Raw genomic sequence first — 72,089 nt, forward strand, 5'->3', positions numbered from 1 at the left:
GATTAAGCTCACAACCAAGCTAGTTTTTCCTTTAATTTCATTTCATAACTCCATTGTTTTTTACTTATCTAATATTTATCGGGTCAAATCGATTTACTTGTCTATAAACTACGTTACAAATTCAACTGTACCGCTTTACGGGTAAACAGTTTGGCGCATCATGGGGTATAGATAATTGTATAATCGTTTTGATCCATTCAATTATAACTAACGAGTTTTGATTCTTTCCTTAGAAAAAGAAAAATCAAATATGGCAGTTAATGATGTCAACAATGTATACCATGTTGGAGCACACAATGAACGGGAAGATGAGTTCCAGCGTGATGATTCAACTAGCGAAACCCGCAATGAAGGAAACGAGGAAACCCCGGTACATGAAGGCCAATATCCTTGACATGTGAGGGGCCCAACTCCTGATGATGCAGAGGATGAACAAATTGTGGAAACAGTCACAATCTTAAAATAACAGCAAAAAGCAATTATGGATTACCTCTCAAGGCAAGATCGTGTGATGACGGAGTTAAAGCAGGCGTTATCGGGTGCGTCGAATAATGCTAATGGAAGGGTTGTGGTTCCCCCAGCGCTCCCGCACATCAAACGGCTCAAAGAACCGATAACAACACTCCAAAGGACGAGGTCAGCTTTGACGAGGCCGGAGGTATTGGTAGCGGATCTAGGAACAACAATTTAAATGACCCTTTCAAAATCGAGTTGGTAAGATTCATGAGAGAAGTGAATGAATGAATGGAGAAGAATGCAAAGGAGTTTCATGCTCGAATGGATCAGATTCCGGGCGCACTACCGATGTTAAAGGGTCCAGATTCAAGAAGTATACGCAGTTTCCGTTTAAACCAAGTGCGGCACCGGAGTTGATCCCAAAGAGGTTTAAGATGTCAGATATACCAAAATATGATGGGACTTCGAATCCACAGGAGCACATCATGACATACGCTACGACATTAAAAGAAAATGACTTGGCCCAGCATGAGATCAAATCGGTTTTGTTGAAAAAGTTTGGCGAAACCCTTACGAAGGGTGCCTAAACTTGGTATTCCCTCTTACCTGAATATTCTATTGACTCTTTTAAAATTCTTGTATATTCGTTTATCAAAGCTCATGCTGGAGCAAAAAAAGTTCAAGCAAGGAAGGCAGATATATTCAGGATATCTTAAGGAGAGACTGAATTATTGCGTGAATTCGTGATCCGGTTCCAAAAAGAAAGTAGACAGTGGTTCCGGACGAGTGGGCGGTGGAGGCATTTACAAAGGGTCTCAACTCATTGAGCTCTAATGCCTTACAAAATTGAAGGAAATCCTACTCAAATTTCAGGCAACCACGTGGACAGATGTTCACAACCATTACGAGTTGATGATCATAACATAGGACGATCAATTTGGTTCCTCGATGTCTTCCAAAGGATGCAATCGCGATTGAAATCAAGATAAATCAAAAAATGACTTTGATACAGATCGGAAACTTTCTAGAAGTCATTTTCATTCTTACGAGAGAGCTGATGGGCGTGGTAATAAAGGAAGAAGAGGTGTCGGGGCCCCGAGATTCAGCGTATCCCTGGCTGTCGGACTACAACTTTAATATCATCCTGGTAGAATTGGTATCGACAATGAGGAATGAAGCGCGGTTCCCGAAACCAATCCGATCAGATCCTAGCCAAAGGGATCCTAATCTATGGTGTGAATTTCACGGGACTCACGACCATAGAACTGGGGACTGCCGACATCTTTGTAAAGCGGTGGGGACCTTGTTGAAGAATGGTCACCTCAAAGATTTTTAAGTGACCGCGCCAAGAAAAACTATGGTAGAAACCGGGACAATATGGAGCCATCAAAGCCCGCAGCACGGTCACCTGGGATGACAATCAACATGATCTTCGAATGGGACAAGATCAATGGGGTGACATTTTCGGCTGCAAAAAAGACGAAGATATTGGTGACTCATGGCAAGAGAATCTGATTTGTCTCAGAAGGCGATATCACCTTCAGTAAGGAGGATGTTGACGGACTTCTTCTACCGCACACTGATGATTTGGTAATCTCTCAATGTTTTATATTTCAAAACTAAGCGTGTTTTGGTTGATCCAGGAAGTTCGGCCAACATTATTCAATAAAGAGTTTTAGAGCAAGCGAAGTTAACTGGAAATATCATTCCGGCAACAAAACTTCTAGCAAGCTTTAATTTAACAAGTGTCATGACCCGAGGAGAAATCTTGCCGCCCACGGGTAACGAAGACTACATTGTTCGAAGTGGTAGATGGTGACATGAATTATAATGTAATCCTTGTAAGGCCGTGGATACACGAGATGAAGGTTGTGCGCTCGACCTATCATCGACTGTTGAAGTTTTCGACATTTGAGGGATCAAACAGAAAAGGGGAGACAAGTCAATCCTGGTGCGGTCGTTCAATTGTTGCATTCAGTGTTGCATGCGGACGGCTACTGCAAAGTTAATTCAACCAACTTAATCTGAGACCGGAGGAAAGATTTCAATGAATATCTTAGACACAAAAAATTTCCCAAAGACCCAGAAGCATCCCAGGCACTACGGACCAAGGCTGCACGTTACTATATTATTGATGGGTTACACGTTACTATATTATTGATTGGCTCGGTGTCTGGGGGCCTCGGCGGCTGACAATGTGATAAGGGAAATGCATTAAGAAGTATGCGGGATCATTCAGGTACAGACTCATTGGTTCTCAAGTTAGTCAGGGTTGGATATTATTGGCCCCTGATGGAACAAGACGCAAAGGCGTTTGTATAAAAATGCAACAAATGTCAATGTCACGCACATTTAGTGCATCAACTGACGGAACTTCTGCAATTGGTAGTGTCACCATGGGCATTCATAAAATGGGGAATGGACATAGTCGGTTCCCTACCACAAGGGCCCGAATTTGTTTTGGTTTTAACTAACTATTTTACTAAATGGGTTGAAGCAAGTGCTTACCAAAAAATCGGAGAATGAGACGTGGTTGATTTTATATGGGACCACATCGTCTGCTGATTTGGAATACCAAAGGAGATTGCTTGTCACAAAGGGCCACAGTTCATAGGTTCAAAAGTCACAAAGTTGTTGGAAGGATTAAAGATCAAAGGAATTACGTCTTCACCATACCACCCAAGTGCTAACGGATAGGTGGAGTCAACCAACAAGGTAATTATTCAAAACCTTAAAAAGAAGTTAGAAGATGCCAAGGGCAAGTGGATGGATGAGCTACCGGGTATGCTATGGGTGTATCGGATCACGGCGAAGTCGAGCACGGACAAAACCCATTTTCACTCGTATACAATTCGGAGGCTTTGATACTGGTGGAAGTGGGGGAACTGACCTTACGGTTTTCCCAGTCAAACGAAGAAAAAAATAATAAAGCATTGTTGGTCAAGTTAGATTTGCTTAAAGAGCACCGGGATCTGGCATACGTGAGGATAGTGGCCCAAAAAACAAATAATGGAGAGGTATTACAATCACAGGGCAAATCTCCATTATTTCAAAGTTGGAGATTTGGTTCTGAGGAAGGTTACTCAAAGAACTCGGGAAGCTGGGAGCAACATGGGAAGAACCTTACCAGGTTTCAGCTATAACTGGTAAAGGTTCATATGAATTGAAAAATCAAGATGGAGTAAAATTGCCAAGAAATTGGAACGTGACTCGCCTCATAAGGTATTATTGTTGAAGATCCTTGTTAGTACCGAAAGTATGTGTTGCACTCTTTTTTCCTTCGACCAATTTTTTTCCCAATCGGATTTTACTTGAAAGGTTTTTAATGAGGCAGCAATGTAAGACATACTACAAAGGGAGGATAATCGGCAAAGACAAAACCTCTAATGTCAAGGCACTAAAGTTCCTTCACTGATGGATCAACGACCATTAGGTCGTGTGGCAAACAGCTTGTGGATGGTTAAATAATCCGGCTTGACGGAAAATCTCATCTCCGAAAACTCAAACAAATTATTTAATTGTCCACAAATTGTCTCCATCGATGAAGCAACAACGTAAAGTATACCGCGAAGGAAAGGCTATCGGTGAGTGCAAAACTTCCACTGTTCGAATTCTCATACTTAGCATTCGAACATTTGGGGAAAATAATACATGATACGGCACCAAAAGTGCCATGGAGACCAAGGACTGTTAGAATCGTGATCTATGTCTTGTCAGAACTGGGAACTACATGATCAGTCCCGTAAAAGTAAGGTGTGCAAGTTAGCCACATGTATTGGCAACTTTATTTATTTAAGCAAATGAATGTTTATGTAAATGTACTTTTAAATATAGAGGGAATAAATCAACGTCCTTTTATTTTTATCTTATTTCTTGTCCAAATAGGAAGTTAATTTATTTTATCATTTGAAAGTTAACAAAAACTTCAAATGTTTGTGCCGGAATAAATAGGAGATGTCCTCTTCAAGAACACCATAAACATAAGGGACATATCTTATGAAATCCTCATAGTAAAGGGGATGTTCCGAATGTGTCTATGCCCGGAATCAAAAGCTATCGAATATGAAAAGATTCCTAAAGCTTTGTTAATTAAACAAAAAAGAATATTTTTTACACAACACTTAAGCAAAATATTTATTTTTAATTCAAATGCCAAACTTAACAGAGAGTTTTGGCATAATTACAAAATGTAAAGAACAAATATATCAGGTCTTGCTACCAGAACTCGAAGGGAGAGAAGAGTCATCATTTTCTCTAGTGGGAGAATGTTGTCCCGTTGCCGGGTCAAGGCTTTCATCTACTTTGGTTTTCCCTTCGGTTCCCGAATACTCAGAGTTATTATTTGAAGAATCAGATGCAGCGAGCTGAGCAGGAAGGTTTTTACGAGCAGTTATCTCTAGTTCCCGGGCCTTGGCAATGCAGTCATCAATATTGGCAATGCCTTCTTTGGCCTCCTCCAAAGTCTTCCTCTTTGTATGATATATGGAGAAGGTTTTCTCGAAGACGGGGGAATCTTCTTGTTCTTGGATCTTTTTATTTTTAGCTTTGACAATGCTGATTCGAGAATCGAGCTCAACATTTGTCGCGGCATGAATCTGGTTCTGCTCCATAACCTTTTTGAGCCTTTCCTCCATCCTTTCTCTTTGATCCTCGGCAGCATTGGCCTCCTCAGTTTTGGAGCATAAGTTAGCTTCCAAATTATTAACTTGCTCCATCAAGATCATCCAACCGAGCAATTTTTGCTTCCAGCACCGGGAGACGCTTGGCAAGTTGATTCCATTTAGCCAAGAGCTAACCTCATTCCAAAATAAGGTCTTGCTTATCCAAAATCAGCTTTTGCAGGCCCTCGGAAGCAAGAAGGTTGGCTTGCGAAAAGGTCAATAATAAGATTATAAATATGAAGTATAAATTAAAAGGATATAGAATAAAATTAGATCGCTACATGTGCCGAACAATGAATATTATTGTTTATAAGGCACTCCGCAGAAAGAGAGTCCATTTTTCTCCAATCCTTTGCTGAGGTCAGCAGCTTTAGGTAATTGGCAAGCTCCACCGATTTGGAAAGAATATGACACTCATTCGAAACCAAAAGAATGGAACTTTTCTTTCCATGAGGGTCTTGAGAGGGTGCCGAATAAGTATTTGCCAAGTTCCTGTGGTCGAAAAATCGTGGAGAAGAGGCACTTCCTACCGGTTCGGTTGGTACTGGTGGAGAAGAAGTAGCTGGTGTCGGTGGAGAAGGAGCAGCTGATGCGGATGGAGAAGAAACAACTGGTGTAGAAAGAGTGGCAGTTGTTGTTGTCTCAAAAGTTGGTGGAAGAGGAAGGTCGGGGGCCGAACTCCTCTAACCGGAGACATCGACAGGGGTCGGAAAGCGGGAATCGACATTTTCAACCAAACCTATTTTCCCCCAGAGTGCCTGAACTTCTTCTGGCGGCATATTTTGGAACTCTCCCGGCTGAGCATCCAGTTAAACCGATGAAGATCTTTTCCTTCTTTGAGGGGAGGCCTCTCCATCATTAGCCTTTTATTATCATCGAGGACCATTGTGGCCGGCTCGATTGGTGTTTCTTTCACTCTCTTCTTCGGAGTCCCAGTCGAGGAGGTACACTTCCTCTTTGGTTTCTTATTTTTAGACTGGGGACTCCGGGAGGAGGTACCTCACCGGGGGCACGAGTAGATACACGAGCCCTATTAAGGGCATTCTGCAATACCTGTTCGGCCTCTTTTGGTTCATTGAGAGCCTCGATGTCGGGTAACACGATGGAACCCTTTGGAAGTGTTGTATGGAGCAAAAAGGTAGTTAACAGAATATTCCTATGTTATTGAGATTGAAATAAAGAAGAATTTTTGCTTACCATAATTCTTGGTTTTCCACCCATATTTGGGAGCCATATTTTTCAACCATCAGGATTTCGGAGTTGTAATATTCTGAATTTTCTGAACCCAGTGGGCCAAACCTTGAACCCATGGTGGTTCCCAATGGGTAGCTGGAAATGAAGGAGATAAAAAATCAATAAAGAAGAAAGTTTTTCTTTTTAAGTGGAAAAGGAATGATACCTGAAGACTTACGGAAAAGATTCCATGATTCAGGAAAAGCTGGCGTTGTGGTCGGGCTGATGTCCATGGTAGCAATAACAACAAACCGCTCCATCTATCCATAGTCGTTGTCTTCATCAATGCTGGTAAGGAGTGCATGATGACCGCACTTGCTAAGATTTAGAACGCCCCCATGAAAAACCTTTGGGGAGTAGAGGTTCATTATGTGCGTGAGAGTTAGGGTTTCCCCGGTCTCAGCGCATAATTGGCGGAGACAGGCCACCCTATGGCATATGGATGGACCTAATTGTGCCAAGCAAACCTGGTATCAGTGGCAAAACTCTAAGATTATTGGGTCAATTCCTTCACCCGCTCCCAAGGTAAAAGGACCCAAAGTGAAGGGGTATGTATAAACATACATAAACCCCGTCCTGGAGTAGGTAGCTTGCTCTATCGCAACGGGAGTGAGGATTTCCATGTTTTCCCAATTACATTCCTCCTTCACAACTGGGATGCTAGGAGGCCGAATGGAAGAAGGGTATCTATGAACAAGCCAGAACCTGTCACTTTTAGAATTTGGAAGTGGTCTGTGTTCTTGAAGATCAGATGTCGTGCTAAAGTGAAGTGGTATGATGGTGTTTACGGCTGGAGGTTCAGACTCGACATCAACCTCTTTAGTTATGCTCTTCTTTGGGGCCCCACCAAAGAGAAAGCTAGAGTTTTCGGGGACGGCAGTGTTTGAAGATATATTTATGAAGAAAAAAAAAATTACTGAGAAAGATGAATATTGCATAAGATCTCTAAGGAGATTCAAAGAAGAAGAATAAGAAGTTGTAAAAGGTAAAGAATAAAATGAGGAGTAGTGGAGAAGATATAGGCGGTAAAATATCGTGGCCATGATTCCTCGAGAATTGGAAAAAATATTTGCCAAATCGTGGGGTAACACCTGTTCGGATCATTAAATGTGGAGAGACGTGCGTCCTTTCAAATATCAGAAACTGTTCAGAAACTTGGCCGCTAAGGAAAGTGATTTTCTCTACTTTCTGATGACACTAAAGTATTGTCACCAAAAAGTAGGGGGTTATCTGTATCGATAAAATTGGATAGCGACAATTGGACGAATGATGGTATGACACGTGGAACTGAGGACAAGTAGGACGTGAGTCAGCAAATAAGTGGCACCGAATGCAAGTATGTGACCGGTACTGGATGAATCTCGAAGACAGTTTATTATTGCTCGTACTTTTGCTACCGAAAAGATTAAGCTCACAACCATGCTAATTTTTCCTTTAATTTAATTTCATTTCATAACTCTTTGTTTTTTACTTATCTAATATTCATTGGGTCAAATTGATTCACTTGTCTATAAATCTTGTTACAAATTTAATTGTACCAGTGTATGGGTAAACAGGAAATAGAGTCCACCAATAAAGAGTCTTAAGGCTCATTAGGTGAATACAGTAATTTTAGTAATTATTGTTAAATCCTAATTGCTCTTATATAAGTACACATATTACTATATATACTTTTTCACGCTTTTTTTTTCTCTATCAAGTTAAATTAGGGTTTAGACTATAATTTAGTGGGTCATTCGGTTATACAGTCACAACCACACCAGTAATTAAGTGTTCTCATTTGACGATTATGCAACATTTCTTATCCTACCTTTTCCTTATCTAAGAGTGATCTATTTATGATTTGTATAAGGATAAAACCGGGGTCTCCCCTTGCTTGACTAATCGAGACTGGAATATTATAGATTAAGGTCCGACCTCGAGATATATCGAACCAATGTGTGAAGTTATATCGCCAAGCTCGAGACCTCAGGACCGAACAAAATCGAGATCAAGAGAGATCGAGGAAAACTTATTGAGTCGGATAACTGAAGAATGAAATATCCACGATCGAGCATAGATCACAGTGAAAATCTCGGCATGTATCAAGGATTGGCTAATTAATTAGCCAATCATAAGATTTCTTACTTCATTTAGAAATGTATCAAGAGTAGGACCACCCTACTATATAAAGAGGGTCTGACCATTTGTAAAGGATCATCATTTTACGCAACATAAAGCAATATACTGTCTTTTTCTGGCTTTCATTATCTTGTTACCATGTTCTTACATCAGTAGAAACTCCTCTTGGTTCAAGGGTGATCGAACTCGAGATCCAAGGCTATTCGATTCATTCGGTTTGAATTTATTTCTTTTATCATCAAATTCAATATTGATAAGTTCTCTAAATTTGTGTCAAGTTACATCACCTATCCTTAAAACCGCGTATAAATTCAATTATTATCCGTTTTTTAGGTGAACAGTTTGGTGCCTACCGTGGGGCTAAGGATAATAGTGGTTATTTGATACAGATTCCCATAACACACACTATTTTTCACTTGTTCTTTGAAGTGTATTTGATTCCAGGCTAAAATACAAAAATGTCAAACTCTCAATCATCACCTCTGCATGTTGACAACGAGTCCGGTCACCAAGGTGAAAATAACAACATAGTGCCCGGTAACGAGATACCGCCTGCTGATCCCGCTGGAATTCTGATCGCAGATCCGATCGACGCTAATTTGCATGTGGCTATCGATGCAAATTTTCCTACTAATCCCGAAAATAGCGTTCGTGCTGGAGCCCGATCTGCAACTCGGAACACACAACATGTTGAAGGAGACGGGATCAACCTACGAATGATCTTCGAAATGTTGCGGGCTCAACAGACGATGATAGCTTAGTTACAGAACCAAAGTTGTGCACCAAGCAGGGCTGAGCCCGATCCTCCCCGGGAAGTCACCCGCAGGGATGAATCGGTTGTAGAAAAGTCAAACGAACATGAGTTGGGGACTAGCTCCGAAGTTATAAAGATGCTGGAGGAGCTGACAAAATGGATAGAATCAGGGGAGAAGAAGATCGAGGCTAACGACAAAAAGGTGGAAACTTACAATTCCAGGGTAGACCAAATCCCAGGAGCACCTCCAATATTGAAGGGCCTGGATTCCAGGAAGTTCGTACAAAAACCCTTTCCTCCGAGTGTGGCTCCGAAGCCGATCCCCGAAAAATTTTGCATGCTTGAGATTCCTAAGTACAATGGGACGACCGACCCAAACAAGCATGTCACCTCTTACACATATGCAATTAAAGGGAATGATCTAGAGGACGATTAGATTGAATCCGTGTTACTAAAGAAATTTGGTGAGACCTTGTCAAAGGGAGCTATGATATAGTACCATAATTTACCACCTAACTCTATCGATTCTTTTGCTATGCTTGCAGATTCTTTTGTAAAGGCATACGCGGGAGCCATCAAAGTCGAGACTAGGAAGTCGGACCTTTTCAAGGTATGACAGAAAGATAATGAGATGCTTAGAGAGTTTGTGTCTCGGTTCCAAATGGAACGAATGGACCTTCCACCGGTTGCCGATGATTGGGCCGTTCAAGCTTTCATTCAAGGAATCAACGCACGAAGCTCAGTGGCTTCACAACAGTTAAAGCAGAACTTGATAGAATATACGGTCGTTACCTGGGACGATGTACATAATCGGTATCAATAGAAGATAAGAGTCGAAGACGACCAACCAGGGGCTCCTTCAATCTTTACAAACCGATCCAACACAAAGGGATTCCAACCAAATATGCAAATATCATGGCACACATGGCCACAGAATGGAGGATTGTCGACAATTAAGAGAAGAAATAGCCAGATTATTCAACAACGGGCATTTTCGAAAATTTCTGAGCGACCGAGCTAAGAATCATTTGAGAAACAGGGATTCCAATAAACAGAATGAACAAGACAAGCCCCAACACGTCATTCATATGATCATCGGAGGGGTCGATGTTCCTCAAGGTCCGATGATAAAATGCACCAAAGTATCAATCACAAGGGAAAAACGGACTCAAGATTACATACCAGAAGGAACTTTATCTTTCAACAACAAGGACGCAGAAGGGATCATGTAGCCCCATATGATACGCTGGTAATTTCTGTACTCATGAATAAAACTCGATTTAAATGTGTGTTGATTGATCTAGGTAGTTCGGCCAATATCATTCGATCGAGGGTCGTAGAACAACTCGGCCTACAGGATCAAATCGTGCCTGCGGCCCGAGTGCTAAACGGATTCAACATGGCTTGCGAAACTACTAAGGGAGAAATAACGTTACCAATAAACGTAGCCGGTACCACCCAGGAGACCAAGTTTTATGTGATCGAAGGGGACATGAGGTACAATTCCCTATTCGGGAGGCCATGGATCCACAACATGAGGGTTGTGCCCTCGACCCTTCACCAGGTATTAAAATTTCTAACACCAGAATGGATAAAGACGGTTTACGGGGAGCAACACGCCGCAAAGGAGAAGTTTGACGTCGATAAAGTAATTTCGATATCAACACTCTCATCGACAAAAGAATCAGGTTTGAAAGCGAAACAGGAGGCCAAATAGCAATCATCGATGCCAGCCCCGACCCAATCAGACAAGCAAGGGATTGACGAAGACGACGATTACGGGGTTTCTCTATCCTTTATAACTCTCGATGATTTTGATGCTACTAAATCGACGATCGAAGAGTTGGAGAAAGTCATACTGGTCAAACATCTGCCCGACCGAAAGGTATACCTGGACACGGGATTAACTCCCGAGCTCAGAAAAAGACTCATTCAATTTCTTATTGCTAATATGAATTATTTTGCTTGATCCCATCTCGATATGACAGGGATTCCACCGGAGATCACCACTCACAAACTAAGCATGGACCCGAAGTTCCATCCGTTGAAGCAGAAAAGGAGACCCTAATCTAAGATCAAGCATGCCTTCATCAAAGACGAGGTAATCAAGCTTCTTAAAATAGGGTATATCCGGAAGTAAAATACCCCGAATGGTTAGCAAACATAGTAGTAGTCCCTAAGAAAAGGAACAAACTTAGGATGTGTGTAGATTACACAGATTTAAATAAAGCATTCCCCAAGTATTCTTTTCCTTTGCCTAATATCGATTGCATGATCGATGCCACGGCTGACCACGAGACCCTTAGTTTTCTCGATGCATATTCCGGGTACAACCAAATATAAATGAACCCGGATGATCAGTAAAAGACCTCGTTCATCACTAAATATGGTACCTACTGTTATAACGTAATGCCATTTGGATTAAAAAATTCAGGTGCAACTTATCAACGCCTAGTAAATCGGATGTTTGAATAACAAATAGGGAAATGTATGAAAGTTTACATTGATGATATGTTAGTTAAGTCCCTGCGAGCAGAGGACCATTTGAAGCCTTTGCAGGAAACCTTCAGTATATTGAGGAAATACAACATGAAGTTGAACCCAAAAAAATGCACATTCGGGGTCGGGTCAGGCAAATTTCTCGGATTCATGGTATCCAACCGAGGAATCGAGAGCAACCCCGACAAGATCAAAACTATCAAGGACATCACGGTAGTAGACAATGTAAAGGCCGTACAAAGGTTAACCGGGCGCATAGCCGCCCTGGGGTGATTCATCTCGAGGTCCTCAGATAAGAGCCATCAATTTTTCTCATTGCTGAAGAAGAGAAATAACTTCACATGGACTCCGGAATGCCAGCGGGCCTTGGAAAAGCTTAAAAGATACTTATCAAGCCCACCACTGCTCCACACGACGAGGGCAGATGAACAGTTGTACTTATATTTGGCAGTATCGAAGATAGTGGTAAGTGGAGTCCTAGTCCGCGAAGAACAAGGTATGCAATTTCTGATTTATTATGTTAGTCGGACCTTGGGCGAGGCCGAAACTAAATATCCCCACCAAGAAAAATTGGTGCTCACTTTGATAAGCGCCTCTAGGAAACTAAAATCGTACTTTCAATGTCACCCCATATGTTTGTAACAACTTATCCATTGCAAAATATTATGCACAAACCCGAGCTTTCGGGACGGTTGGCCAAATGGGCCGTAGAAATCAGCGGGTATTATATTGAATATCGACCCAGAACAACCATTAAGTCTCAAATTTTGGCTGACTTCACACCGACCCTACCCGAGGTCGAAAGAGAGTTGTTAGTGAACTCGTCGTCCTCAAGAGTCTGGACCCTTTTTACGGACGGTGCATCGAACGCAAAGGGGTCCGGACTTGGCATCATACTAAAACCGCCCACATGCAATGTGGTTAGACAATCTATTAGAACTATGAAATTGACTAATAACGAGACTGAATATGAGGCCATGATTGCAGGTCTCGAACAAGACAAAATCTTGGGAGCGGAGGCGATCGAAGCCAAGTGCGACTCCCTCCTTGTGGTGAATCAGGTTAATGGAACCTTCGAAGTGAGGGAAGAACGAATGAAAAGATACCTAGATAAGTTACAAGTACCTTTGTATCGATTTAAAAATGGACTTTGCAACACGTGCCTCGAGATCAAAATAGTGAAGTCGATGCCCTCGCAAACTTAGGGTCATCGATTGAGGACAACGAGCTCAATTCGAGGGCCGTCATGTAACTCGTGAGGGCAGTAGTCGAAGAAGGACATGCTGAGATAAACTCCACAAGCTTGACATGGGATTGGAGAAATAAATACATAGAGTATTTGAAGACTGTGAAACTTCCCTCATATCCAAAAGAATCAAGGGCCCTGCGCATGAAGGCGGAACGATTCACCTTGTCCGAAGATAGAACCTTGTTCAGAAGAATGTTCGATGGTCCACTAGCAATATGTCTGGGACCGGGAGATACCGAGTATGTTCTGAGGGAAGTTCACGAGGGCATTTGCAGAAATTATTCCGGTGCCGAATCATTGGTTCAAAAGGTAATCAGAGCCGGCTATTACTGGATCGACATGGAAAAAGATGCGAAAGAGTTTGTTCGAAAATGCGACAAATGCCAAAGACATGCACCGATGATTCACCAACCCGGGGAACTACTCCATTCGGTCTTATCACCATGGCCATTCATAAAGTGGGGAATGGACATCGTTGGCCCTCTTCCATGGGCACCAGGGAAAGCTCAATTTATTTTATTTATGACTGACTAATTTTCTAAGTGGGTTGATGCACAGGCTTTCGAGAAGGTGAGGGAGAAGGAAGTCATCAACTTCATTTAGGACCACACCATATGTCGGTTTGGGATGCCATCCAAAATTGTGTGTAACAACGGGAAATAGTTCATCGGCAGCAAAGTAACCATATTTCTTGAAGATCATAAGATCAAAAGAATCCTATCAACACCTTATCATCCTAGCGGGAACGGGCAAGTCGAATCGACCAATAAAACCATCATCCAAAATATTAAGAAGAGGCTAACCAATGCCAAAGGAAAGTGGAAGGAAATTCTTCCTGAAGTTCTTTGGGCTTACCGCACAACCTCGAAATCCAGTACCGGGGCTACCCCATTCTCATTGGTTTATGGCGCTGAAGCTCTAATACCGGTCGAAGTCGGAAAGCCTAGCATTAGGTTTCGATATGCAACAAAGGAATCAAATAACGAGGCCATGAATACGAGCCTGGAACTATTGGATGAAAGGCGTAAAGCCGCCCTCGTCAGATTGGCCGTCCAAAAACAACGGATTGAGAGATACTACAATCGAAGAGCCAATCTTCGATATTTTAATGTTGGGGACTTAGTGCTAAGGAAAGTCACCCTCAACACCCGAAATCTGAACGAAGGAAAATTGGGTCCGGATTGGGAAGGACCGTACCAGATTCTCGAGATCACTGGAAAAGGGTCCTATAAGCTCGGAACGATGAATGTAGAACAACTATTGAGCAACTGGAATATATCTCACCTGAAATGGTATTACTACAAAGGTACGACCCCATTTTAATTTCTTTTTTCAGACTAACACTTGCAGGTGGTCAACGAGAAATGATAATGGATTTTTCGGTGAACGGCACGAAGTCTTTAGGTCTGAAAGCACGTGTTGCACTCTTTTTTCCTTAGACCGGTTTTATCCCAAATAGGTTTTTCAGCGAGGTTTTTAACGAGGCAACAATGAATCGTGCTAACTTAGAATCAAGCTCGATTATGAATCGACACTAAAGATCAATTTAACAATATTCGAGGTTCCTTTGAAATCAACCTCGAATATTGGGGGGGGGGGGACCCTTGGATATGCATTATCTCCGAATATCAACTCTAGCGAGGAAACTACTTCATAAAGGAAGGGTCTCGATAGATAGGATTTATTGTAAGGGTCAAACGGCCAAAATGAACCATGCCCACATAGATTGCTCGAGCCCTGGTAGAAAACATGTACGCATGAATGAATGTTTTGATCAAGAATAAAGAAAAGTACTTTCCTTGCAATCATCTTATGCTTTAAAAATTTTCCTCTTTACATCCCATAAAGAGCTTCGTACTTCCGAAAATAATGAGCCCAAGGGCAATACATAACCGGAATGCGAACGACCAATTCCTCACTTGGGGACTGTCATCCGACTCAAACAGCCCAAGTCACTGGGCCTCAGGGGCAAAAGACCTATTAGGCAACTCCCCGGTTTCTAAAGGCCACGGCCACCCCACTCAGGGACTGTTATCTCGGGCAAGGCCCGAGATAATTCGGGAAAAACAAGCCCAATGGGCAGCTCCCGAACTAAAAGGCTACGGCCAAATTAACACGGCTCGAAGACGTCCGAAATTTGTAACAAAAACTAGGCCTTCGAAAAAGAAAAATTTTCACAACCGGTTCTAAAGGCTACCCACGGCAAACTATAATTTGAGTTACTTAATCTTGGAGAAAGTTCCCGGTAATAATGAACCCCCGAGATGCCTCAAAACAAAATAATGTAAAGGCAGGGTTTGTCCAAACTTACACAACCTAAGTTATTTTATGCTAAGATATTCCGACCTTTGTGAATACAAGTAATAAAGCAAAGCAAAAATTTGAGAGCCGAAAGGGGAAGAAAGCCTTATATCTGTACAATAATTCTTTTTTACAAAGGCCAGAATGGCCTAATACAAAAATTTATAATGACCAAAACGGCCTCAAAAAGATGCAAAAGAAAGCAAAAATATAAAGGCCTAAGTGGCCTAGTCTTCATCGGAGGCAGCATCTCTACCCTCGGGATCTTCCCCGTCTTCAGACTCGCTTAAGCTCTCGGAATCTTCCTCGGGATAGGTCAACTTCTGGGCCCTGGCTTCCCCCGCTTTGGCATTCTCGATCTCGGCTAGAATATCGAAGCCTTGAGCATGAACGCCCTCGAGGGCTTCCCTTCGAGCTTGCCATTTTGCATGATCCACCATGCTCTTGGCCTTTGCCTGGATGGCCTCAGTATCGTTCTTGGATTGGGCTACTTTAGCATCGGCTTTGGTGTTGGCCACGGCCATCTCAGATCTGGCCAGATCGAATTCATTGGCCAAGTTTTCCTTATCAGAAATAGCCAAGTTCAGCTGATATTGAAGCTCCTCGATTTTCTTGACTTGCACCGAGGTTTTCTCTTTTGCAGCTTGGAGCTGGGTCTCGACCAATTCTAGTTGTGCCTGGACGGTTTCCTTTTTCTAGGATAAGATGTCCATATTCTTCTTGAATTCTACAGCTTCGGCTTTTATTGCATCTATCTGTGTCTTCAGCTGCCCGATCTGTTCGAGCCTTTGCCGGACCTGCAGGATCGGATCGTTAGTTACAATCTCCAATTCGTCTTCATTATCGTGAAGCACTCGAAATACCTATTCGGCCATCTCGATATGCTCACTCTAAGCCGCTCTCAAATTGGCCCGGAGCTTATCACTCAGAAGCGTGTAAGTATCCCCCTTCTCGGTGAGTTCCCGTACCTCGGCCTCGTGCTCCTCACAAATTCTGAAGAAAGCTTCATGCTGCAACACTGAAGCCTGCAATCACGAACAAAGATGTTAGAATTATTTACAACTTCAAGTTCAAAATGAATAATAAAGTGACCCTCGAACTTACCCGATTCAAGGCATGTTGGACCTCGTTAAATAGGCAAGGCACCTCTACCGCATTCATCACGGCCTGGTCTTCCTTGGTCACCAAGCATCTGAAGTAGCTAGCAACCCCCACGGAGGGAGAGAAGACTCGAGCATCCTCTGGGACAGAAAAAGTTATCGACCGCCTACGGTCGAGGTTAACACTTGGGGCAGGGAATTGATCCACCAGTTTTGGGCTCGATGAAGATCCAGTAGCGCCCGATGATAGTATCTTATTTGGCATCGGTAAGTCACCCAAACCGGTAGCACCTTCCGAAGTTGTAGAGTCGAGGCCACCAAAAAAGTTATTGAAAGGATCGGCTGCTCCTTGCGCCCCTTCACTAAGTTTACCCTTCAATGCATGAGTCTCATTAATCATAGAATCTGTAAATGAGGGCGACCCAAAAATATCAATCACCCCAGGCACCTCTTTGGGTACGTTATCTTTTGACCGGGACATACCGATCATATTTTCTTTTTCGACCTCACTGGCTCGGGCCAAATCGGTCTCGACCCTCTCGGGGACTTCGATCATTGCCTCTACTATGACCTCCATGGCTCGAGGCATCTCGGAGCCGCATCTTACTCGGGCCACCAGCTCAGAATCTTTTTCTTCATCGGACTCATCCCTCAATCGATTAAGTGAGTCCGATGAGAGTTCTCAGGCCCCAGCTTTTTTGGGCTTATGCACCAGCCGCTTCCCCGGTCTCTTCTTTTCGTAGTCGGAGGGAATCAGGGTTTTTCTTTTCCCCTTCTCTTTGACCTATTTCGGAGCAGGTGGATTGGCGTGTATATAATCATCAGCCGATGGAGGCTTCATCTCGACGTCCTTTGGTAAACCTATGAAATAAAAACATAACAAATCACAGACTGATGATAAAAAGAAATGATATCAGATGTATCAAGGAAAATCTCATACCATGATTACGGGCCTCCCATCAACCTTTCGATAATTCCATCCAAGCCCGCTCGGAATACGGCCTCTGTGACACAAAGCCCTCGACCCATTCCTTAAGTTCAGGAACTGCGTCCGGCATCCGGGCCACAGTTGTGACACCAAAAACATCAATGAAGAAAGGGATAAGAAGGAAAACTACGGGATCGAACCTTCGAAGCGAAACACTACTTACGTTTCATGTTCCATTTCTCAGGAAAGGACATGCCTTCAGCAGGGATCAGGTCTGAAGTCTTTACTCGAACAAATCGGCCCATCCAACCTTGGTCCCAAGCTTCGTCTATGCTCAAGAACGGAGCCTTACTGGCCCAGCGAGCAAGCTTGATCAGCCCCCCTCGATAGAGTCGGGGACTGTAAAGGCGTATAAGATGGTCGAGGGTAAATGGATATCCCTCGATTTGGCTTACAAAAATTCGAAGGAGAATCACTATTCTCCAGAATGAGGGGTGGATCTGGCCGAGAGTCACATCATACCTCTTGTAAAAGGCAATGATGATAGGGTCTAAGGGACCCAACGTGAAGGGATAAGTGTAAACACTTAGAAAACCCTCCACGTGGGTAGTGATCGAATCCTCGGGCGAAGGAACCACCACGTGCTTATTGACCCAATTGCAGTCCCTTTTAACCTTGGTGAGGAGATCCTCGGTGATTGAGCATATGTATCTCGAGACCGGCTCACAGCGGTCCGGTACCGAGGAGGTCTTTTCAACCTTAAAATCGGTAACAGTAGGGCACCCTGCCGGAACGAAGTCCTCAGGGTGAGGCTCCGCTGCAGCCTCGCCGCCGGCGGATCGTGATGAAGAAGCGGCCTCCTTTTGCGATATGGTTTTAGAAGTTTTCGCCATTGAAAAATAAGAGAATTAAGATGGTATGCGGTTTGATGAAAGTTCAAGAAATTTGGGTGCAAAAGTTGCAAAGCAAAGGGACTTTTGAAGGAAAAAACGAGAATAGGAAGAGCTTTGAGCGTAAAGTTTGAGTGAAGAAAAATTGGGATACTTATAGCTTGCTGGCGAAGGTTCAAAACTGGTAGTGGCCGACCAACGACTGATATGCATTTAATACCTTGATAACTGAACCGACGGGACGTTTCGATATCCATTTGTCGTTTACGTCATAGTTGGGCTCGTCACTTACGTCATGACCCATCGAGACGGGATTCAAAAATTCATATCGTTTCTCGTCATTCCCTCTCCGAGAAACGAGGGGACTATCTGTATACGGATAAAACCGGGGTCGCCCCTTGCTTGACTAATCGAGACTGGAATATGATAGATTAAGGTCCGACCTTGAGATATATAGAACCAAGGTATGAAGTTATATCGCCAAGCTCGGGACCTCAGGACCGAAAAAAATCGAGATCAGGCAAGATCGAGGAAAACTTGTTGAGTCGGATAACTGAAAAATGAAATATCCGCGATCGAGCGTAGATCAGGGCGGAAATCTCGGCATGTATCAAGGATAGGCCAATTAATTAGCCAATCATAAGATTTCTTACTTCATTTAGAACTGTATCAAGAGTAGGACTCCCTACTATATAAGGGGAGTTTGGCCATTTGTAAAGGATCATCATTTTATGCAACATAAAGCAATATACTGTCTTTTTCTGGCTTTCATTATCTTGTTACCCTGTTCTTACATCAGTAGAAACTCCTCTTGGTTCAAGGGTGATCGAACTCGAGGGCCAAGGCTATTCGATTCGTTCGGTTTGAATTTATTTCTTTTAGCGTCAAATTCAATATTGATAAATTCTCTAAATTTGTGTCAAGTTACATCACGTATCCTTAAAATCGCGTATAAATTCAATTGTTATCCGTTTTTCGAATGAACATGATTAAATAACTACATAATGTAGAGCCATGAGTATGAATAGAATGGAATGAATACAGATATTTCATACTATCTATCCTAACTAATTTAGAATTAAGGATTAATTAATTGATATTGATTGGAATATAAACATAGAGAATTAACCTCTACATAGTGCCTCTTAATTAGAAATTTGGATGCTTTAACTACGAAAAGTGAGCACTTGGCAACAAGATAGTATATATATATATATATATATATATATATATATATACACACACCATTTGTAGTCGGAAGACTGAACCTCAGATCTTTAATAATAGTGTTTTTTCCTGTATTTAATTTTTTCTGATTGAAAATTCGATGCCCTTAACACGACGAAAAACGAACGTGTTAAAAAAAAATTGTTCTTGTTCAAAGTCCTTGTAACGTACAAGTGATGGTGATAGTGACTCTCAAACCACGCGTATTACCTTGAAACCAAAGAGAATAGATATAAAACTAACATATTAAACTCGGAATTAATCAGGAAAGCTAATAAAAAGAGTTCTGCATTTAAGCCTCATGTTTCTTAATGTGTATGATGATGCAACTTAAGAAGGATAATTCCCATGCTAATTTCTTGGTACATAATGTAACCCTAGCTGTAGTATTAACACTAGGTGCAAAACTTTATGACTGTTACTGGTTCAGAGATACCAGTTTCAGTCCCCCTTTTTTTGAGTTTAAAGTTTATATGAATTGGGAACGCCCAAGTCACAAATAGAATTTGAGGTGGTAAGGTCCAATATATATATATATATATACACATCTCTTCCCTCCCTGTCTTCACTTTTTGGATATTAAAATATGAGGTAAGGGTCAATGCTAAACCCTAGTACCTACAAGTCAATATAGCCTGAGGTGAAACTGGCTTCAATGAAATATTAAATTGGCACTGAGTTTTAAAAAAAAAAATTAAAACTTGTGATCCTAAATATACTATAATATTTGTGTGATTACAAGATATTTGAAACTTGTAGTCTTATATACATACATAATATTTGTATAATTATAAAAGTTTCTCATTAAAGATAATATTGTAATGTATCACTTTTTTTTGGAACAAACTAATAAGAGCATTGTCCTTCGGAGGAAGTATTGGTTTCGTTAGAGGAACAAGTGGTATCTCAAATGGGGGTATTTCTCATTGATTAGGAAGAGCTCCCTCTTTCACTTTATTGACAATTGTACTTCCAGTGGGCTAGTAAAGAGCAAGAAAAAAGTGTGTGTGTGTGTGTGTGTGTGTGTGTATATATATATATATATATATATATATATATATATATATATATATATATATATATATATATATATATATATATATATATATATATATATATGTGTAAGAAGGCCGACCACATAGGGGGCGAACCGAAAAACTCAGCCTTTCAGAGCGGACCAATCAATAAAAAAGCCTGCGGGAAGCACGTATAAAAATCTCTAGGGAAATCGCTAAAAAAAATTGAACATGTGGGAGGATCCGAACGAATTCTGCTTTCATTTCCCCCGTATGGAGCAATGAGTTACTTATGTTACGGTCTTCAGCAGGCAGGCTGCACTCTAGGCGGCTAGGAAGGCTCGCTAGACTAGCAGCCAGACCAAGAATGAATGTGTAATGATGGTGATTCCACGCCAGGCTCAATAAATAATTGAATGTAGAAAGGGGATCCTAAACAAAAAAGGAGTCCATGACCCCTTTTTAGAGCGTATAAGGGAGGTCGAATTCCAAACTTTTTCTCTCGAATATACCCATTACCAAAAAATATACGTCACTTCGGGACACATGCGCATAGCCGCCGCACGTGGCTAAAGGTCAACAAAAAAAAGAGCTCAAACTCTTTTTCTTTTTTTAGTTCCACTAAGAAAGTCTTTACTTGACCGACTAAAGCTAAAAGGAGAAAGGGAGATGACACTAGTTGTTGAGTACCCTGAGGAAGGTACCAGACCGACTTCTAGTTATAATATGTTCATTCATACCAATATACCTGCTAAAAACAACCAATAAATTCTCAACCTCTCTCACAGTCATCAAACCTGCAACACCAAGTTCCTCTCCGCCCTATGCTCGGCAACGCAATTCCCATGCTCACAACCAGTTAGAGCAAACAAATCCACCCCCGTCTTTCTCTTAAAACTCACCTCAGTCTCGTAAATGTCCTTCCCAAATCCTAGCATAAGGTGTATGATCCGCCGAATCCACTGCTGACTTCACCACGATCGATTAGGTGATAGGGTTCTGCAAAGTTTTTTTTCTCCATACAGGCAGCGTGGTTATAGTACTCATATTGTGCCAGCCATGCAATTCATACTAAATTGGCAAAATTGCTTTACACTCTATAAAAAGAGGCTCGATAAGCTTTCGTAGTCTACAAAAAAATAAAACAGAAATTTTCTACTAGTGTATATCGAGAAGCCATGGCCCTCCCTGCTCAAATTCTCGACATTCCCTTTGAAATACAAAATATAAAATTATCTTCGAAGACTTGAATAATGTTAAATGGTTTCTTGAGGCATCTTAGCTCCATTAACCCCGCTGCTATTGAAGCCCGAATAGAAGAAAGCCGTCAAAGAATTCGGGAACTAGAAGAAAGACTCTAGGGACTACGCCAAGAGCAACAGGCACTGATCGTGGAGGTAATCTTTCTTGGTGCGCGAGAAAACTAAAAGAGTCCGTCGACTCTTTTTAGTTTTAGAAGGTTTCAATAAGTGTCTTAAGACATTTGTTTTCATGTCTTGAGACATTTGTTTTGGATCAAGTAAGATGCATCAAAGACGAGGAAGGTAGAGTATTGACGGAGGAGTCCCAGATTAAGCATAGATGGCAGACGTACTTTCATAAACTTCTAAATAAAGAGGGGGGGTGGTAACATCGTGCTGGGTGAGTTGGGGCACTCCGAGGGTCTCCGAGACTTTAGGTACTGTAGGCGTATTAAGATGGAAGAGGTAGTGAGAGCTGTGTGTAAGATGAGTCGGGGCAAAACGACTGGTCCAGACGAGATTCCAGTAGAATTTTGGAGGTATGTGGGTAGAGCAGGACTGGAGTGGCTGACTGGGTTATTTAATATTATTTTCAGAACGAAGAGAATGCCAGATGAGTGGAGATGCAGTATGATGATTCCGCTGTACAAGAACAAAGGTGATATCCAGAATTGTAACAACTATCGGGGCATCAAGTTGTTAAGCCATACGATGAGAGTTTGGGAGAGGGTGGTGGAAGGGAGGGTGAGGAAGGTGGTGTCTATTTCTGAAAACCAGTTCGGGTTCATGTCGGGACGTTCTACTACGAAAGCTATCCACCTTATAAGGAGGTTGGTGGAACATTACAGGACTAGAAAAAGGGATTTGCACATCGTGTTTATTGACCTAGAGAAGGCGTACGACAAGGTCCCTCGGGACGTGCTTTGGAGATGCCTAGAGGTGAAAGGGGTGTCGGTAGCGTACACTAAATTGATAAAAGATATGTATGATGGAGCTAGGATACGGGTCAGGACCACGGGAGGTGACTCAAAGCTGTTTCCGGTGGTTATGGGGTTACACCAAGGATCTGCGCTTAGCCCGTTCTTATTTGCCCTGGCGATGGACGCCCTGACACACCATATTTAAGGGGAGGTGCTATGGTATATGTTGTTCGCTGATGATATAGTTCTGATTGATGAGACGCGAGGAGGCGTTAATGAGAGACTGGAGGTTTGGAGGCAGACCCTGGAGTCCAAGGGTTTCAAGTTGAGTAGGACAAAGACGGAATATCTGGAGTGTAAGTTCAGCAGCGTGACGGGGGAAGCAGACATGATAGTGAGGCTCGACTCACAAGTCATCCCCAATAGAAAAAGTTTCAAGTACCTAGGGTCAATCATCCAGGGAGATGGGGAGATAGACGAGGATGTCACGCATCGTATTGGGGTGGGGTGGATGAAATGGCGGTTAGCGTCTGGAGTCTTTTGTGACAAGAAGATATCACCGAAACTCAAAGGTAAGTTTTACAGAGCGGTGGTTAGATCGGCTATGTTGTATGGGGTTGAGTGTTGGCCAATGAAGAATTCACATATCCAGAAGATAAAAGTAGCCGAAATGAGGATATTGAGATGGATGTGTGGGCATACTAAACTGGATAAGATAAGGAATGAAGATATTCGAGAGAGGGTGGGCGTTGCCCCCGTGGACGACAAGATGCGGGAAGCGAGACTTAGGTGGTTCAGGCACGTGCAGAGGAGAACCATAGATGCCCCGGTTAGGATGTGTGAGCGGTTGGCTTTGGCAGGGACGAGAAGAGGCAGAGGGCGGCCTAAGAAGTATTGGGGCGAGGTGATCAGGTAGGACATGGCGCGACTTCAGATTTCCGAGGACATGGCTCTTGATAGGAACATCTGGAGATCGAGCATTAAGGTGGTAGGCTAGGAGGTAGTCGAGAGTTCTTCCCTCTTTGTACCGGGTAGTCTGATAGAGTTTTGTTTAGGTTTGTTAGCGGTCTATGTTGTGTTCATATTGTTGTTTTGCATAGTTTTGTGTTATTGTCCTTTCACTTATTCGTTGTTGTTATTATCTTTCTCACATCTTTTGTTGTTACATGCCTTTTCTTTTATTTTTTTCTGATATTATTGTCTCTTCTGTTGAGCCGAGAGTCTCTCGGAAACAACCTCTTTACCCTTTTCGGGGTAGGGGTAAGGTCTGCGTACACTCTACTCTCCACAGACCCCACTAGTGGGATTTTACTGGGTATGTTGATGTTGATGATGTGTGTGTGTATGTATATATATATATATATATATATATATATATATATATATATATATATATGTGTGTGTGTGTGTGTATGTGTGTGTGTGTGTATGTATAATCGTGTATTACCAATGTATAATCTATATATACAAACTAGAAAAAGTAAATAATGAAGTGATCGGTTATTTGTGTAAAGATCTCAGTTGACCCCTCTATTGCGTGCGAAATAGACTTGAATCAGTTTGTATGGAACTTTAAGATCATCCAATGATAAAAAAAAAAAAAAAATTTACAATTCATATCATAGTATTATCAATTTGAATAAAATTTTACTGTTTAATTAAACTTCTTTAGTTTTCAGTTTACTATGTGAAGAAAAAATATACATTTGAGAGATTTAACTAGTTATATCACTTCTGGACTATTTAGTGGTTTAGATGAACTTGTAAGCTGGCCACACCTAAGGCTTGTAGTAAAGACTAAAGAGTGAAAAGCAATGTCATTCATTTTTTACTAACATGCGAGTAGTTGACATTTAAGTAACTGCAAATTGTTCTAGTAAAAATGGTTTTCCAGTACTTGTTCCTGACTTATAAACTTGAAAGAAAAAATATGTGGGGGCAAATGTTTAAAAATATCAAAAGAATGGTTCTCCATCTTGCAGTTTGCTTCTTTAGACTTTTTTATTTTTTAAAAAATAAAAAAAGCCGTAGTGCATCTCAATACGGGAAAGTACTTTTGCAATGGACAGAACAAATTTATTGTTAATAAATATAATCACGAACCACCATACAAATGTCAAAAAAAAAACAAAAGAAAAAAAAATATTAGAACAACCAAACAAATTGAAAGTGATACTTTTGGTACTGATTAATCTTCATCCTATCTCGTTGTGTGGTGGTTCGGGAGGTAGGACACAGTGAGACCCATATAACACCAATTCTGTTTACTTGTTTGTTTGTTTGTTTTATTTCCTTCTCATAATTATTTCACAAAAAGTTAATGACTTTTTCTTTTCTTAGGAGGGTACGAATCCACATCTTGCAGGTGAAATGACCTGATATATAGTTTAGTTGGCGTGTCCTTTATTAAGGAGAAAATATCCCTCAAGCTTGTTTATCAAATATTACAATTTATGTACAACTCTTCAAAGTTAAAAATGCAATGATCATGGTGAATAATAAATTAAGGGTGCTGTCCACAAGCTCAAATTGGGATAGGACATGATTGACACCTAACCTATATTACCCAATCTAAAAAAATATCGCTAACAAAAAATTAATTTACTTCTCTCAAATAATTATAATCTTATCCAATCAAATGAGACACAAAAGGTAATGTGAAAAAGATGGAATGATTCTTTTCTGAATTCATGCCCACAAGTGGTACATTATGGGCAACCCTAAGTTATTAGATGTAAGATAAACCAAAAAAAATCATCACACAAGCCTCCTCTCTAATAAATCATATTCCTAATATTAGGTGCTATAATTTACACCTTTGCTTTAACTTTGCACCAAAAGCATCTCAGTAGGTCCTTATAGTACTTTATGGAGGTAATACACATGGGTTTTGGCCAATAGATATGAACCACGTAACGAACTTGGTCCCTGTTTTCACATGCCAAGAGAATCAATCTCAAATATTTATCGAAAAAGAAATTTCCATGGAATTTATCAAACCATGTATAAACTTAGACATTGGCATTTCATTATCAATAAAGATTAAGCGGGATGTATATAATCCTTTCATTCTTAAATCTTAATCACTTTATATGAATTCTGACACGGAGCACTTCCCTTTTAATGGATTTTATGTGGCATGATTTTCGGATTAGTCGGATACCGAAAGGATGTAGTTGTTTGGACATGAGTGTTCATGGTTCGATTTAAGTCGATTTTTTCTTAAAATAAAATCAAAAGTCAGTTATTAGATGTTAGAACCAAACCAAACTAATTGAGTTGTTTTTTCATCAGTTTGATTTTATCTGTTATTTTGCTTATTTCGGTTTAATCGTTTTCTTTAAAATTAAATGCGATAGACTATCATCATACACATATTCCACCGACGATATTCTAGCATAATACTACAAAGCCAATTACTCTTTTGAAAAATGATAAATAATTTAAGCATTCAATTAAAGATAAATTATTTTAAACATAAACTAGATTCTTTTACTTATCAAAATAAAACTATAAATCAAACTAGAAAGTAAATTCAAACATCTAAATTACTATAAAAGCAAAGAAAAATAGATTACAAAACAAGCGTTAAAAGATTAATGTGTATCATAAAATTTTAAATTTTTTTATATATATATACATATATATATATATAGTCAGTTTGGTTCGAATTTTTTTGATTATTTTTTGCTAAACACGAAAATCAAATTTTATCGGTATTTAAAATTTAAAACCAAGACCAAATTAAACCAACAAAATATTGGGTTTTTTTGGTTTGAGTCGGTGTTCGATTTGATTCGATTTTCATGAACACACCTAGTTTTGACTAAACATGGCTTTAAAGTTAAAGAAAGTATTTGATACGGTACGTAATCCAGAGTAAATTATAATCTTCTTTTATTTACCTTTTAATCTTGAGATTGTTGTCACCAGAACTTTTGAAAGACAAAAATGCGTTTTTTTGTTTTTTGGCTAATGACAAAAAAGCGTACCATTAATTATTATTCCATATGATTTCAAAATTATTTTAAAGAAGAGAGGTCTTTGGGTGAAGTTGAAAAAACAAAAAAAGTGTGATAAATTTCCTTTCAACAATTAAAAACTTATCCCTCGAACATTGAAACTCTACACCTTATTCTTTCCTTTAACTTTCTTATATAAAATCAATACCACATTTTTCAGTATGAAATACATTTCTTATCTAGTTTAACTATAACTCAACATTTCATTTGTATTGTTGCAATTACAAAATGTATCCTTAAATTAATCATATTTTCCGTTCAGCAAAGTTTCTAATTTTCATGCTTTTTTGAATATTTCTTCCTCTAATTATTTGAAAATATTTCATTTATAATCATTTTCAGATTTAGAAACAAAAATAATAAATGTTTAAAGTATTTCTGACATATACATAATAAGTGTAAGATGCTTTAAATTTAGGGACCATAATTGTTTTCTTTTTTAGCTCAAAGGGGCTATTAATTATTTCTCAACTCAAAATATTAAGAGGGTTAACTTTTATTTAATCTTATATTTTGAATAACGAAACATTTAAGAGGGTTGAATGCATGGTAGTTGTAATAGTTTCAAACTTTCAATGCAATGTCTACCTAAAAGAGGGCTGTAACATCAAGATCGATTTATTGCCATTTTCTTCTGCCTACTCACATTTTTGCAGTTTGTAAAAAGTATACCATGAATGAATAAAATATTCTTAATTTCTTAAGGAGATTTTACCTCCTATAACAATGGTATTGCAACGACCCGGCCGGTCGTTTTGAGTGTTGTAGCCCCTTCCTCTATTTACTACTTATTTATACTCAATTGTCGTTATGTGACTTGGCGGGGTAGTTGGTTCGGTTCCGGAGATGTTTCAGAATGACTTATATGTAAACGACTCCGGAATAGACTTTCGATAGCTCTGATATCTCTGTAGGGTAATTTTGGATTTAGAAGTATGTCCGGATAGTGATTTGGAGGGCCGTAGTTGATTTTGGCTTGAAATGACGAAAGTTGGAAAATTTGAAGTTTTGGAAATTGAGAAGTTTGACTGAGAGTTGACTTTGTGGTTACCGGGCTCGGATTTTTATTCCGAGAGTTGGAATAGGTCTGTTATGTCATTTATTACTTGTATGCAAAATTTGAGGTCAGTCGGACTTGATTTGATAGGTTTAGGCATCGAATGTAGAAGTTGGAAGTTCATAAGTTCAGTAAGCTTGAATCGATGCGCGATTCATGATTTTAGCGTTGTTTAATATGATTTGACGCTTCGAGCGAGTTCGTATGATATTTTAGGATTTATTGGTATGTTTGGTTGAGGTCCCGGAGGTCTCGGGTGGATTTCAGACAGTTATCGGAATGGAATTTGACTTGGAGAAATGGCTGAAGTTTGCTGGTATTCATGTCTGGTTTCCTTATACGCGATCGCGTAGGCTAATTTGGGCAGCTGAGGTTTTGTTCTATGCGATCACGAGTTTTGGTACACAATCGCGTAAGCTAGAGGAAGCAGTGTATCACAAACGTGTGGGCTAAGCCACGTTCGCGAAGAGGAGGGAGCCAGGAGCTAGCCACGCACGTTGTTCTATGCGAACACATGGGTGTTTAAGCGATCGCGTGGGCCTGTAAAGGTAGTGCATCGCGTTCGCGTGGACTTGTCCGCGTTTGCGTAGGGTTAAGTTTTGCAGCTTAGGATTTGTGCTTCGGGATCGCGAAGCATTTCCCGCGATCGCGAAGAAGGACATCTGGGCACACTTAAATATTTCAAAAATGAGGGTTTGAGTTTATTTCATAAATTGCTTTTGGGAGCTCGGATTGAGGCGAATCTTGGAGAGATTTTCAAGGGCGTGATTGGAGTAAGTGATTCTCACTTAGTTTTGATTAAATTACATGAATATAACCTTGATTTCATCATATAATTAGTGAATTCGGTTGAAAGATTGAGAAAAGATTGAGAAAACTTCTTATGCCGAATTTTGGGGATTTGAGCGAGATTTTGGTATCGGATTTAAGTAATTTTGTTATGGTTGGACTCGTAGTTGAATTGGAGTTCGAATTTTGTAACTTTCATCGGATTCTGAGATATGGGCCCGGGGGTTAACTTTTGAGTTAACTTTTTGACTTTTGATTACGAACTTAGCATTTTTATATGGAATTGATTCCTATAGCTTGAGTTGATTGTGTCGCATTGTTTATGGCTAGATTCGAGGCATTCAGAGGCCGATTCGTGAGGCAAGGGCTTATTGGAGTAGAGATTTGCACGATTTGAGGTAAGTAACACTTCTAAACTTAGTTCTGAGGGTATGAAACCCTGAATTACGTGTTATGTGATTGGTGTTGAGGTGACACACATACTAGGTGATGGACGTGTGAGCGTGCACCATTGGAATGGTAACTCGGTCGATTTCGTGGAACCGTATAGTTGAATAATCTTGTTGTTATCCGTATATTCTCCATGTGTTAGAGAAATTGAGTTGCAATTCATGTTAGAAATTGTACTTAGGCTACATGCTGGTATTGTTGGGACCCACAGAGGTCATGTTGCATGTTAAATTATTTGCTTAATTTGTAATTATATACTCGGTCATAGCTATTATTTGCATATCATATGTCAGTCTCTGTTGCCATTTATTGATACATTATATCATCATTGTCTGGGCAGATTATCATGATTCTTGTGAGCCCGAGAGACTGGAAAGATTGATGACCGAGTGAGGTCGAGGGCCTGATTATGAGGATATTTATGGTATCAGACTGCACACCGCAACATGCTTTATTGATTCATGCCATAATTGGCTTATTATAGCGCTTGGGTTGGATTTTTCCTTCGAAGTCTGCACACCCACAGTGAGCGCAAGTACCTACTGAGTGCGACTGCGAGTGTCGAGTGCCGAGAGCGAGTGCCGAGCGATTGGGAGGATTGAGTGACTGTGAGAATGGAGTGAATGGGAGGACTAAGTGATTGCTACTTTGAGAGTATGCATATGAATTCATAATTGTTTTGTATTACAGTTGGCATACATAACTCGCATGTAGATATCGAGATGTATCGTATCTCTTTTTAGTTACATTTGACATATCTTACATGTTTGAGATTTAACTATTGAATTTGTAAGCATGCCTACATTTATGTACTGTATTTCTGTAATTGGACTGTACCTGTGAAGCTCGTCATTGCTTTCAGCCCAAAAGTTAGACTTGTTACTTACTAAGTTGGTTGTACTCATGCTACACCCTGCACTTCGTGTGCAGATCTAGGTACTTCTATGTACGGTGGTTGCTGACTTTGGAGCTATTATTCAGTTCAGAGATCCACGAGGTAGCTGCTTTGGCGTCCACAGTCCTTGACTCTCCTCTTTTATCATTTAGTTCTATTTGTACTGTTTCTCCTCTTCTAGATAGTATTTCAGACTATGTTACTGTATAGATGCTCATGTACCTAGTGTCACCCAGATTTTGGGAAAATATTGTATTGAATCACTGTCACGCCCTAAACTCGGGGAGCGCGACCGGCGCTCAACCGAGAGAACCTGGCCGAGCAACCTTTTAGATTATCTTCTACACAAACTCATATATGAATAAAGAGGAGATGTACTCCATTACTCAAACACTGAAAAGAATCTATTAACAACTACCTTTTCATTTCCATTAGCAACTTCATTCATAATTTTCAAATTATTACGAGTTTATAGAATTAATGTAAAACATGATTTTCAAATACCAACATTTCTAATTCAATTCCCAACATCAACCACAACCCACAACCTGTCTACGGAGCCTCTAAGTACAATATAAGAGTAATTTAGAAATGCCGGCAACAAGGCCCCAGCTATACCTCAAAATACAGTACATGATAAACAAAAGATACATGACCCCGAAATGAAGTGGGGCTCACCAAATAAGCTGAAAAGAGTGTATTGCTATCGCTGATCAATGCCGCCTGTTGTAGAATTACCTGCATCCATTAAAGATGCAGTGCCCCCGGCAAAAGGAACGTTAGTACTGTCGAATAGCACTAGTTAAAACATATGTCAACACACAGAAACAACAAGTCACAATCCACAATATACAAATGTCCAGTTAAAACATAAAAAAATTTAAAATACGAACTTCATATACAGTTTTTGGTTGGGAGATCATTAGCGCAGATATACCACCGTCTTTGTTAGCACGGAGACTGATCACGCCCGATCGGCTAGGTCATCTCCCCACGAATAATGTGGTTTGACAAGTAATGCGAAATAAAGTTGTTACCAAGAGTAGTACCACCATGTGCGCAACATGGCGTCCGATCTCCACCCGATCAGCTAGGCTGCCTTCCCACATATGCCGTGTGGGTTGACTTTTCTAATTCACAATTGTTACCAGTTTCATCTCAATTAAGGGGAATAATATCATAATTTTTCCAATATTTCAATTTTATCCCAAATAAAGGGAATAATCACAATCCACCCATACACCGGCACGTGTAGTTTCAGGTGTGGGCCTTATGACCCACCCTTCCTTGGTTTTGCTAATGATGCTCCCAAAAATATTTTTTTGATTGGATTTGCACACAAAGGTAACATAAATACAATTGTACTCACCTCAACATCTTTCACATTGTATAAATTCTTATTAGTATTTTCAGTTACTCACAACAATAATATTTCCTTGGCTCATTTTGCCATTCACAAGATTCTTTATTCTTGTCACGGTGATCGTATTTCATATTCCACACTTTCACCTCTTTGAATTTCAAAAGTCACCATCAAATATCAACATATAGAATATTTCAGCAATCATATAACTCGAATTTATTAGTAATGGAAACTTTAAACACACAAGGTTCCTTCCTAAATAATGGGGCATACCGACCAAGGAACACAAGCACACATCAAAATCATAAGCAATCAATACACCATTTATTCTTGCAATACTCCTTCCCAGAAATAAAAATATACAATTTCAATACCTGAATATGTAAGAACTCGAATCACACTAGATATATTTATAACGCAAAGCATTAGTTAAAGCAACAACTTATGGGCATGAATTGAGTACAAAAGCCTTTAGGCAATTCTATTTTCGAAATCATTTTTAAACAATCGAGTCGAGACTCATTTCATATTCTTTATCGCATTCTCTCAAATCATTTGCACTACTAGCCACAGTCATAACTTAAATTCTTGGCACGTTGGCCACACTCTATTTCTTCAATTCGCTTATTTTATTTTCAAGCATCATTAAAGATAAGCAACAACATGGAACTTCCAATCAAAACTTTAGATACACATATAAGCAATTATGAGTCTTAGGCATATCGAGATTTTCTCACCCAATTGGTATACTAGTTTTCATTTAAAACATGACTCAAAGCCACAACATTTTAATATGCAAACCATACTTTGAACATCTATCTTTCGACATAAGGTTTATTCGGAATGAACAAGTTTATAGGGAATAACCCGGAATATAGAAGTTTGGAATCTTGAGCCAATCATACTTGATCTTATGGAAACAATATGGAACTCGATTTTAAGAGAGAAAGTTTAGCCAACATACCTCAATTGAGCTTCCTTACACTCTAAAATGTTCCGAAAATCTTAGCAACTTCAATCTATTTTGAAAATGTAACAAATTGAATCAAAATTAGGAAGATGATCATGGTTCTAGCTCATTTGAGCATTTTAGTGCGGCCCATGAAACGGTTTTGCATTCGCATAATAGCCGTGAAATTGACATCAAGATGATCCAGAAAACTGACCCACTCTGCGACCAGTCTGCGGTCCGCAGAGTGGTTCTACGGCCGTAGAATGGGTTGCAGAAATGCCTACTTTTTTCCCAACATTTTCCTTAACTCTCCAACGCACTGTTCAATCCAAAAAGTCCGAACAACGGCGAGCTTGCGAGTCATGAAGAATTTCTACTATTATTATCCTCTACGCATGCCCCGACATCACAGAACCTCGATTTTTAGGAAACCTTTCACGGGGCCTTACATCCTGCCCCACTTAAGATCATTCATCCTCGAATGAGGATCAAGGTTCACTATTAACATCTTATGCACTCAGTCTTCATACCACATACCATCAACCCCAAATTTGACTAACTTCCTAAATTCCCAAAAATAATTTCGCCAAAGTTTTCCCTGTAACTAGGCCTATTCACTTGTCAGAGTCACACCAAAATAACTCCTAATAACACATCTACAACTTGACAAAGCATCACCATGTATAACAACATCACTAACCTCATCATTACAAGCATTATATTATCAAGAGTGGTATCTGGACATGAACTACATATATTTAAATCATAATACCTAGAAAGTACCTTTCAAATCACAATCATTTGACTATACACTCAAGTGAGAACACTTTATTTCCTTAACACTTTTGGCCCTCAAGGTGGCCTCCTCGACTTACATATTTCGCCATAACATATTAACGGAGGCAATCTCAACTCCTGGACTTTTCTAACAAGGATAGCAAATAGTTTCTCCTCATAATCCAATTACCCATTAACTTCACCTTCTTAGACATAGACACATGAAACACCGGGTACATGGAGAACAATAATAGGGAAACATCATACTCATAGCTTGGCCTATTTACTTCAAGATTCCATAAGGCCTAACGTGACTACACATACTTTACCTTTATTAACAATTCACATAGCATCCTTATGGAGAAACTATTGAGAATAACCCGTTCACTTTCTTCAACTCTAAATCTCTACGCCAAAGACCCAAATTAAACCCCTGGCGACCTCTAACAATTAGTCTAAGATGCGCTAGCATGAGTACGACCATAAAATTTCTACCTAATATATTTGATCACGGGACAATGATTCTTCTTTGACATATTTGAACCTTTAACCCCCCATAGATTTAATACAAGGAGGAACAACGGGGTTCGAGGTTGGCTAGAATTATTCAAGAATCCATCAATGGGCTGAGCAGAGTATTTCATGAGGTTGTATATCCTAAAAGACATGAAGCTTATTACTGATAACGCTGACAAGATTAATCATAGTGATGACATCATTGATTCGACAAATGAGGCATATAGTTAACTTGTATATTGGCAATAGAAATCCTTAAGGAGGAACAGTCAAGTACGTGACACCAATTACCTACTTGAGTGTAGGGAAAATTTGTTTAATTTAAAATGAGAATATTCTGGCACCCTGAATGTGATTTGGGTTTCAAAATACATGAAGTTGCATTATGCTCTTAAGAGTAAATGGCACAAGGAATCTATGCCACAAGCCTGCGAGGATGAAAAAGAAGTTGAACACTTGTCATATTACTATCATTCTGACAGCTTAACCCCTTTCCGATAGTTGATCCTATATGAGAGAACTAGAGATGCGACAAACTTGTCTTTCAAATCAATATACTCATGATATGTGCCCAAAAATCTAGAAGCATCTAATTTCAGCCTTTCACGAGTGAAACCACATAGCTGGGACATCTAAATATTTGGGATGAAATCATATTTTGGTTAGAGAAAATGAACATTTTTCTATGAGATAGGCATGTTTCTGCCATAATAACTCTCAGGATGCAATACCAGGCCACTTCATGGAAGACTACAATACTAGGTATAAAGTGATCTACTTACTATGAGACGATTTAGGTGAACATGATAGTCATACTGAGATGTGTAAACAACAAGATCTCCTTGTGACGAATTTGTGATAAATCTCAAATTTCTCAGAAACTTTATGAGGACAAGTGGATCCTTTTAAATTGACATGTACGCACATGATAGGTGCTGATATATGCTCCCATGTTACTAGACAGTGGAAAGGATTCATGATAATATACACAAATGAACAAAGTGATTGTTCAAACCATATGAGCGACATACACCGGAGAGAAAAAGAGTGGCTCAAGAAGGATCTCAACACTTGGCTGCTTTACATTAGATTTTATACCACATAGGTAAATATTATGGTGGTGCGTGCATCGGCACTAGTGAGCAGATGTTATCCATTTGAATCAAAAGGTTTTGTACGAAATTCATTAGGTATAGTCCCTTGTTGAGAAGTTAGGAAAGCAAGTAGGAAGTATTAATCCTAGAGTTATAACTCAATTCAAGGACATAATTATAGAGCTCAATTTCTCAAGAGGTTGTAAATAAGAGAATATGTGATAGAGTGGCTTCACGAATAATGCGTCTCGTTTAAGGAGTAGATACAAAGAATGACTCAAAAAGTTGTTTCGGTTCTATCCCAACATCTATAGTAGCATAAGCAGTGACATATGACAAAGTGGAACCGGGATCAATAAGAGCATACACATCATGAGATTAGACGATCAATATACCTGTAACCACATCTGGAGAAACCTCAAAGTCTTGACGTCTACTCATAGCATAAAACCTCTGGGGCCCTCCCGAGCCTCAAGCTGGGGGAGGCGCAGTGGATGTAGTAGCTACAAAACTGGATGGCTGGGTCATACCCCTGCCCAAGCTCTGGCGAACCAAATAATAATCTCTTTGAAAGTGACGTGTCATACCACACTTGTATCATACATTGGTACCATAGTGACATACTCCACGATGACATCTCCCACACTTCACACAACGGGGATAAGGTCCGCTAAACTGACTCATCCCACTGACCTGATATTTACCCTTTTCGCATACATCATAAGCATAGCCCTTATCCTTCCTCCAAGCTTCCAATGCGGTAGTAACAATTTCAGTGCCAGATTGTTGTGTGGCCCTTTGGAATTGCCCAAATCTACCACCCCTAACGCACTGCTGAGCATACTCACAACACGACGCCAAATGTTTCTTCCCGCATGACGGACATAACTGGATGGGTGTTCCCAACCTAGGGCATTTGTTCTTCTTGTGCCCCATCTTTCCACAACCATAACATATTTCAAGGGTCATCCAACATGTTCCCAAGTGTCGCTTGCTGAAAATCACACAACCTGGTTCATTAGCACCAACAACCCTCTTTCGTTTCTTAGATTTTCTCACCACGCAATCCGGTGGTATGGTGACATTGGTCGGAATAAGGACACTTCCCTTAGCAACAAGTTCTTCCAATCCTCCACGGCTCGACCCATTCTCCCAACGAACTCTGGTATAATCTCCTTCAAATTTGATGGCGCGGTATTCCCTCCTCACTGTTTCGAATTCGGGGATTACTCATCTGGAAAAATGAGACCTAACGAGGAAATTAGCTTCCTATCTTGAGCTCTATCGCACGATATAGAGTATCAAAGAAGTGTGAAATTCTTAAATGCCCAAGTAGCCTCCTCATTATAGATGTGGTCGACAACACACCGATAAGAAGTACTCTACCAGACACGGCTCCGAGATATCCTAGGGCACTTTAAAAACCTTAGGCTCTGATACCAAGTTTGTCACACCCCAAACTCGGGGAGCGCAACCGGCGCTCAACCGAGAGAACCCGATCGAGCAATCCTGTTAGATTACCTTCTACCCAAACGCATCTATGAATAAATAGGAGATGTACTCCATTACTCAAATACTGAAAAGATTCTATTAACAACTTCCTTTTCATTCTCATTAGCAGCTTTATTCATAAATTCTTATTAGTACTTCCAGTCACTCACAATAACAATATTTTCTTAGCTTATTTGGCCATTCACAAGATTCTTTTTTCCGGGCACGATGGATGTATTTCATATTCCATACTTTCACCTCTTTCAATTTTAAAGGTCACCATAAAATATCAACATATGGAATATTTCAACAATCATATACCTTGAATTTATTAGTAATGGAAACTTTAAACACACAAGGTTCCTTCCTAAATAATGGGGCATACCGACCAAGCAACACAAGCACACATCAAAATCATAAGCAATCAATACACCATTTATTCTTGCAATACTCCTTCCCAGAAATGACAATATACAATTTCAATACCTGAGTATGTAAGAACTCGAATCGCACTAGATATATTTATAAAGCAAAGAATTAATTAAAGCAGCCACTTATGGGCATGAATTGAGTACAAAAGCCTTTAGGCAATTCTATTTTCGAAATCGTTTTTAAACAATCGAGTCGAGACTCATTTAATATTCTTTATCGCATTCTCTCAAATAATTTGTACTACTAGCCACAGTCATAACTTAAATTCTTGGTACGTTGACCACACTCTATTTCTTCAATTCGCTTATTTCATTTTCAAGCATCTTCAATTTAGGCACACATATAAGCAATTATGAGTCTTAGGCATATCGAGTTTTTCTCACCCAATTGGTATACTAGTTTTCATTTAAAACACGACTCAAAGCCACTACATTTTAATACGCAAACCATACTTTGAACATCTATCTTTCGACATAAGGCTCATTTGGAATTAACAAGTTTATAGGGAATAACCCGGAATATAGAAGTTAGAAATCTTGAGATAATCATACTTGATCTTACATAAACAATATGGAACTCGATTCTAAGAGAGAAAGTTTAGCCTACATACCTCAATTGAGCTTCCTTACACTTTAAAATGTTCCGAAAATTTTAGCAACTTCAATCTATTTTGAAAATGTAACAAATTGAATCAAAATTAGGAAGATGATCATGGTTCTAACTCATTTGAGCATTTTATGAAATAATAGGTGTGCGTTAAAGTTCTAAGGCCCTTTTGTGGAAGATTGCATCATTTCCCAACCCATTCTCTACCATTTTTAGTTCAAAACCTTCCCACATACTTCAAGAATACATGCATGCAAGGTAAGCACCCCCATCCCATGAACTACCTTACTAATTGCCCATTCTAGTTAACTTTTGAAATTAAGAGTTTGGTGATAGAACCTTACCTCTTAGGATGAAGACCTCTTAATAATCTTCAAGGGTTTATGCAAGAATTGAAGAGTAACTTGATGAAGATCACTTTCTCCCTCTAGGACTGTCTCTCTCACTCTAAAGTATCAGATTTTGCTCAAAAATGGTCTATGGGATGGGTTTTAACGGAATTGGGTCGGGTTTAATTTCTAGTTAACTTTTGAAATTAAGAGTTTGGTGATAGAACCTTACCTCTTAGGATGAAGACCTCTTAATAATCTTTAAGGGTTTATGCAAGAATTGAAGAGTAACTTGATGAAGATCACTTTCTCCCTCTAGGACTCTCTCTCACTCTAAAGTATAAGATTTTGCTAAAAAAATGGTCTATGGGATGGGTTTTAACGGAATTGGGTCGGGTTTAAATAACCAAAAAATGAAGCTCCGGAACAAGTTCAGTGGTCGCATATGCGACCGCATAATGGTTATGCGGTTCGCTAACCAACCGCGAAATTGGGGTGCCAGAACTGGAAGGAAACTGACCTCGTCTGCGGTCACTATGCGGCTCGTAAACCTGTTTTGCGGTCACATAATGCACCGCAGAACGGTTTTGCGGTCGCATATGCGCCATGGAACCTCTCTTCGAAAACTCACAAGGCTAGATATGCGACTATAGTGCGGCCAGCAAAACGGTTATGCAGTCGCATAATGGCTGCGAAATTGACATCAAGATGACCCAGAAAACTGCCCCACTCTACGACCAGTTTGCGGTCCACAGAGTGATTCTGCGGCTGCAGAATGGGCCGCAGAAATGGCTACTTCTGCCCAATATTTTCCTTAACTCCCCAACGCACTGTTCAATCCAAAAGGTCTGAACCGCGGCTAGCTTGCGAGCCGCGAAGAATTTCTACTATTATTAACCTCTACGCCTGCCCCGACATCACGAAACCCCGATTTTTAGGAAAATATTTACGAGGCCTTACAGTCACGGTATTTTCGTATATGTATTTATGAGATTTTACTCTTAAACTCATTTTCTTATGTTTTTAAACTTAAAGAAATGCGTGGTTTATTGAGGTTGTCGGCCTGCCTAGTATATGTCGATAGGCACCATCACGACATGTGAGATTTGGGTCGTGACAGGTATACATCATATTTATTGTAAACCAAAATTATTTTAAAATATTATTTTCTATAGCTACCTTTTATATTTTATAACAAAATAGGTGTTTATGGTCCTCTCTCTTTCTTTCAATTAACATACAATTCTCTCTCAGAATTTTTCTTCTTTCTCTCTCTCCCCCTTCTCTCTCTCTCTTCGAGCAAAATAGTTGCTTCTAATCGTGAATTCTTTAGCCGAATCCTCTAGGGTTACTGCAATTGAAAATACTTCTAAACTGTTGGGAGAAAGAGGAGAAAGACAGACCTTTTCTGTACGAATCCGATGAACTTTCTTCTCTTCTTGGCTGGAAAACGCCATCTCCCACGAATTTTCTTCTCTTCTTTGCTATTTAGTCTCATACAATGATACAAATGCACTGTATTCTGTACAAATTCACTCAAATACATTATATTTTTGTATAAATATATTTTTTTGCTTGTATTTATGTATTTCGAAGGTGTATATTTTTTTTATTATAGTTGAATACATGATATAAACATTGAAATACACTGAATGAAAACATTGAAATAGAACAAAATATAAACAGTGAATACATTTAATCTTAAAATATAACTAAATACAGTAAAATACACTGAATACAAATAGAAATACAGTTAATACAACCAATGAAATATATTAAATACAGCATTAATAACATGTATTAGGAATAACTAAAATACTATTAATACAAATATATTTGAATACACTGAATACAAAATAGCGAATACAGTAAATACAAACACTGAATCTAATGAATGCAATAGTAGAAAACAAATACTGAAACACACTAAATACAAAAGTTAAATACAACAGTTATATACAACTGAATTTTTTTTCTAATTAATTGTGTTGATAATGAAGCATGTTAGAATTGATTTTGTTGAGTTATATTAGGAGTGTATTAAGCTAATTAATCCTATTTCTGTTATTAGATAGCAGGACATTTTTAAGATGATTGTCGTTACTGTATTCATGAATACATGGTGCAAATACATGTGAATACAGTCGCGTACAGCTGTAACCCCCTGTTTTTAGGCGACTTTTGTTACTGTATTCATGAATACAGTTGCGCGAATACATCGAATACACTATCGTAATAACTGAATAGTAGTTATAGGAAGTAATTATGTATATGATAGTTATAGGAAGTTAACAACCACTAAACAATCGTGGTTTCTGAAAATTCCTCGTCTCTTATATCTCGGAGTCTATTCGAAGCATAATATCTTGACTTGTGAACGGTAAAATGTTCATTAATTAATCATTTATTGAGTAAACATGACCTCTATTTGAAATTAAAGCTAATATAATGTAGTACATTTTCGTATTACTTGGTCAACTTTGATGGCCACATATTCATGACTTCGTGTTCAAAAAAAAAAGATGTTCCCTCATTTCGCAACTTGCCTCTTATTGGAGAAATAGTAGAAATAAAGAAGTGAGAAATTCATTAATAATATATTTGTTGTATTATGCAAACTAGGCATGTTTATGTGGCTTATATATAGGGAAAATGTAAATGCTGGTCGTCATTAGTTATTTTTTGTAGCATTCTCTATTTATGTGTATGTGTATATAATAAACAAACACCTTACCAGTGTTTAAATAACACTTTTAACTTGCACTTTTAATGTCCTCCTTCAGCTTATTGGTCCAGTTCCAGTATTGGCCTCAATGTATTTTTAGGTTTAGCATTGCCCTTAACGTTTTCTTTTAGTTTAACATGTCCATAAATTAACAGACTAATATTGTGGCTTTTTATCAATAATGTGGCAATATAAGAAGACCCTTTTTATCAACATGCCCAAAAAAAATACAAGAATCTTGGTTAAGGAGAAGAATTGTTTGTAGCTGAATAAAGGGGTGTTAATTTTTTTTTCCTTCAATTGGGGTTTGTTGTGAATAAATTCAGTATTCTGGATTTATACTGTTTTATTGTGTTTTTTTAATTCTGAAGAAGACCCTTTTGGATTTAGGGGCTAAAGTTCAGTTCTTTAAGTTATTTCTTAGAATTTTGAGAATGTTTGGATTTTTTTTTTTTTTGCTTTACTGGTGCTAAACACAAATTCTGAAGAAGACCCTTTTGGATTTAGAGGCTAAAGCTCAGTTCTTTAAGCTATTTCTTGGTATATTAAGAAAAAAGATTGGATTTTTTTGATTTATTGGTGTTTGGGTTGTGGTGGATTGTTCTGATTTTAACCTTTGTTTTGGTTGGTGAATTTCCTTATCCGGGGTTTTCTTGATTGTTTTTTATTGTGTTGGATTCTGGTGCAAAGACTCAATTTTTTTAACAGTTTCTACTGTTTTTTTCCTTCCTCAAACAGTCTATCTACCATCCCAAGATAGGAGTAAGGTCTGCACTATCATCTCTAAACCCCATTTTTGGGACTCCACCGGGTCTATTGTTGTTGTGGCAATTTACGATCGGTCCAGGTATAACTTAATGCGAATTAATTATCAAATCCATATGTATAAATTCAACCCATGCATATCATTGAACCCGAATTTAAAATTAGCCTTTCACCTCGATTCTTTTCTTCTTCCTCATACAATGCCCTTCCCTATACAATACCCTTCCATGAACCTAACAACTTTTCTCAACAAGAAATTTGACAACCAAGAAACACGAATTGACATTGCACCTTCTTATTAGTCTCATACCTGCTAATATAACAAAATATTAAGAAACCAGGCAGGCACTTTTTTCAATCCTTTGTCCGTTTGTTTCTTTATGCAACAAAACCACAAGTATTTGCAGAGAATTCTTTTAAAATATAAAATTTATTCTATTGGGTTTGTATGTCACGCCCCGAAATTAGGATGAGGCGTGATGACAATCAACCTATCTTACTTGTCGAACAAAACTTGTTCTAACTATCGAAAATTCTATATAGAACATCATACCCAAGAGACTCATAAATAAATCTTAAGATAATAGATGTTTGAAAGCTAAATGATAACTTAAACACTAACATGTCTGACAACTGAGTCCACTAACAAAGTATCTAAAGAATCTGGAGTCCATTGCATTTGGCACCCCTAATGTCTATCTTTTTTTTGTGATTTGCAACCTGTCATGTTTTGTTTTACGATTTTAATCCTAAGCTCTTTATTCACTTGCAAAACAATAAAATCATCATTTATATAAATTTTTCATGAGGGCAACATAGAAAATACAAATAAAATATCTTCTTTTTTTTTAAGTTATTTTTTTATGGTGGGACGTTAATCCTAGTGAAACTCTTGCCGCCATCATCATTGCATCGTGGGAGACATGGTTAAGCTCTCCAAGCATAAAACGCGCTAAAGGCAGCGTCAATTTTACCGAGAATAAATAGCACATCCAGTATATCATCAATGGATAAGAGCAAGGAGAAACGGAAAAGTCGATTGAAGAAGGAGAAATTGAAAGGTAATAAGTTCAGAGTAAACAAATTCCATTCGTATGCTCTTTAATTCGTCGATGGGTATTGAATTGCCAAAAGCTTATTGTTTGCAATGCGTAAGATGCAATCCATCATTAACATGTTCTTGTCCCATCCTCTATCTGCTATTGATTTTCTTTTTTTAAAAAAATAAATCACAAAACTCTAACTCACTACAACAATGCACCAGAAAGAAAGGTTTGCAAATCTATCAAAATTTCAAACAACTCTGAATACTATCATGTACATCAATAAAGAAAGATCAATTCATTTAAGTTCTTGCTCTACTTTGGATAAAACAGGCCTTGTGTCAATTTAGCTTTTTTGTTGGCCGTAGTTGTTTACTTTTATTGAATATTCTGATACCAAAAGTAGTTCTTCAATATGTATTTTTTTTTATCTAATCTAGAAATTGAGCTAGCTAAAATAATTTTAAACCTTGCATGAGCTTTTTACATTGAAGATTCACCATGGAGGTGAATTCTTAGATGTACATTTGGGAGGCAAGATAGATTTTATTGATAAGTGTGATCCACATAAATGGTCATTGCAAACCTTGGAATGGATTGGAACAACGAGATTAAGATACAGCAGTAAGAAAAGAGGATAAAAAGAAAAATCTAGCAGGAAATGGCGAAGTTAGTGTAAAGGGGAGGAAAGAGGGGAAGGAAAAAAAGAAAGATAAAGTGATGGAGAAAGCCAAGAGTGCCAATTTTGCCGGGTTACTACTGGAGGACTCAAGTACAGAATCTGAGAATGATAACATCTCTCCTAAGTATGATTCAGATGACATGTGCAGTATTAATAGCGATGATGATGAAAAGGTTAGAAAGGTTGAAAATGTTGCATTTAGGGCAGAAACAGACATGGATAATTTAACATTTAGGTTGGGAAAGACATTCATTGATGCAATAGAATTTAGAGCTGCACTGAGAGCTTATTCTATTAAAAATAACAAGAAAATTTCCTTCAAAAAGAATGAATCTGATAAAATTTCTGCAAAATGTTGTGATCAATGTCCACGGCGCATATATGCATCTAAAAAGGCACCAGATGACCCCACAATCACGATAAAAACTTTAGTTGGGAAACATTCTGATGATTGTTTGTTTGTTTATGTCAACAAAAATGTGAAATCTCGAATGATTGCCAAATATTTCCTGCATTATTTGAGAATACATCCAGATGTATCAGTAGGAGATTTCATGGACAAAATACATGAAGAGATGAATGTTGAAGTTTCAGTGAGCAAAGTGTATAGATGTGATGACCCAAAAGGTCATCTTATGTTTTAAAACTCGAATCTGCGCTCTTAAGCCTTAAAAATCTCATTTTTTTTCCCTCCTCGATTTGTGTGCACAGTTCGGACAGGTTTCCGAAAAGCTTTTATGTTGAAAATTGATGAAAATAAGAATTTATGCCTTAAAAGTTAATTTTAGTTTACTTCGGTCAATATTTTTAGTAAACGGGCCCGGATCCGTATTTTGATGATCCCGGTGGGTCCGTATCAAATTATGGGACCTGGACGTATGCCCGGAATCGAATTTGGAGGTCCCTATCTCAAGTTATGAATTTTTGATGAAAATTAAAAATCTGAAAAATTAATTATTTTTAAGAATTGATTGATGTTGGGCATTGTTAGTGCCGGGTCCGTATTCTGGTTCCGGAGCCCGGTACAGGTTTATTATGATATTTAAGACTTGTCTGTGAAATTTGGTGAGAAACGGAGTTGATTTGACGTGATTCGAACGTCCAGTTGAGAAAATAGAAATTTTAAAGTGTTCTTGAAAATTTCATTTGATTTGGTGCTAAATTCGTAGTTCTAGGTGTTATTTTGGCGATTTGATCGCGCGAGCAAGTTCGTATGATATTTTTAGACTTGTGGACATGTTTGGTTTGGAGCACCGAGAGCTCGGGGTGAGTTTCGGATAGGCCACGGGATATTTTGGACTTTGGAAATCTGGTATTTTGCTGCAGCAAGTGTTCTGGCATGTCCTTCTTCGCGTTCACGAAGGTACTCTCGCGAACGCGAAGAGTAAACTGGGCAGCTGAAGGTTTCTTCTTCGCGAACGCGAAGCGATGAGGGCGTTACCCTTCGCGAACGCGACAAGCCCATCGCGAACGCGTAGTGTTAGGCATTGGGGATGGGGAGTCAGCCGTTCCTTCATCGCGAACGCGAAGGCCAGGGGGGAGTAACCATCGCGAACACGAGCTGGGTCTCGCGAACGCGTAGACTTGGCAGCCAGTACCCTTCGCGAACGCGATGAATACTGTCGCCCAGCACTTAACAGAATCCAAAAACGGAATTTTAGCCAAAAACTCATTTTTCTCAAAAAACAAGCGGTGAGAGGCAGTTTTTCAAGAGCTATTTCTTCCCTAAATTGTTGATAAGTGATTCTAAACCATTTTCTTTCAATTACCCATTACATTTCTTGAATTTTCAACCTAAAATCTAGAGTTTTCATGGTAGAATTAGGGGTTAGGGTAGAAACTAGGGATTTCGGGAATTTGGAGATTTAGACCTCAATTTGAGGTCGGATTCCAAAACCAATTATATATTCGGGATCGGGGATGAATGGGTAAGTAGATTTTGGTCCGAACCTCGGGTTTTGATCAAGCGGGTCCGGGGTCGATTTTTCGACTTTTTGGAGAAAAATTTAGGAAATTTAATTTATGCAATATAATTGACTCCTTTAGCAATATTTGATATTATTGAGTTATTTTTGAATAGATACGAGTGGTTTGGAGATGAATTCTAAAGGAAAAGCTGTGATTGAGAATTAAGTGGCCTTCAGAGCGATGTAAGTGTTGTTTCTAACCCTGACTTGAGGGAATTAGGAACCTTAGATTACTTGCTAAGTGAAATCCATGTGAGCAACGTATATGTGAGGTGACAAGTACTTATGTGCCGCCAATTTACCTGTTTTCCATGTTTCTCTGTTTTCCTTATATTGTCTCTTTCCTATGCCAAATTGCTATGTGTTATATTAGTGTTGTTCAATTTATCGTTCTTATCATGTTTACGAATTTTCTGGTGATAATTGAGTGTTTATTTCAAAGTTGAGATTGATATTATGGAACCAAATGTTGAAGTAATGTTTGTACTTATTAATCTATCTCTCTGTTGTTATTTATGCATTGCATTATGGTAAGGGAGAGTGTTAATACACGAAGGGTGATGCCATGCCATATTGTGAGTGTTAATGCACGAAGGGTGATGTCGTGCTATGATATGAAAGTTAATGCACGAAGGGTGATGCCGTGCCGTTTCTATTAATTTTAGGTGAGATTGAGAGTAAAAGCACAAAGGGTGATGCCGTATATTTTTCATGGTATATTGACTGCTCCGATGATCATTCTATTGTAGTTCTTTATCTTGTATTCCCCTACGTATGTTCCCCTCCCGACATTTTCTGTTTAGTTCTTCATCTCTGTTATTTATATATACACTATTAAATTGTACAGGTTGATTTGTAGGTGCCTTGCCTTAGCCTCGTCACTACTTCGTCGAGGTTAGGATCGACACTTACCAGTATATGGGATCGGTTGTACTGATACTACACTCTGCACTTTCTGTGCAGATTTTGATATCGGCTCGGGTTGATCGAGATTTTGCTATTGGTCCGCTGTCCGGAGACTCAATGTAGATCTGTCGGTGTTCACAGACCTTGAAGTCCCCGTCTATCTTTTCTGTTCTACTGTTTCTTTCATTCAGACATTTGTATTTCTTTCTGACTATTAGTTGTAGCAAATTCTAGAATGCTCGTGAATTGTGACTCAAGATCCGGGGTAGTAATTAATACAGTTTTATAATATTCCGTACTTATTATATTTCATCTTAGTTAATTATTGTTATTTACTGAATGGAAATAAGGAATTGGTCTAACGATTTTCTAACGTTGGCTTGCCTAACAAGTGAAATGTCAGGCGCCATCATGGTCCCGTCGGTGAGAAATTTCGGATCGTGACAATAGAACAAAGACAATAGCAAAGGAAATGATAGAAGGTCTCTACAAAGAACAATATGCAAAATTAGAGGACTATTGTGCAGAACTCAAGAGAAAGAATCCAGGATCAATTGTATTGTTAGAAACAACACCTCATGAAGAGGATGGCAGACCTGTTTTTGAAAAAATGTACATATGTCTTGAGCCCTGCAGAAGAGGTTGGATGGAAGGTTGTAGGCCACTCATTAGGATAGACGGTTTCTTTCTTTAAGGACCATATGGAGGTCAACTTTTGACAGTAATTGGGATAGATGCTGATAATGGTATATTTCCTATAGCCTACGCTGTAGTTGATATTGAAAATAAGCATAACTAGAAGTGATTTTTAAATTTGTTGGTGGATGACTTGCAAATTAGAAATCATGATAACTTATGTCTCATTACAGACAAACAAAAGGTAAGATTTTTTATCCACATATAATACCAAATTCTAATTGCTTTCAATTATCAAAATTAGCCATGTTTATTATTCTACTCACTTTTGTAGGGTTTGGAGGGAGCTATTTATGAGACAGTTCTCCAAGTTGAACATAGGCTTTGTGTAAGACATTTGTATAATAATTTCAAGAAAGAGCACAAAGGTTTATCGTTGAAGATAAGAGTTTGGAAAGCTGCAAGGGCAACTCATGTAAGTAAGTATAGATATGAGATGGATATGCTGGAAAAGGAGGACAAAGAAGTTAGAAATTAGTTCAACGATAGACCACCCAAATTCTGGAGCAAGTCACATTTTAGAACAACAACAAAGTGTGATATGCTTTTGAATAATCTTTGTGAGGCATCAATGGGACAAAACCCATTTTGAGGGCAAGGGAGAAACCTATACTTGGACTACTTGAAGGAATTAGAATATACTTGATGAAGAAACTGAACCAAAAGAGGGAAGACCTGCTCAAATACCAAGGTAATATTGTTATTGTAACTTCTCTGAAGCACAAAATATTTAACATGATCCTGACAATATTTTACTATAACAGGAAATTTATGCCCTCGAATCCGAAAACTAGTAAAAAAAGTGAAGGAAGACTCGGCTACATCAATTCCTACTTGGGCTGAAAAATTTTCATTTCAAGTAAAGACCATGTATGGTGAACAATTTAGTGTTGACTTGAGTGGAAGAATCTATTCATGTAGGGGATGGGACCTTACAGGAATCTCATGCTCACATGCAATGAGCTGCATATTCCATATAAGAGAGAATCCAAAAAATTTCATACATGATTGTTACAAGAAGACTGCTCAAATGAGGATTTATGAGCCAGTCATTGCTCCAATGGATGGACCTGATATGTGGGAACCTACTGATCTACTTGATGTTAACCCTCCTAACTATGAGCCGAAGACAAGTAAGTTGAACAAAAATAGAAGAAAAGAGCCCGATGAAATTGAAGCCTCCGAGAGAAAAGTAGTTGAGATGAAAAAACAGAGAAGAGAGAAAAAGAAAAAATAATCTACAACAAGTGAAATGCATGATGTTACCAAATTGAGTAAGAAAGGGAAGTTAGGGAGGTGTAGCAAGTTCTTGCAAACTGGTCACAACAAAATAACTTGCAACAAGAGTAGCGATTCCTCGAATTCAACAACTCTACCTCAAGCTACTCAAACAACTCAAGATTGGTGCCAAAATGCTACAAGTCAATCCCCACCCAAGTAAGCAAATCAATTTTGAGTCCACTTATTGGACTGGACATATAAATGAACCTTCCAAACTCAATGTAAGTATGGAACCTTGAATATAGGTGATTTAGTACTTTGAGAGACAGTTAATATATTTGTGTTCTTTATTTATTTTCACAGCTAAGAAGGCCAATGGAGGATGATTCATCTCATAGACCTGCGCGAGCTCAAGTTGGTGGCATTGTGTTAAATGCTGAGAAGTATATGTAGAATGGAAAAAATTGTATTAGCTTACAAACCCTTCAAAATACAAGTGCTATAGAGAAGTCCAAGAAAAAGAGCTTTGATGTGGAAGAAAATAGAAGCAATTAGCATATGAAATTATCAGCAAGAACAAATTTTAATTTCATCAAGACTTCTTTTGTTGTTTAATGGATATTTCCCTATCATTTATTCCTAAGAGATTTTCAATGTCAAGTTTGTCATTTACCTTTACAATTTAATTTTAGTATTTTTACTCTTCGAAGCCTTTTATTTGTATATCCTATTTTGCCCTCATAAAAAATTTATATAAATGGTGGTTTTATTATTTTGCAAGAGAATAAAGAGGTTAGGGTTGAAATCGTATAAAAAAATAAGACAGGGTGCAAATCACAAAAAAGGATACACATTAGAGGTGCAAAATGCGACGGACTCAAAGAATCTGAGTATATAAGTCTTCCGAGGCATTCCCCTAAAATAGTATAAATAAAGGCGTCTATAAATAAATAAATAAATAAAGTCTAGAGAAAGATTTGTTGTTACCGCTGAGATGAATCAACAGAGCCTGCACTCTAAGTCACGAAAATATGTCTCTAATCACGGATTTTCACCTACAAACGCAACACCTACCGCACGACGTGGTAGGCCCAAACGGGCTAAGTACCACCAAAGGATAGCTAGAAGTCTCATTGACTGCCCCCAAAGGTGGAGGGCAAGACTAGCGTGGGCCACATAAATATAAAAAAAATACAGCAAGTAGAGCAGACAATTCATATAAAAATAATTGAATAATCTAAAAAGCTAAAACTTGTTTTGATAACTGAATTCAGATTAGTAAATGAAAGTCGAAGCTATAAACTAATTTTGTATCTAATAAATGAAACTAAAACTTAAAACTGAGTCTAAAACTGATATCTGAAACTGAAGTTGAAAACTGTGTTACTTTTAAAAAAATAGTTTTTCTGAAAATATTGCACATAATGGCGCTATGTATATGAGGATCTGGGCACCGTATGGGGACTGTTAAAGCTACTTTGGAGCCTCCGGTCATGCTTACTGAAACTCAATCTGTATGTGGGGCCATCGAGTGACTCAATCAAGCTTAACACGTCTGAACGTGCTAGCATCTACAAGCATGTGGTAGCTAGCCCTGGCCACCGTGACACTCATGCTCGTGGAGGGTATCTACTTTTCTCTTTTTGAATCTGAATCTGAATTTGAATATTTTAGGCCCTCGTGGATAAAGTCTCCACTATACTAACTCATACACACTAAGCCCTCGTGGATAAAGTGAGACTATATTATTTTTTTTCTTCTGAATCTGAACTGAAAGTTTGAGCAGTACAAGCAATTTCACGTAAACAATCAATCAGAGAACATCAAGAACCTATTCATTTTCTGTTCTAAATATGAACTGTAGGTCTGAGCAATATAAGTAGCTTCACATAATAACAATTCCACATAATCAAATAATTACAACAAGGCATACTATTTAAGATTTCTCGTATTAGAGGTTTTCATTGTATATATATAGTAAGGCAAGCAAGCAAGCAATATACTATTCACATTTTAATATAGCCCTTTACTTAGGGAAGAAAGTTCAAATCACCTCTAATGGGGTGCTCAAGTTTTTCCTTCCAAGAACTCACGAATTCGGCTCCTCAAAATCTACAGTTAAGCAGTTACAATCATTATTTTGTCCTACTAACTCAACACCCATAATTCACTCGAGGCTTTATTGGCCAGCAATAACTTTTCATAACTTTCTACCCATAACTCTTATAAATTTCATAATCTGTAGTCATAGTCTGTCATAAAATTACTAACTTTAATACTAATAGGTAACGAAACGTATCTTGAATGATGCCTCCACAAACCCTGGGTCTTGACGAACGCTTGATTTTTTGGGTGAAAACCTAGATTTTAGGAATTAGAAGGTGTTAAACGATGTTAATCTAAATTTTTTAACTTGAATCCATGGTAGAAATCTTACCTTGGGTGGATTGGTGAATCCCTAATCAAGTCGTTCTTGCTCTCAAAATCTCTCCAAAATACAGTAGAAATAAGTGAACTTCTCTCATTTTGAAGTGCCTCAACCTGACACGTTATGCCACACGTCGCATGGCACCTCGAAATTTTTTAGAAACTCAAATTTTCGCCCATTTGACCCAAATTTGGCCTGGCATGTCGAGCCGCACGTATGACACGTTGTTTTAGGATATTTTTTTCGGAACAAATTGTTGTTATGCTACTCTTTAGTAAAATAGTCATAATTTCTTATACGAATGTTGAAACTATAAACGTTTAAAATTCTAGAAACTAGACTCAAAGAGCTTTCATTTCATAGTTCAATTTATTATACATTAGGAAATATGATTGTTTAAAGTTGGATCATGTGAGACTATGTTCGTTTTCTTCTCTTAAATATTTTTTCTTTGTTTCAAACTACCTCTCCTCTTTCATAGATATCCATATAACCTTCCAAACATAAGATTTACATATTATAAACCTTCTAAACTTTTTGAACACCCATGTGTCTAACATATGGTTTGAATGACGTAATACTTAGCGAAAATTTTTTGGGACATTTCATTGTACAAGAATATTCCTCTATAAATTTTTAATAGAACTTGAAAATATTAAATATTATATTCCTTTCAATTTGTAGATCTAGCAAAATAATATTTTGGCCATACTTTCATCAATTTTCTGCTAGATTTGCAGAGAGATACCATAGCATCTGTGTTCTTGAATTTCGGATTTCTTATTGAGAAGAGTTGTTAGCTTCAGGAGAGGTATTGCATGAGAAAGAAGAAAGAAATCGAGGTTGGTTTGGGTCCGATCTCGAAGGAGAAATTGTTATTGGGGCGGAATTGTTCTTCGCGAACGCGATGAGATGGTCGCGAACTTGAAGCGGTGGGGGCTTACCCTTCGCGAACACGACTTGCTGTCCGCGAATGAGAAGCTTTGTGGGCACCTGGGGGAGGCTCGGCAATAACTCTATGTGAACGCGGGATTTGGCTCGCGAATGCGAAGGCAAGAGGGATTTAAGCCTTCATGAACGCGAAGGGTTGAACGCGAAGGGTTGATCGCGATCACGATGGCCAGTTGACCAGTGGCTTTCGTAAACGTGTCAAGTGCTTCGCAATCGCGAAGGGCACCTGACCGCCACGCATTAAAACATTCCAAAAATCGAGATTTCACAATTTTTCACTATTCTCAAGTTAGAGCTCGGCCCAGAGGCGGTTTTGAAGAGGTTTTTTATTCCAACTTTATTGGTTAGTAGATTTTAACTTATTTTATTACATAAACATCCATTGATTTTAACCTTTAATCTAAGATTTGTCATGGTAGAAATTAGGGATTTAAGTAAGAATTTGAGAATTAGAGAAATTGATTTTTAGACCTCAAATTGAGGTCGAATTTCGAAACTAAACACATAACCGTGCTTGGCGGTGAATGAGTAATTGGGTTTTGGTCCGAATCTCGGGTTTTGACTAAGCGAGCCCCGAGTTAACTTTTGTTGACTTTTTTCGAAATCATTAAAGATAGAATCTGTTTCACTCGTGGGTAGTTTCTAAAGCCTAATTTGAATTATTTGAACTATATTTTACTAGATTTGATTGGTTTGGAGGCTAATTATAAAGAAAAAGTCGCAGTTGTGCCTTGATTTGGTTGTGGAGTGAGGTAAGTATCGTGGTTAACCTTGACTTGAGGGATTAGGGCTTGTTGGTCTATTTGCTACATGTATTATTTATGGGGATAATGTATATGTGAGGTGACGAGTATATATGTGTTACCATTGGGTTATATCATGCGGGTGGACATTGTTTCTTTGTGTTGGATTGTTTTATCTACTATGTTTTTTCCATGCCTAGGTTAGATTATTACTGTTTTAATTATTCGTCTCGTATTTATTGTTTATTTCAAAGATTTTGGAAATTTTGAAAGTTGAATTTTTTATCATGGCATTATAATTGAAGTGAAATATCTTCCCGCCTTGCATTATTAATTCGGACTGTATTATTACTTGGTGAGGAAGAGTGAAAAGCATAAAGGGTGTTGTCGTGCCTTATTGCACACATTATCATCTATTGAGAGGTTGTGAGGATTAAAACACGAAGGGTGATGACGTACCTTTGACTGCACATCATTATTATCATATCATGTGAGGTTGAGAGTAAAAGCACGAAGGTGATACCGTGCCATTTTATTTATGATATTACATGGTGAGGACGAGAGTAAAAGCATGAAGAGTGATGCCGTGCATCTTTAATACATTGCCTTATTTAATTTCCGGTTTGGTGATTTACTTGGTTACAATGTTGCGCATTTTGGAAAGATATTATTTAGTTACTTTATACTTGGCGTTCTTATGATATTCCCCTTTCGCAAGTCCCCTCCCCATTAATATTTTAATTATTCTACTTGTTGTTTTATTGTTTTATGTATATATTTGTACAAGATTTTACGTAGGTATTTTGTCATAGCCTCGTCACTATCTCGTCGAGGTTAGGCTCAACACTTACGGAGTACATTGGATCGATTGTACTCATGCTACACTTCTGCACTTATTATGCAGATAATGGTGCTGATCCTAGCAGTGTCTAGAGGTGTTCTGCTCGGACTCAGCCACTTTTGGAGACTTGAGGTATAGTTGCATGGCGTCCGCAATCCTGAAGTCCCCTTCTTTATCTATTCTACTGTTTATCTAAACTCAAACAGTTGTATTTGCTTCAGACCTTATGTGTAGTACTCTAGTTGCTCATGTATTTGTGACTTCGTATTCTGGGAGATGTTTAGATATCATCATTAGTATTCTATTGTTCTATTTTAGACTATTTCGTTTTATTTCTATTAATGTTTTACTTTGAATTGATAAAATTGGTTAAGAAATCTAGTTAATTTTGGCTTGCCTAGCAAGTGACATGTTAGGCGCCTTCACGGCCCCGAGGGTAGAATTTCGAGTCGTAACAAGTTGGTATCAGAGAACTAGGTTTCCTAGGTCTCACGAGTCACGAGCAATCTTAGTAGAGTCAGGAGAATTGGTATGGAGACGTATGTACTTATCTTCTAGAGGCTATAGAGCTTTAGGAAAAATTTCACTTCTTCTTTCTCTATCGTGCGGTTTTATTCTAGCAAGTGAAATGTTAGGTGCCTTCACGATACCGAGAATGAAATTTCGGGTCGTGACAAGTTGGTATCAGAGTACTAGGTTGCCTAGGTCTCACAAGTCCCGAGGAAGCTTAGTAGAGTCTGGAGAATCGGTACAGAAACGTATGTACTTATCTTCTAGAGGCTATTAAGCTTCAGGAAAAAATTCACTTCTTCTTTCTTTATCGTGCGATTTTATTCATTTATTATCTCAGATGGTGAGAACTCGCACAGCATCTACATCCGGGCAGGAGCTGAAGCCCTCACTTGCAGCCACTACCAGAAGTAGGGGCCGAGGCAGAGGCAAAGGCAGAGCTCAGGCTAGAGCACATGCCGTAGCACCCACTGTAGAGCCCTAGATTGTTCATGAGGAGGCGATCCCAGTCCTGACTGCACCAGTCAGACCGACTCAGGTCCCGAAGAAATTTATAGCCACTCCCATACTTAAAGATGCTCTAGTCTGCTTAGTTGGACCTATGGAGAGCGTGGCCCAGATTGGAGCATTTCCAATGGCACCATCTATCTCTCTGGTTGGGGGAGGAGCACAGATTCCCGCTACTAACACTCTGGAGTAGATGGCTCCCATGTATCAGACTCCAACAGTCCTGCCAGTTGGGGTAGTTCAGCCTTTTGTTACTACACAGACCGAGGAGAGGCTCGCCATATCTTCTAAGGGATTGATGAGGTTGGATAATTTCACAAAGCTCTTCCCTATTCATTTCAGTGGTGCACCTTCTGAGGACCCATAGGATTATTTGGATCGTTTCCATGAGGTGTTGCGCAACATGGGCATTGCTGAGGCCAATAGGATCGACTTTGTAGTGTTACAGATGACGGTTATGCCAAGAGATGGTGGCAGGATTTTGAGCAGGGTAGACTAGCAGATTTGCCACCCCTCACTTGGGATTAGTTTTTGCAGCAATTTCTAGAGAAGTTTATTCCTTTCACTCTGAGAGAGGAGTACCGTAGGCAGTTCTAGCGTCTTCAGTAGGGTAGCATGATTGTTACCCAGTATGAGACCCGATTTATGAACCTAGCTCTCCATGCAGTTATCTTACTCCCTACTGAGAGGGAGAGGGTGAGGAGATTCATTGGTGGACTTACTTTCAGTATCAGGCTACTGATGACCAAGGAGACTGGGGATGATATTTCTTTCTAGAGGGTCGTATAGATTTCTAGACGGATCGAGATAATTCATAGTCAGGGTAGAGAGACGGTGTCTGAGAAGAGGCCTCGTCATTTAGGTGGCTTCAGTGGTGCCTCATCTGGAGGTAGAGGTTCTTTCAGTAGAGGCTATCCTCCTAGGCCGATTCAGTCAGCTCTCCAGTCATCCCACGGTGCTTCAGGTAGTCTTGGTTCATATGGGCATCGTCTGGGGCAGCCAGCCTACAGTGCACCTTGAGCTCCTATCAGTGCACCGCCGATTCAGAGCTATCACAGTGACTTTCCATGTTGTCAAGGTCAGTTTCAGCCTCTGCAGCCATAGCAGCCGAGGGCTTGCTATACATGTGGAGATCCGAGGCACGTTGCTAGATTTTGGCCTAGGTCATAGGGCGACATGCCACATCAGGTTTCTCGTGCTATGGTTCCAACACTAGTTTCTCCACCGCCCGCTTATCCAGCTAGAAGTGGAGTCAGGCTGCTAGAGGTAGAGGTCAGGCGGCTAGAGGTGGTGGTCAGGCCATTTGAGGTGGAGGCCAGCCAGTTAGAGGTCTCCCGAGGTGCGGAGGTCAAAGTGGTGGGGCTCAGCCCTATTTTTATGCATTCCCAGCCAGACCCGAGGCAGAGTCATTCGATGCCGTCATTACAGGTATTGTTCTAGTTTGCTATAGAGATACCTCAATTTATTTGATTCGGGCTCTACTTATTTCTACGTGTCATCCTATTTTTCTTCATATTTGGTTATGCCTCATAATTCTTTGAGTGCTCTTATCTATGTGTCCATGCCTGTGGGAGATTCTATTGTAATATATCATGTTTATCGTTCGTGTGTGGTTTCTATCGAGAGCCTTGAGACTAGTGTAGAGCTTCTACTTTATGATATGGTTGACTTTGATGTTATCTTAGGCATCGATTAGTTGTCACCTTATCACGCTATTTTGGATTGTCACGCCAAGATGGTGACATTAGCCATGTTAGGTTTGCCTCTATTAGAGTGGAGAGGGACTCATGGTCGTTCTACTAGCAAGGTTATTTCTTATGTGAAGGCTCGGCGTATGGTCGAGAAGGGTTATCTAGCATATTTGTCCTATATCCATGATCCTAGTGCGGAGGTTCCTTCCATGGATTCAGTACTAGTTATGCGGGAGTTTCAGAGGTGTTTCCTACAGATTTTTCGGGGATGCCACCCGACAGAGATATCGACTTCTGCATTGACTTGGCTCCGAGCACTCAGTCCATTTCTATTCCATTATATCGTATAGCCCCAATTGAGTTGAAAGAACTGAAGGAGTGATAAGTGTGGATTTTGACCACTTAGCATCTTCTTGTTGCTTTTATTTTAGTCCAAAAGTATTGATTTATGTTCCCAAAACTAATGAAAGTGTGAAAATTGCATGAATGTTGGAAAATTGGACTCTCATGAAAAAATTTGATTAAAGGAGTGTTTCGACTCACAAGGCAAGAAGGGGCACATAACTTAAGAAGTGCGGTCCACAGAGGTATTTTTGTGGCCGTAGAAGAAAGTGTCGACTGCAGAATTCCCTCTGCGATCGTAGAACAAGTAAAGATGACCAGCAGATTTTAAGCCAATGTGCCGACCGCACATGAATTGTGCGGCCAGAACAGGGTTTGCACTGATAGAAATTCAAATGTTTAGAGAGTGTACAGATGACCAAGACTTGAAGCCTTGCCTGAAGTGCGGACCGTACAAGAATTGTGCGGCCGCAGAAGATGCACTGCAGCCGCACACCAAATTGTGCCACTGTAGAATCTAAGTCCTTACAAGCTGAAGCAATCTGCGAATCACACATGGAATTGTGCGGCCGCAGAACCTCCCGAGGGGCATTTTTGTTAGCCAATTTTGGGCCACTATAAATAGACGAGAATCATATTTTTAGGTCAAGTTTCAATATTTGAGCTGTTGTAGCCATTGTATTTTGCTATTTTTGGAAGTTTGTGACTATTTTAGGATTTAAATATCTTATTTTATCATTTTAATCTTAGATTATGAGTTTAATTAGTATTTCTTCTTTATTTTCTTCATTTCTCACTATAGGTAGCTTGATTCTTACTAGGGTTGTGACCCAACCCTAGTGTGTAAACCTTATGGGTATTTAATTTAATGCTTATTTATGATTGGGTGTTGATTATTTAGCCTAGTTTATGCTTTAATTTTAGAATTAATGGTTGCAAATATTGATTCATGCCTTTTTGACTTGGTCTTAGCTTGAGAAAGAGAGACCTAGTCTAGGAAAACTTGGCTAACAAGAAATTGGGCTAATTAAGAGTTTGATTAGCCTAATTAAAGGGTTTGAACTAGAGATAGTGAGAACTCGACTTGAGCTCATATCAACTATTTAGCTTGATACCCATTTGGGCTTGAAAAAGCCAAATTGACAAAATCACTCTATGACCGAGAGGTATTGAGTGGGTAACTCAAAGTTTAGAGCTATAATATACCCCGATCAATAAAATAAGTATTAACGTATTTAACCCATTAGGTGAACACCTAGGTTAAGGTCACATCCCTAGGCTTTTTAACTATTTGGAAAAACAACAAAAACAATCATTCACTTTCCAGTTTCTTCTCTTAGCTTATAATTATTAGAGTAAAATTAGAAGAAAAAATCAAAACCCTTTGTTTGGAAGTGCAATCTAGTTGTTCCATTTGCTTTCGTCAAGTGTATACTCCTAACTCCCATATTAAACTCCCTGTGAAAATCGACCCTGACTCTTGTTGAGTACTATTCTTCCAACGACCGTTTCCACTCACTATTGAGTGCGGATTGGACGTTGATCAATTTTTGGCGCCGTTGCCAGGGATTTAAAACGGTGTTTGCTATATATTTGAGTTTATTTTTGGAATATCTTCTTTCCCTTCCGTGTTAATAACTTGTGTGAGAAATTATAGGCACAAACATAGCGAACAATGATATCGAAAATTTTCCCTTGGGGGAATTAGACGGCGAGGAGGAGCAAGTAGAAGAGGTACCTCTTGAGCCTCAAGCCAACCGGAGAGGCCGAGTACCTCATGATAATGTATCGTTCCACCCCCACCTCTATCACGAGCGGCTCCACACTGGATATTGCCCAACGAAGGTTATGCTAGTGCAATAGTCCCTCCTCATTTTAGGGCGAGCAACTTTCAAATAACTAATGTTGCTTGAGCAACGGGGTTTCTTTACCGGTACTCCAACTCAAAATGCTTACAAATATTTGAAGGGCTTTGTGGATACATGTTGGGGGAGCAAGCAAACTAATGTTTCTGAGGATGCATTGAGGCTAAGGCTTTTTCCCTTCTCTCTACGGGGGAAAGCTTTAGATTGGTTGGAACGATTGCCAAACCATTCAATTCACACTTGGGATGAGTTGGCGGAAAAGTTCATTGCTAAGTTTTTCTCTCCCGGGCACATGGCTACACTTCGAGATGAGATCTTCGAATGCAAGCAAGAGCCTAATGAACCACTAGACGAAATATGGGAGCGCTATAAGACAACGATTAAGGAATGTCCCAAAACCAATATGACGATAAACATGATTCAACAAACCTTCTGTCGTGGGATTAACACAACCAACCAATGTGTAGTGAATCAACTAACCAGTGGGAACTTTATGACTACGTCTTATGCGGAGGCGTGTGAAATATTGGATGAGATGGCGGAAACATCGTCGGCTTGAAAATCCCGGACCAATGATCTACCTTTACAAATAATTGCAAGACCATGGGCAAGCCATTGCCTAATTGACCACTACCATGACTCAACTAGCAAAGGTCCAACTAAATCAAGTGCAAGCTCCTAAGCAAGTCAATGTTGTGGAGGGAGTGAACATAATGGTGAACAAGATGTGGACCAAGGGTCCACAAGTGCAAACTCAAGTGGAGAAATATGTGCAAGATGATGGTGGTTTTGAGAAAGATGATACATATAATGAACAAGAAGAGGAAGTGTAATATGTGAACAATTTTCAAGGGCAAAGAAATAACTTCCAAGGCCCAAACCAACAACAATGGCAACCACAAAACAATGATGGCAATTGGAATTCCAACAATCAAGGAAATTGGCATAACAATAACAATCAAGAAAATTTGAGTGGAAACAACCAAGGAAATTGGATAGGCAACAATCAAGGTGGATGGAGTAACAATCAAGACAATCAGGGGTCGGGTTTTCAAAGGCCCCAAATATACTAACAACCGAGCAACCTACCTCCTTATCCTTCCTATGGTTCAAGTTCTTCAAACAATGAGATGGGACGTATTGAAAGTATTTTCAAGCAAATGATGGAAAAGAATGTCGATTTGGATGCCCAACTTGCCTCACACAACACATCAATTCATAACCTAGAAGTTCAAATGGGGCAAATCTCTCAAGCTCTAAATTCTAGTCCTGAGGGGGCACTACCAAGTGACACGGTGGTAAACCCAAAGAGACGTAACAATACGGGGCATTCCATGGAGGTTATCACAAGAAGTGGAAGAGGCGGGAATGCACCCACCTCAAGTGAAAGGAGACTTGTTGATGATGATCAAGTGATGCAAGAAGAAGAGATCCTGAACAATGTTGTACAACCTAATTAGGAAGTTCGGATTGATATTGATGATAGTGGGGAAGAGACTCAAGAGGAGGTGAACCCGTCTAGGGAATCCATTATTGACATACTGGAGCCGGTAGTGCAAAAGGCTAAGGCACCATTGCCTAAGCCTCCACCTCCATACCCTCAAAGACTTTCCAAGTAAAATAGTGAGAATCAATTCAAGTTCATCAAATGATTAAGAGTATTTCAATCAATGTTCCATTGGTCGAAGCTTTGGAACAAATGTCCGATTATGCAAAGTTTATGAAGGATATTGTGATAAAGAAACGATCGATGAATTTTGAGATAATCAAAGTCACTCATCAAGTGAGTGCATTGTTCATTCAATGGCTCCTAAGTTGGAGGATCCCGGTGCTTTCACGATAACTTGTACAATTGGAAATGCCGAGTTTGCTAAAACTCTTTGTGATCTTGGGGAAAGTATAAATTTGATACCCTATTCAGTTTTTAAGACTTTGTGAATTGAGAAACCAAGACGCACCTCTATGAGATTGTAAATGGTCGATCGTACCATGAAAAGGCCATTAGGTGTGATTGAAGATGTTTTGGTCTGGGTTGATAAATTTATTCTTCCAGCAGATTTTGTCATTCGAGATTGTGATGTTGATTATGAAGTTCCAATTATTCTTGGGAGACCTTTCCTTGCTACAGGTAAGGCTCTTTGTGATGTTGAAGCCGGAGAGCTCACATTCCGGGTTGGTGATAAAAAAAGTAGTATTTCATGTGTGTAAATCCATGCGGCAACCAAATAGCAATGAGGTGTGCTTTTGTCGATTAGGTGACCGATGTTATTGTTGATGAAACAAGTGCTACAATCAATGTTGGTGATATGTTGGAGGCCATTTTGCTCAAATTGGATGATGACGAGATGGATGACTTCATGGAATGTGTGAACTCTTTGCAAGGAATGGAGTCGTAGAACTATGCACCTTGAAAATTGTCCTTGGATCTTGAAAATAGGAATACTCCTCCTACAAAGCCTTCTATTGAAGAGCCACCTATCTTGGAGTTGAAGCCATTGCCTCCACATCTTTGGTATGAATTTATTGGCCCTTGTTCTACTTTACCATTTATTATTTCCTCTTGTTTGATTAACGTGCAGGTAGATTCCACATTGGTGGTGCTACAAAAGAGGAAGAAGGCTATTAGGTGGACCTTGATATTCGGGGTATAAGTCCCGCCTTTTACATGCATAAGATCAAGTTAGAGGATGGCGCAAAACCATCTATTGAACACTAAAGGAGACTCAATGAGGCTATGTAAGAAGTTGTCAAGAAGGAGATTATCAAGTGGTTGGATGCCGGGGTTGTCTACCATATCTCCGATAGTTCATGAACTTCTCTGGTTCAATGTATCACAAAGAAGGGGGCATGGCGGTGGTCACCAATAACAAGAATGAATTGATTCCTACAAGAACGGTGACCGGTTGGAGGGTGTGTACGGATTATCGCAAGCTCAACAAATTCACAAGGAAGGATTACTTTCCACTTTCTTTCTCAGATCAAATGCTTGATAGATTGGCCGGTCGTTATTTCTATTGCTTTCTTGATGGGTACTCAGGCTACAAGCAAATTCTCATTGCTCTGGGAGATCAAGAGAAAACAACCTTTACATGTCCCTATGGTACTTTTGCCTTCAAGCGGATGCTATTTGTTTTGTGCAATGCACCAACGACTTTTTAAAGGTGTATGATGGCTATTTTCACGGGCATGGTGGAGGACTACCTTGAATTTTTCATGGATAACTTCTCGGTGGTTGGAGATTCTTTTAGTGATTGTCTTGCAAACTTGGACAAAGTGTTGGCTAGATGTGAAGAAACCAATTTAGTACTCAATTGGGAGAAATTCCATTTCATGGTCGAGGAAGGCATTGTCCTTGGCCACAAAATCTCAAGGAATGTAATTGAATTTGACAAGGAAAGGATTGAGGTGATTTCTAAGCTTCCACCCCCAACTTTGGTAAAGGATGTGCAAAGTTTTTAGGCCATGCGGATTTTTAGGTATGCAAGCTTCTTGAGAAGGATGCCAAATTTAATTTCAATGATGATTGCATGAGGGCTTTTGAATTGTTGAAGCTCAAGTTGACAACTACTCCCATCATCACCGCTCCAAGTTGGAGTGTGCCTTTTGAACTCATATGTGATGCAAGTGACATAGCGGTTGGGGCTATTTTAGGGCAACGCATCAACAAGATTTTTCATCCAGTCTACTATGCTAGTAAGACCATGAATAGTGCCCAAGTCAACTATACCGTTATGGAGAAAGAGCTTCTTGATATTGTGTTTGCAATTGAGAAGTTCTGCCGGTACTTGATGGGTGCAAAAATTATTGTCCACACGGATCATGCGGCGCTTCATATCTTATGAGCATAAAGGACTCCAATGCTCGATTTATGAGATGGGTGCTCTTGTTACAAGAATTGAATATTGACATCCAAGATAGTAAAGGTAGTGAAAATCAAGTGGCGGACCACTTGTCTCATTTGGAGGAGGAGGGGAGGCCGCATGATGGCCTTGAAATCAATGACTCCTTCCTCGATGAGAAACTCTTGGCAATTTCAATGAAAGAGGTGCCATGGTTCTCAGACTTAGCAAATTTTTTTGTGTGTGGAATCATTCTGGATGAGTTCTTTTCAAGCCAAAGGAAGAAGCTCAAAAGAGATTTTCAAGATTATTATTGGGATGAACCATACCTTTTCCAGATTTGTACGGATGGGGTGATTAGGAGGTGTATACCGGAAGAAGAGCAAGGTGATATTATTGGGGCTTGTCATTCTTCGCCATATGGTGGTCATCATGGTGGAGCGAGAACAACGGCAAAAGTGCTTAGTTATGGTTTCTATTGGCCTACTCTTTACAAAGATGATAGTGATTTAGTGAAAAGATGTGATGAATGTCAACGGGCCGGTGGAATCTTGAAGAAAAATGAAATGCCTCTCACAACTATTTTGGAGATTGATATTTTCGATGTGTGGGGTACTGACTTCATGGTACCTTTCGTGAGTTCTTGTGGATACAGCTACATCTTGGTTGCGGTAGATTATATGTCCAAATGGGCTGAGGCCGTTGCTTTACCCAACAATGAGGCGAGAAGTATGGTGGCTTACTCGAAGAATAATATTTTCACAAGGTTTGGTACTCCACGTGCAATTATAAGCGATGGGGGTCACATTTTTGCAACAAGGCTTTTGACACTTTACTTAGCAAGTATGGTGTTACTCACAAAGTCACAACTCCCTATCACCCACAAGCTAGTGGTCAAGTGGAAGTCTCCAACCGGGAGATAAAGAATATCTTGTTCAAAACGGTGAATGATAATCGAACGGATTGGTTCAAGAAGCTTGATGATTCATTATGGGCTTATCGTACGTTTTTACAAAATAATTATCAGAATATTGCCATACCGGCTGGTCATCTTCCGGTAGAACTAGAGCACAAGGAAATGTGGGCTTTAAAAAATTTGAATCTTGATTGGGATGTAGTCGCTAACTTGAGGGTTGTACATTTGAATGAATTGGATGAGTTCCGGTACCATGCTTATGCGAGTTTGTCCTTGTACAAAGAAACGATGAAATATCTAATTTTCATGACAAATACATTTGGAAAAAAGAGTTCAAGGTGGGCGATCTTGTATTGTTGTTCAACTCAAGGTTGAAGATGTTTTCCGGGAAGCTAAAATCCAAGTGGAGTGGTCCTTTTGAAATTGTTGGTGTGACACCTTTTGGTGCGAAAGACATGAAGAACAAAAATAATGAAGTATTCCAAGTCAATGGTCACCGAGTAAAGCACTACTTGGGTAAGGTTGGAGATAGCCATGTGGTGGCGGTCATTCATTTCACTTGAGGGTGTTTTGCGTTGTGTCGCGACGTTAAATCAGGCGCTTCTTGGGAGGCAACCCATGTTTCTTTCCTTTTTCTTTTGTAGTTAGGTATTATTTGTGTTCTAACTTGATTTGAAGTATGCTACAAGGATGAGTGTGACTTACAAGACAGGTGGACAAAAATATGGCTAAGTGTTCAAGATTGTGCGGACCGCACATTTTTATGTGCCATAGAAGAAGTGCATTGCAGCCTCACATTTCTCTTGCAAACCGCACATTTGAAATGTCAAAAATACCAACTCTCTGAAGTTTAAGCTAGTCAGTGCGGAGGTCGATCTACGATCGCACGTGAAATCTACGGCCGCATCGGAAAATGTGTGGACCGCAGATAGAGTTATGAGATAAGGCCCCCAGGTGAAAGAGTGCGGACCGCACATGAAAATGTGCGGCTGCACTCACCTCTTTTACCTTCTAAAATAGTTGGTATAAATAGAACAGTAGGGCTCATTGAACACTTTCCCTCCCTGAACAAAATATTGTAGCTCTGTTGAATTTTCTTGGATATTTTTCACTGTCCTCACACACAACCACCTTGATTATCAACTCATTGCACTCACTCTATCAAGTATGCTTTAATTTCATGTTAAATATTTTCTGTTACTTTAATTTTTAGATTATTAGTTCTTTTTAGGCCATCTGTTATTAGAGTTCAATTATGTGTCTATGTGGGGTAGATCTGAACTGGGTAATTGGATACATGCTCTAATGAGGTTGGGTTAGTGTAATTTCATGTTTTTACTATGTTGCCATGACTAGTTTTGCAAGAAATTGAAAAACCTAAGTAGACAAAAATAGGTATGTTCGTAACTTTTTGAAATTTGCGGCCGTACTAGAAATTGTGCGGTCCTCAACTCAGCAAAATTGGCAACTCGGGGTTGAACGAATCTACGGCCGTAAGTTAAATTGTGCGGACCGTAGATTTTTTTTTGCGACCAGAGATTGGCCATTTCTCTGTCATCAGAGAGTTAATAATTTTGAGACTCAGAAATGAGGCCGCAAGTTAAAATGTGCGGACCGCACTTTCCTTCTACGGCCGCATAACAAAATTTTGCGGACCGCGATTTTCCTTCTGCTGCCACACAAAAAAATTGTGCAGCTCGCAGATTCCTTTACCTACAGACATGTATTGCATGCATAACCCCACTATGTCCAATGGTTTTTCCCTTACCTACATAAGTCCTGAATGTGTTGAACAATGAATTGCAACTAAACTTATTCTTTACGTTGATACATACAATGATTCGATCAAGAGGTAGAGGCGACACTTCAAAGGAAAGAGGTGAATCCTCTCGGGGTCGAGGTAGAGGTACCTTGCCCCTTGGACAGCCTAAGATAATCAGGAAGAAAACCAAAGTTGGCAGAGGGAGAGGTGCAGACCTCTCCTAGTCTAGGTCCTATGTCCCATCTAGGGAGGTGTTAGAAGGCAACTCAGCCTCTGTTTAAGAGGAGCAGACGGCCACACAGTCGAGGCCACAGGGGAGATACCAGATCAGGGATGAGCCTTCTTCATCTCACAGCACCTCCAAGGGTTTGGAGAGTGCTAGCCAGGCTTTTAAGCCATTAGCTACACCAGTCCCTGAGGCACAGGTTATACATGACATCCCCAATGATGGTAAAGGGGAAGATGCTACAGCTACAGGTCTAGAGAGATCAAAGAAGAAGGAGGTTTGGGAGGATCGATTTGTCCGCTTGGCCGCCTTCACTAGTTTTCGTATATGGTGGCCAGTGAGGTCGTTGACTATTAAGCGCCAGTTCTTATTGAAAGACTTGGAGACATACAACCCTGTAATATTGAGACAATTCAGGTCATGAAAGGGTTGGATGTGGTTCACCGAGAGAGTGGAGGATGCCAAAGAATACCTCGTCCGGGAGTTCTATGCCAATGTTGCTCATATAAATAAAAGGACGAAGGTGACCAAAGTGCAAAACCTCAAGGTAAGGTTTGATCAGCATACGCTAAACGTGTACTTGGTCTTCGAGGATATTGAGCCAAAAGAGTTTCTGGAAAAGTGCGCACTAAAGGAGGAAGTACGACCTTGGCTGGCTGAGATCTTAGCACCACCAGGGCCACCAGCTCCATGGATTACCGATGGGGTTCCCATTCAGCGGAGCACTTTGAGTTTTGAGGCTAAGGGGTGGCAGATATTTGTTTTTAGCAGATTGGATCCATGCCAAAACGAGACTCACCTTCCTATTCCTCGGTCAGTTCATATGGCTTCCATTATGTCCGGGTACCCAATCAATGTGGGTGATGTGATATCGGCCAACATTTCAGTGATTGCACGACAGGATAGCTCGGCCTACCCTCATCCCAACACTATCACAGAGTACCTCACTAATGCAAAGGTAGAGCCAAGAGATTTTGACACCAAGGTGAAGCTAAAGAAGCCATTCAACCGGTATTCACTGATGGATTCGAGCAACCCAAAGAAGAAAGTCCAGCCTTCTAGCACCACAGGCCAGTCTGATGAGCCAGCAGTGGTAGTTTCTAAGACAGCTGATCTTCCATCCACTTTTGCTGAGCCTTCTACCAATGCTGCTGCTATGCCTCCGCCATCATCCTCAGCTCCTACCACAGCCCCTAGAGTAGCTCTGAAGCCAGTTCTCGTGCCTACAGTTTCACTACCTGCTCTATGAGTCTCCCAAACATTGGCGAGTCTCAACAACTGGATGCAGACAGCTACTTCTAAGTTGTCTGACTTGTCTAGTATTGTCCATTACTCAGGCACCACAGGCTCTGTCTGACATTGATGAGATGCTAAAGAAGATTCTAGAGAACTAGAAGATGATCATGGACACCTTGGTACAACAAGGGTCAGTTATGGCGGAGCTGGGAAAGGAAGTGAAGAAGATGATGAAGTCTCAAGCAAGCAAGAAATTAGTGGACAAGCTCCGAAAGGAGATGACTAGACTTGTTGTAGCTGGAGACCTGCCTTCTGACATGCTCATTGACCTGCACCAGTCCACCCCAGATCCTTCAGCGCCATCTGCACCAGTAGCACCAGCTGGCCAGTCTGACGAGCCAGAGCTTGCTATCAATACTGCTGAGGTGCAATGTTCGACAATCCAGCCATGCCTAGATTTGATGATGATGAGATTTAGTTGGCTGACCCTGAGGGAGATGATATTGCTGGGGACACTGAGATCTCCAAGGATCCTTGGGTAGTTTTCTTTACCCTCTCTCCTTGTACTCTTATTTTGCTAAGCATTGGGGACAATGCTTACTTTTATTCGGGGGAGGGGGGGTTATTTTATACATTGGCACATTCTAGATACATTTGGTCTGTAATAATTTGATGATTCTCTCTCTTTTCTTATTTGTAGTTATCTATCTTCTCTCACTTTTCTTATTTGTATTTATCTATCTTTAGTAGTTATTGTTCATTAGCTTCTTTATTTTTCTATTTTAGTCTTTATTTTGTTGAGTAGCTTCTTTTTATGCTTTCATAGATAATAAGCCTTTGATTTTCATAATGCCACGGTTCTTTCCAAAGAAATTTTGTGTGTGAATCGGGTGACATGTCCCAACGATGGATGGCGTGACAACCTTCTTAAGGGAATGGGTCCGTTTTTGTATTTAGGTGGTAGTGGTAGTAGTGGTGGTGGTAGTGGTAGTAGTGGTAGTATTGGTAGTAGTAGTGGTGGTGGTGGTAGTGTTGGTGGTAGTAGTGGTAGTGGTGGTAGTGGTGGTAGTGGTAGTAGTGGTAGTAGTAGAGTGGTGGTGGTAGTGGTGGCGGTAGTGGTGGTAGTGGTATTAGTGGTAGTAGTGGTAGTAGTGTTAGTAGTAGTAGTAGTCGTAGTAGTCGTAGCAGTAGTAGTAGTGGTGGTGGTGGTGGTGGTGGTGGTAGTGGTGGTAGTGGTGGTGGTAGTAGTAGTGGTGGTAGTGGTGGTGGTAGTAGTGGTGGTGGTAGTGGTGGTGGTAGTAGTAGTGGTGGTAGTGGTGGTGGTAGTGGTGGTAGTGGTAGTAGTAGTAGTAGTAGTAGTAGTAGTGGTGGTGGTGGTAGTAGTGGTGGTAGTAGTAGTGGTAATGGTAGTGGTAGTGGTGGTAGTGGTGGTGGTCGTGGTAGTCGTGGTAGTGGTGGTAGTGGTAGCAGTGGTAGCAGTGGTAGCAGTGGTAGCAGTAGTAGCAGTAGTAACAGTAGTAGCAGTAGTTATAGCAGTAGTAGTAGTAGTAGTCGTAGTAGTAGTCGTAGTAGTGGTGGTAGTGGTAGTAGTAGTGGTGGTAGTAGTAGTAGTGGTGGTAGTGGTAGTAGTAGTAGTAGTAGTGGTAGTAGTGGTCGTAGTAGTGGTGGTAGTAGTAGTAGTAGTAGTGGTGGTGGTAGTAGTGGTGGTGGTGGTGGTAGTAGTGGTAGTGATAGTGGTGGTAGTAGTGGTGGTAATAGTGGTGATAGTAGTGGTGGTAATAGTGGTGGTAGTAGTGGTCTCGACTCTATCCTTATTTAAACTTGAATGTGGTTATTGTAGGCTCTCAACTCTTTCCTCTTTTACAATCTAGTATCGTGAGGGGTGACATGAATTGTTGCTAATCCAAGTATCCGTGCGAATGATCTAGAACTTACCCCGAATGTATTTCAAGGTGAAATCCTAAGTTTTGATTGGTTTGAGAAGTGATTATAGGCTTTCCTTGGTCCGTTTGAGTTTTCTATTGCCAACCAATGTCGTTATCCCTAGTCAATCCCTTTGAGCCTCTAGCCTTTCTCATTTGATAACCATGTTATAAGCCTTTACCCCTTTTGTCATGACCTTCTCTTGGCACCCGGACTTTCCTTAAGACTCTTGTGAAATAAGTTTGCTTAAAGCATAAGTTTGGGGGAGAGATGAGGAATGTGAAAAAAGTATCAAGACACAAAAAGAGAAAAGAAATGATCTCTATGAAAAGAGAACGCAAGAAAAGAAAAGGAATAAAAAGAAAAATGCAAAAAAATAAAAAGAGAATAAGTGAAAGGGTTAATGGATTCGAAAAGAGGCAATGATCCCTAACATGAGCATCAAAAGGGAGAAAAAGAATGAAATGAACAAGAAAGAGTGATGTCAAAGCTCTCAAGTCCCCAATGAAAAAAATGCCTCTAAGAATTGGTAATCATAAGCCGAGAAATGAAAATTTGGAGTGCTTAAGAAAAGGTGTAACCACTTACTCATATGGTATCCTACCCTAATCCAAAATCCTTCATTACAATCCGAAAGAAGTTTGACTTGATTTCGAACCGAGTGAGCTTACATTAGTGGTGATCTACATGAGGGGCAAGTCTATGGTACTTGAAGCCGTACTTCTGACATTCTCTTGTGAGAGATGAGTGAACCTTTCATGAATCCTAAGATTGAGTGCTAACTTTTTAAGTGAGATAGGCAAATGGAAAGTAGAGGAGGAAGAGTTTGGAGTCCACCATGACCTACATGATAGAACAAGAGTCCTTGATGAGTAAAGCCAGTTCTTGAAGCTCAAATGTCACATTAGAACTATATGTGCATGAATATTTGACTTGTCACATTAGAACCGTGAAATTCCCTATGCGGGCGCAGAACAAGTGAAGATGCCCGGCAAATTTTAAGACAATGTGCGAACCGCACATGAATTGTGCGGCCGCAAAACAGGGTTTCCACTGACAGAAATTCAAATGTTCAGAGAGTGTGCAGATGACCAAGACTTGAAGCCTTGCCTGAAGTGCGGACCGTACAAGAATTGTGCGGCCGCATAAGATGCACTGCAGCCACAAACCAAATTGTGCAGTTGCAGAATCTAAGTCCTTGCAAGCTGAAGTAATCTGCGGACCGCACATGGAATTGTGCGGCCGCAAAACCTACCGAGGGGTATTTTTGTTAGCAAATTTTGGGCTATTATAAATAGACAAGAATCACATTTTTAGGTCAAGTTTCGATGTTTGAGCTGTTGTAGCCGTTGTATTTTGCTATTTTAGGAAGTTTGTGACTATTTTAGGATTTTAACATCTTATTTTATTATTTTAATCTTAGATTATGAGTTTAATTAGTGTTTCTTCTTTGTTTTCTTCATTTCTCACTATGAGTAGCTTGATTCTTACTAGGGTTGTGACCCAACCCTAGTGTGTAAACCTTATGGGTATTTAATTTAATGCTTATTTATGATTGGATGTTGATTATTTAGCCTAGTTTATGCTTTAATTTTAGAATTAATGGTTGCAAATATTGATTCATGCCTTTTTGACTTGGTCTTTGTTTGAGAAAAAGAGACCTAGTCTAGAAAAACTTGGCTAACAAGAAATTAGGCTAATTAAGAGTTTGATTAGCCTAATTAAAGGGTTTGAACTAGAGATAGTGAGAACCCGACTTGAGCTCATATCAACTATTTATCTTGATACCCATTTGGGCTTGAGAAAGTTAAATTGGGCAAAATCACTCTATGACCGAGAGGTATTGAGTGGGTAACTTAGAGTTGAGAGATTTAATACAACGTGACTAATAAAATAAGTATTAACGTATTTAACCCATTAGGAGAACACCTAGGTTAAGGTCACATCCCTAGGTGTTTTAACTATTTGGAAAAATAACAAAAAGAATCATTCACTTTCTAGTTTCTTCTCTTAGCTTATAATTGTTAGAGTAAAATTAGAATTAGAAATCAAAACCCTTTGTTTGGAAGTGCAATCTAGTTTTTCTATTTGCTTTCGTCAAGTATATACCCCTAACACCCATATTAAACTCCTTGTGGAAATCGACCCCAACTCTTGTTGGGTACTATTCTTCCAATGACCGTTTTCACTCACTATTGAGTGCGGATTGGACGTGGATCAAGGAGTAATTGCAGGATTTGCTTGATAAGGGATTCATTAGGCTTAGTGTCTCACCTTGGGGTACACCGGTGTTGTTCGTGAAGAAAAAGGATGGAACAATGAGGATGTGTATTGACTATCGGCAGTTGAATAAAATCACTATCAAGAACAAGTATCCTTTGCCGAGGATTGATGACTTATTTGGCCAGCTTCAGGGTGCCAAAGTATTTTCGAAGATTGATTTGAGATCTAGCTACCATCAGTTGAAGATTAGGGCATCGGATGCCCCTAAGACAGATTTTCGGACTCGGTATGGTCACTATGAGTTCCTAGTGATGCCATTTGGCTTGACAAATGTCCTAGAAGCATTTCTGGACTTGATGAACCAGGTGTTCAAGACTTATTTTGATTCTTTTTTGATCGTTTTCATTGATGACATCTTGGTTTATTCCCTCTACTGAGAGGAGCATGAGAAGCATCTTCGGATGGTACTTCAGACTCTGAGAGATAGTTAGTTATATAGTAAGTTTTTTAAGTGTGAGTTCTTGTTAGACTCGATTGCCTTTTTGGTCCATGTTCTATCCTCCGAGGGTTTAAAGTAGATCCTACGAAGATTGAGGCAGTGTAGAACTAGCCTAGACCTACTTCAGCTACAGAGATTCAGAGTTTATTGGGTTTGGCAGGTTACTATCGCTGGTTCGTGGAGGGGTTTTCATCTATCACAGTCCCATTGACTAGATTGAACCAAAAGGGTGCCCTTTTTATATGGTTCGATGGGTGTGAGTTAAGCTTTCAGAAGATCAAGACTGCTTTGACTATAGCCCCAGTATTGGTGTTGCCTACGAGTTTAGGATCTTACATTATGTATTGTGATGCATCGCGTATTGGGCTTAGTGTAGATGGTAGGGTGATTGCTTACACGTCTCGGCAGTTGAAGGTTCATGAGAAGAATTACATGTTCATGACTTAGAGTTGGCATCCATTGTTCATGCACTGCAAATTTTGAGGCACTATTTGTACGACGTTCATTGTGAGGTCTATATCGACCATCAGAGTCTCCAACACCCGTTCAAGCAGAAATATCTTAATTTGTGGCAGCGAAGATGGTTAGAGTTGTTAAAAGACTATGATATCACTATATTGTATTATCCGGGGAAGACCAACGTGGTGGCTGATGTATTTAGTAAAAAGGCGGCGAGTATGAGCAGTTTGGCATATTTACCTGTAGCAGAGAGGCCACTAGCCATGGATGTTCAGGCTTTAGCCAACCGGTTTGTGAGATTAGATATTTCAAAGCCTAGCCGTGTTCAAGCTTGTGTGGTGGCACAGTCTTTGTTATTGGAGGGTATTAAGGCTGGCCAGCTTGATGACCCTCACTTGTTGATGTTGAGGGATACCGTGTAGCGGGTTGGTGCCAAGGATGTTGTGATTGGTGATGACGGTTTTATACGGCTTCAAGGCCAAATTTGTGTTCCAAATGTTGATGGATTGAGAGATTTGATTTTGAGGAGGTGCACAATTCGTGCTATTCTATTCACCTAGGTGTCACGAAGATGTACCGTGACTTGAAATAGCACTATTGGTGGAGCAAAATAAAGAAAGACATCGTTGCTTATGTATCCTGGTGCTTGAATTGTCAACAGGTGAAGTATGAATAGCAGAAGCCGGGTGGACTGACTAAGAGATTTAAGATACTAGCGTGGAAGTGGGAGCGCATCAGTATGGACTTTGTGGTAGGCTTGCTCGGACCTTGAAGTAAGTGTGATGCGGTTATTGTGGACTAGTTGACTAAGTCCGCGCACTTCATTTCGGTGGCGGCCGCCTATTCTTCAGAGAGATTAGCTCAGATATACATTCAGTAGATTATCTGTCTGCACGGAGTGCCCATTTCCATTATTTTTGGCCGGGGCACGCAGTTTGCGTTGCATTTTTGGAGAGTCGTGCAGCGTGAGTTGGGCACGCGGGTTGAGCTGAGAATAATGTTTCATCCTCATATGGATGGACAGTCTGAGCGCACCATTCAGATCTTGGAGGACATGTTACGTGCTTGTATTATGGATTTCGGAGGTTCATGAGACCAGTTCTTACCTCTTGCAGAGTACGCCTACAACAACAGCTATCAGTCGAGTATTCAAATGGTACCGTACGAGGCCTTATATGGGAGGCGATGTCGTTCACTAATTGTTGGGCACCGATTTGGTCTGTGATGCTATAGAGAAGGTTAAGTTGATTCAGGATTGACTTTGTACAGCTCAGTCTAGGCAGAAGAGTTATGCGGACCAGAAGGTTCGGGATGTAGCTTATATGGTGAAAGAGAGGGTTTTGCTCAAAGTTTCACCTATGAAGGGCGTGATGCGGCTTGGAAAGAAGGTCAAGTTGATCCCTAGGTGTATTGGTCCTTTCGAGATCCTTGAGAGAGTTCGAGAGGTTGCCTACAAGATTGCATTGCCTCCTAGCCTATCTGCAGTACATCGGGTATTCCATGTTTCTATGCTTCAGAAGTATCATAAGGACAGCTCGCATGTTTTGGACTTCAGCACAGTTCAGCTTAATGAGAATTTAGCATACGAGGAGGAGCCAGTGGCTATTCTAGCTCGGGAGGTTCGACAGTTTGAGGTCTAAGAGTTTTCTTTCAGTGAAAGTGCAATGGAGAGGTCAGTCGATCGAGGCAGCTATGTGGGAGTATGAGTTCGATATGCGGAGTAGATACCTACACATTTTCACTAGTCCAGGTAC

At 39.7% G+C, this 72,089-nt stretch overlaps 2 long non-coding RNA genes across 4 annotated transcripts; one reads left to right on the top strand and one right to left on the bottom strand.

The window, feature by feature from the left end:
- Positions 1 to 30,327: 30,327 nt before the first annotated feature.
- Positions 30,328 to 50,037, bottom strand: LOC107822871 (uncharacterized). 3 transcript variants are annotated; one of them, XR_001656495.2, is made up of 5 exons: positions 49,812 to 50,032; positions 49,428 to 49,734; positions 48,362 to 48,444; positions 38,773 to 38,891; positions 30,328 to 30,547 (listed from the first exon to the last, which is right to left on the bottom strand). It is a non-coding gene; the product is annotated as an uncharacterized LOC107822871 (long non-coding RNA). The 3 variants fall into 3 exon arrangements; XR_012698667.1 differs by lacking the exon at positions 48,362 to 48,444 and having other exon boundaries at positions 30,331 to 30,547; positions 49,812 to 50,029; XR_001656494.2 differs by lacking the exons at positions 30,328 to 30,547; positions 38,773 to 38,891; positions 48,362 to 48,444 and having other exon boundaries at positions 49,284 to 49,734; positions 49,812 to 50,037.
- On the top strand, positions 41,463 to 48,440 carry LOC107822870 (uncharacterized). The gene is made up of 5 exons (XR_001656493.2): positions 41,463 to 41,920; positions 45,515 to 46,337; positions 46,428 to 46,844; positions 46,918 to 47,655; positions 47,738 to 48,440. It is a non-coding gene; the product is annotated as an uncharacterized LOC107822870 (long non-coding RNA).
- Positions 50,038 to 72,089: the final 22,052 nt, after the last annotated feature.

Source organism: Nicotiana tabacum, chromosome 14, assembly GCF_000715075.1.
Source record: "Nicotiana tabacum cultivar K326 chromosome 14, ASM71507v2, whole genome shotgun sequence".
NCBI classification, from domain to species: Eukaryota; Viridiplantae; Streptophyta; class Magnoliopsida; order Solanales; family Solanaceae; genus Nicotiana; species Nicotiana tabacum.